Consider the following 72089-nt stretch of genomic DNA (forward strand, 5'->3'; position numbering starts at 1 on the left):
TGAGATCATGGTTGGTAGGACGCGCTACCACGGCTCAGGCTGCGACACACTAGGCGACATGTACAAGATGTATATCAGTGTCGACGGAGAGGTGAGACTTCTCTGGGAGTCTTGCGGGTTGACTGCACTATTTGAGACCGCGAAGGCCATGATGGCCTCTAGCGAGGGTCAACACGTGGCTCGTGCCCTGGTGGAGTTCTTTTGGGACACCACCAACACTTTCCACTTCCCTTTGGGTGAGATGATGGTCACCCCGACCGACTTCGGTCTTATTACGGGACTGGAGTTTAGTTCTGCTGCGCTGCCGTTTGACAACGAGATCAGCGTCTTCTCTTCAGAGGTTGAGGAGTTGTTGGGTCCGATTGCTGATCGGGCTCGTGCTGAGGTATAGTCGACTCAGTTTAGCTCCAAGGGCATTCGCCGATCGACTCTGGCGACAGCTTTCGAGGATGATGCGACCACCCGAGAGCAGCGGGTGCGCATCTTTGTGCTTATCTTGTTGTCAGGGACGTTTTCCCCTGACAAGGGTAGTAGAGTGCTGCTTTACTACCCACCTGCGGTCTATGATCTACACTTGATCGGGACTTATGACTGGGCCAGCTTAGCCTTTGCTGACTTCGTTCGAGCATTACGAGACTCGTGTCGACACCGGTCCTTCACGAGAAACGTCGCTCTGTCCGGATTTTGGAGAGTAGTAGAGGTATACTTTATCTCCCATAAGGTTTAGCTCTAAGCTATGATTAGCACTTGCTGATACTTTTTGCCTTTTGTAGATCTGTATCTACGAGTACTTTTCCTTAGTTGCGCCGGCGAGACCGTCGCCGCGTCGGTTTCCAGTGAGTGCCTGTTGTGGAGGCCGCCGCGCTGGGATGTCTACTGTTTATGTCCGAGATCAGATCATCTCGGTATGGTTCTTTGTATAGTTAAACACTTTCGTATTACCTTTGGTAGATTCTTATCTGATAGGCGTTCTTCGCAGGAGCCTGACGTGTAGTACCGGCCGTGGATCGGCTTGGTTGTCCCTGGGTTAGCTTCGCAGTATACCGCTGAGCGTCGCAATTTCTTAGGGACATATGGAGCAGTTGTATATCTTAGAGAGAGGGTTTCTATTCAGTATTCCTCAAACACTTTCGTCGTTCCTGCTCCTCCACCGCGTCACATGTTCAATGGCGCAAGGTTGGTGAGCATGTCAGAGAGAGCTGGTACCCCTTGGCGATCTTATACGATCCCTAGGCGGTGCTATGAGGAGGAGCTTCTGCCGTAGTTAGCTCCAGTCCCTGTACTGGCTGAGGAGGTGGCGGTATAATTTTCATCTTTTACCTTTTGTTAAGTAGCCCCTAAGTAATGTTTTACTAATTTTGATTTGCTTTCGTCAGGCTGGACCTACTGAGTTCGTGCCACCTTGTATGTCCATCCATTATCAGGGAACATACGGGCCGATCGAGGAGATGATTCCTCCGGCTCCTAAGAATGAGCGCTTCGTGGAGCGGTCGATTCCTCGTCACCAAACTCGGGTAAGCTTTATTTATTTGCAATTTTGTCCATGTATGTTATGCATCATTACTGACTTTATTTCCTTAACAGTTCTCGCGCGAGGTGGTCATGGAAATGGCACGGTGTATAGATGCCTTCCGGAGCCAGCTCGTTCGGGTGAGGAATGTGGCTACGTGTCGTCGCGACGACGCCGTTTAGGAGGTAGTTTTCCTTCTTATTTTTGCATTACTACTTCTATTTTGATTGTTTCTGACTTAGTTTTTTCTTGCAGGGTCAGCCCATTCCTTCTCGTACCCGGACGAGACCTAAGGTGCAGAGAGACCCGGCGAGGTCTAGCTCGATAAGTCGTCGTACTGCCTCTGGCGGTCGGGGTGGTCGTTCTGAGGCTGCTCGGACCGAGGCGGTGGAGGGCTCGGGCTCTTCATCTGAGGGTGCATGCGCTGCGCCGGTAGGCCAGGGAGAGGCTACCTCGGCTCTTAGAGGTGGTGGGATGTACGAGGTCGGCTCGTCATCGCAGTAGCCTCCGTAGCCTCAGCCTCAGGTTGATCTTGGGTGGACGGGTCCTAAGCTGAGTTTTCCACCTCCCGAGGAGACTGGAGCTGGAGCTGGAGCTAGTGGAGAGGTTACTCCTCGTACTGCGCAGTTTTATGACATGATGGGCGTCTCTCATCATCTACGTCCTCCGGCGCCGTACTTTATTCCTGTGTTCTTTTTTATTTTGACTTTGTATAGAACTTTGTCTTTATTAGACTCATTTATTAGACATATTTGTATATACACACCACTATGAGTTTATTTATTTAACATTTATTTATTATTATTTTTTTCATTTTTATGTGCATGTTTGTGTGTGCAAAGAACTGTGATAATTGATAATTTTGAGCAAAAATTCCGTCATTTGTATTATTGATGGAGGGTATCCAACTTTCTCCCCAAAAAAAAAAAAGAAAATTGAAAAAATAAAAATATTGGATTTACAAAAACTTAAAAATTAAGTCTAAATAAAATCAAAAAAAAAAATATAATTAATATAATTGATATATTAATTAAGAAAGAGAGTATAAAAAAGAATAAAAGATCGTAAAGTCATTGTTCAGACTCGAATCAGGAAAAAAACATGGTTTTTGAAAAGCTCGTATGATAAGACACGTCAGCGCCATCTGGCGCCATGCGTTTTGCGTTAGCGCCAGACGCTAATTTTTAGCGCTTGGCGCCAGGCTCTGGCGTCTGACGCCAGGGTCTAGCGTCTGGCGCTGATGAGCGCTGACTCCGAATCCTTTCCGGATTGAAACTTTGCCGATTTTGTGTATAAATAGCCCCCTGCTCAGCCGATTTTCTTCATAATTTCAGTAGATTAAACATAATCTTAGCTTTTGAAAAATAATATTTATGTCTTTAATCTCTAAGAGTTTTACCAACTTCACTCATGAATGGTGTCGGTCTCTAACTGCCAAGGAGAGAAAAGAATTAGACATTTTTCATATGGGGGGTATTTATGGTGTTAAGGGGGTAGATCTTGATGTAGACTTTATTCATACCGTCTTAGAATATTGGGATATGGATAATAATTGTTTTAGACTAGGGTGAGATGAAATTAGCCCTTTGCCGGAAGAATTCGGTGCTATCTTAGGCTTCCCTGCATTAGATCTTGTAGTAATCCCTAGAATAAATGAATATTATTATAAGGATTTTGAGCGCTTCTTTAATTAAAATACAAAGATCTAACAAATATAGTAGATGGTAACATAATTAATTTGAAAGAATTTGCTCGCCATTATTTTGATAGACCTTATTCTGAGTCTTTTCATGTTTATAGAAGAAGGGCTTTTCTTTTTTGCATGCTTATATCTTCTCACTAGTGGTAGAACTAATGAGGGTCAAGCAATTATATCAACTGTTTTGGAACAGATTGAATCTGGGAGAAATCCAATGCCACTAATCGTTGGAGAGACTATGCTTAGTCTTGATGAATTAAAGAAAAATCCAAAAGCACCTTTTCGGGGCTCTACAATTTTATTACATGTAGAGAAATAATATTTTTAATTACAGAAATTAAAAACATATTTTTGTATGGTAATATTAATTTATTTGCATTGAATTTTTTTACAGATGTGGCTAATGGAGAGACTAGAATTAATTAGTTCTCCCGACAACGTTGAAAAATACACTCCAAATTGCTTTGTGAGAAGGAAGAAACGCTTCTCTAAGATGGGGCGTTATGAATGGAAGAAGTTCTTTGCCTCTTGCAATTTTACCATCAAGTGGGTCATCCCTTGGTGGAAAATAGAAAAAATTGTTGGTGTCAACAAGCAACCCTTCTGCCGTCTTCCGAGCTTGTCTAGGATGACTTTTTATTATCCCTGCAGGGTAAAAAGACAGTACGGCCTACTTCAAACCATTCCTTCTGGGGATCTTCGTCGTCCCTATGAATTTCTTGTCTCTCAAAGTGTAGAAAAATTTGATGCTTATTGGAGCGCTAGACCTTTATTGGAAGTGATTACCCAAAAGGTTCCTCCTTCCTTGCCCAATGATGTGAAAAAGTGGCTTCTGAAGAAACCTTCAAAGGACATGAAGAAAAATCAGAGCAAAACTGATGTGAAGAGTCGTCTAGGTGACAAAGTGATTCCCGTTAAGGAACGCTTGGGTGAAAAGGTTGAGTTCAAAACACCTACAATGCCTAGGAAGAAGAGCTCTGCGAAGGATAAAGGGAAAAGAAAAGCTAACACTTCAGAGAAGAAGGCTTGGGTAGAGAAGAAACATGGAGTCCTAGCTAAGGGAGAAACTATTTACTCCAAAATTGAATGTAGGTCCTCTAAAGGATGCCTACTATCTAAAGTTATGGATGATGAAGAGGATACAGACAAAAATTGGAAGAGAGCAAAGAAAGAGAAAAAAGATTAAAGCATTGCTTAACTTTCAATTATTAGACTTAGTTTTAAATTTAAAGTTAATTTGTTTAAGCTTTATTTAAATTCCATCAATAATGTAATTGTTAGTTTATTTTATTAATGAAATTTCAGCTTTTTAATTTAATCATCTTCTTTAAATTTAATTTATTAAAGCAATGAAAACTGAAAATTTAATTTTCCAGAAATTTTTTCGAGTACGGAAGTCGAAAATTTTCCAAAAATCACCGAAATATTCCCAAGTACTCCCAGAAAAAATAGCGCCGCTCTTTTACGACTGGCGCCAGCTGCGGCAGTCTGGCGTCAGGCGACAGACACTGTCGTCTGGCGCTAAAGTTAATCGGCTAGAGACGGGATTTTTTCTGAGACGTCAATGCTTCGTCGAATTTCTATCGAATTTATTTTTAAGTCTAGGATGCGAGGTTTGCAAAAAATAAAGTGGCCGCACCCGTAAACGGTTGCCTACATATCCTTTTTCAAGGAATCAGGCCAAACATAGCTCTCTTGAGTATCCTACTCAAGTAATTATGGGTAGTACTTTTTAAGTTGTTCAAGGTTTGTCATGTTCAAGAACTCATTGCCATCCATATCAGTTAATTTTTCTGCACCTCCTGATAGGATTGTTTTGACAATATAGGGTCCAGACCAATTAGGCCTAAATTTTCCCCTTGGATCTAAAACATTCTTCCTTGATGCTTTTAACACCAAGTATCCTACTTTGATATTTCTTGTCTTGACCTTCTTATTAAAATGCCTAGCCATACGAGTTTGATAGCATTCAGTATGATGTAGAGCTTCTAGTCATTTTTCATCAAGTAAAATTAGGTCCTCATATCTCGCCCTAGTCCATTCAACTTCATCGAGTTTGCTTTCTAATGCAATGCGTAGAGATGGTATCTCTAGCTCTACAGGTTGTACGACATCCATTCCATAAACCAAGGAAAATGGCGTATTTCCTGTTGATGTGCGAATTGACGTGCGATAACCCCATAATGCGAAGTGGAGTTTGTCAGGCCAATCCTTGTAATTTTCTGTCATTTTCTCGATGATAGTCTTTAAATTTTTATTAGCCGCTTCGACTACTCCGTTTGCCTGAGGTCTATAAGGAGAAGAATGATGGTGTTGAATGCCATATTTTTGTAATAATTCTTCACACTCGGCTTGAAAGTGAGTTTCATTGTCACTTATCATTTCATGTGGGACTCCATATCGACAAATAATATTTCTTTCAATAAAGAGTGCTACATGTTTTGCAGTGAGTTTAGCGTATGATTGTGCTTCGACCCACTTTGTGAAGTAATTAATTGCTACTAGGATATATTCGTGACCTCCTGTTCCTGGGGGAGTGATTTTACCAATAATGTCAATTCCCCATGTAGAGAATGGCCATGGTGAAGTGTAAGTGTATAGTAGAGATGGAGGAATATTTTGTAAGTTGGCATAAATTTGGCATTTAGGGCATCTTTTTACGCATTGATGACAATCCCTATTCATGGTAGTCCAATAGTATCCTTCTCGCATTATCTTTTGGACTAGCATTTTGACATTCACATGAGTTCCACAAACTCCTTTGTTGACTATCCTCATTGCTTTTTGGGAATCCTTTTTACCTACACATAAGAGAGCTCGACCCTTAGGTACCCTTTTATGTAACTCGTTGTCTATGAGTACGTATTGGGAAGCCAAGAGTCTTAATGCTCGTTTTTCTCTTTTGTCAGCATGGGGAGGGTATTCTCCTTTGGTGACATAATTAAGTATATTCGTATACCACGGTTCTTCTTCTTCTTCTTCATCTTGGATCACTTCATCATCTTCTATAGCTTGAATATTAGCCGGTTTATGCCTTTTTTCTATAGTTAGAGGCATTTGCTCGATTTCCGTAGAAATCTTAACCATTGAGGCTAGTCTTGCTAAGGCATCAGCAAATTGATTTTTATCTCTAGGTAGATACGTGTATTCTACCTTTTCTAACTGATTGGTGAGAGTTTCCAAATAAGTTTGGTAAGGGGCTAGACTTTCGCTCCTTACTTTCCATCTCTTAGAGATCTGATTGATGATCAATGAAAAGTCCTCGAATATTTGTAATTTCTTTACTCCCAATGCCAAAGCTGTTTCAAGGCCTACCACGCATGCTTCGTATTCAGCAGCGTTGTTGGTAACGTCGAAATCTAGCTTTATGGAGATTGGAACATGCTCTTCTTTAGGCGATACTAGTAATACTCCAACACCACATCCTTTTTGGTTTGAGGCTCCATCGAAATATAAGGTCCAAGTATCATCCTCCGTGACCATGAAGTATTCGTCTAGAAATTCATTGTCGTGTATTGGCGTTGAATCTTCTATTGGAAAGTCCGCTATAAAATCTTAAACTACAGATCCTTTGATAGCTTTTTGAGGCATGAATCTTACGTCAAATTGGGCTAAGTTGACTATCCATCTTGATATGCGCCTATTGAGTGTAGACTTCTCGAATAAACACTTGAGTGGATCCAATCGGGAAACTACAAAGACTGTATGCACGAGCATGTAATGTCTTAACTTGGTTGTAGCCCACACCAATGCGAGGCATAATTTCTCAAGTGGTGTATAGCGTATCTCATACTCGAGCATCTTTTTACTTGGATAGTAAATTACATTTTCTTTGCCTTCTACTTCTTGTGCGAGCATGGCTCCTATTGTTTCTTTGGTGACTGTTAAGTACAACCTAAGAGGTATTCCTGGAAGTGCTGGTGCCAATAGGGGAGGATTTGCGAGATAGGCTTTGATCTTTTTAAAGGCTTTTTTACACTCGGCATCCCATATTACTGGTACATTCTTTTTAAGCTTTTTGAATATTGGTTCACATATTGTTGTCAATTTTGATATGAACCTGCTTATGTATTGCAACTGGCCAATAAATCCTCGAATTTGCTTCTCGATTTTGGGCAGTGGAATTGACATGATTGCCTTGATCTTGGTTGGGTCTATCTCTATTCCTCTAGAGCTTATGACATAACCCAAAATATTTCCTAAGGTGACTCCAAAAGCACACTTGGATGGGTTCAACCTCATGTTGTATTTTCTTAGCCTTTCGAAGAATTTTCTCAAGGCTGTTTGATGGCCTGGGCGATCTTTTGACTTTACAATCATATCGTCCACATATACTTCAACTTCTTTGTGCATCATGTCATGGAGTAAGGCGGTCCCTGCCCGTTGGTAAGTAGCACCCGCGTTTTTCAACCCGAATGGCATTATCGTGTAGCAGTAAGTACCCCATTGTGTTATGAAGGTTGTTTTCTCCATGTCTTCTTCTGCCATGAGAATTTGATTGTACCCTGCATATCCATCCATGAACAAGAGAAGTGCATGATTCGCTGTATTATCTACCAGAATATCGATGTGTGGTAAAGGGAAGTCGTCCTTTGGACTTGTGTAGAAACCTAAAAATGTCTCCCCAAAACCAAACACAATGATGAACAACCTTTCACCGCCATTATTGGTCAGGTTGAGTATTTAATCTTGGAGTGCTTAAATCCGTATTTCCATTTCATAAACCAACCCAACATCTAACCCATTTCCCCAACCCATAACTTATTTTCCTCTTTTCGTGCCTTTAAACCCAAAATAATTCATTTCGTGTCCTTTAAAATCATTCATTTCGTGTCCTTTTTATAAAAACGTTTAATCTAGTTTATTTTGATCCATAATCTGGGTCCAATTATTGAATAGTTGGATGGGTCTTTAAAAGAGATTTCCAACGATATATTATAAGCCCAAATCCGAGTAATAACGAATAAGTTATGGCCAAAATATTAAACTGAGCCCAAACCGAACCTAAGCCCACCTTACCTACGACCCAATGATCATGTGGAGGGTCCAAATGATTTAATCCAATTCCTAAACCAATTAGGATTAATTATAGACTTCTATAAGTTTCTAAAAGATCCTAATTATCCTTTTTGAAAAGATAAGATTAAATAGTTTGAAATTGAATAAAACTTCTTTTTTTAAAAGTCCTAATTTTATTCGAATTGATAAATGCTCAAAGATAGACAGATATTATTTTCGTGCCTTATATTTTTTATCCAAATATATATGGTTGGATAGCCCTTGAAGTTATCTTTCCAATGATATATTATAATATCAATTCCAAGCTATAACGAAAAAGATATGAATAAAATGTCAAACTCTATCCAAAGTTGACACTGTCTCACTATTTCGGCCATATCTTTTATTCTACAAAATATTTTAACCTGATTCTAATTGGGTTAAAAAGTAGAATTCAATATATTTCCAACGATATCTTATTTATCTTATTCCAATTTATGGATCAAAAGATATGATAAAAACAAAAACCGCAAAAACTGCAGTCTATCGAGTTTTATTCCGATTTAATTCGGATCTTATCTTGTTTTTTCGACTCTTCTTTTTTTCTCTATAAATAGAGGTCATATCACCCCTTTTCCAATGATCAACAATCTTGATCATTAAATAATTCTCTTCTCCCTCTTTAGCCTAAACACTAGCCTCCCCATTCTTTCATTGTCCCTTCCTTTAAGCACTCCAAGGAGTCCATATAATACCCAAAGTTCTATACTTAAACCAAGGTGTGAAAGGTATAATTGACTGAGGGTTTGGACTAAATCAACTCTACTTTTTATTTAATTTAATTTTTTCAATTTGATTTATATTTTTATTGAAGTTACTAATAATTTATTCATGATGTAGCAATTTAAAGGAACGCGCGGAATGTGAGTAATTAATTAATTTAATTACTCTTATTTTATTTTCTTATAGCTAGTATCATGATTAGGTTATTTTATATTTGATTTGACTTACGCTATTATTGTTAAATTGCTTCCAATATTAATGTTTATTTTATTGTTATTATGATCACTATATTGCATGTTTAAAGGGAATATGTAATTGAAAATCACGCCTAATAAGATAATTTGGACAACCGGTTTAGGTTCCTTTTTAATCTTGTTATTAATTCAAGTGATCACAGTATTTTAGAATAATATGTTGCATTAATATTAAACCAATTTAGCTTAATAATAGTTTGGAGCGAATTGAGTATTTTGTTTGTATGCCTTTGAGATCGCAAGAATCACTTTTCACTATAAGAATCGAGTAGAGACTAATACGGGCGAATGTGACTCCATGACTCACTTCGTACCATCATCCCCGATCCCCCTTTCGTGGTTCCGAACCATATGGAGTTAGTAATCTCATGGATTATGAATGGGGTGTAACATTCACGGGTCAATCATTGTTGCCTATCGTTGTCCCTTAATCGTGGTTGCTTTTTATGATCCGTGAATGGTTTACAAGTTCCTTAAAAACTTGTTGGCGGCTCCCTACTTTCCTTGTCCCTAATCGTAATGTCAATTCCCACTTCCTAATAGTGCCAAGCATATTCACACATGCTTTAACGTAGGCGCATTTCGAGCGACGCCTACAACTTGCCTTATTTAGATCTCGATAGTCGATACACATTCTTACCCTTCCATCCTTTTTCGGAACTGGGACGACGTTGGCGATCCATTCGGGGTATTTGGATACCTTGATAAAACCTGCAGTTATTTGTTTTTGAACTTCTTCTTTTATTTTAAGAGCTACGTCGGGTTTCATTCAACGCAACTTATGTTTTACAGGTTTCATTCCTGGAATTAGCGGTATAGTGTGTTGAGCTATTTCTCTATTAATGCCTGACATATCTTCATATGACCAAGCAAATACATCGATGAATTCATTAAGTAGATTGATTAAATCGGTTCTTTCTTGTTCATTAAGTGTTAATCTGATTTTAACTTCTCTTTTATTGGTTGAATCATTTGAGATATCAACCGTCTCAGTTTCCTCAATTATCAGCGTTTTCTATTCAAGTGTTTCCATTGCTTTAATAAGTTCTTTGTCATTTTCATTGTTAGTTAAGCAATGCTTGTCATCTTGGGTTAAGGAAAAGCACGAGGAGTAAGAGGAAGAAGACATATTATTAAACTCATAAATCATTACATCGAAAAGAGATATGTCCTTAGGGACTTGATTGCTAACTATCCTAGGAGAAGAGATAGAAGAAGGGGGTACTACAACTAAGGACTTAGATGACTCTACAGGAAAAGACTCTGACTCCGACTCTGACTCAGACGACTCTTCGAATATCGGTCCTTGCCACGTCGTAATGGAGATTCTCCTTCCACTTGGAGTAGTCACCTTGACTGTCTAGCGCCACCCTTGTAGTGATCCTTACGCTGGAGTGATGAGCTTTGAGGGATCAAAGCTTTCTCTTTGTAGGACCATTTGGATGAGCGAGGAGTTATCCTCTATGTACGTCGGCTTATCTTTTTCTCGCCCAAATAGTAATCCCATGACATTAAAGTCAAAGCATGGGGGTGCTTTCTCATTGAGGATAGGAGTTGGGATTTCATCTAGAAAATAGCAATCTAGGAAAATTTTAAATCCTGGTTGCCTTATGCCATTTACGAAAAAAGGTTCGGGAAATTCATAACATGGATAGTCCTCTCCTTCCTTTATGAATTGTCCATTGAGAGTAAGAGGATACTGATCCATTGGGATTGCTTTCTTTTGGATGCGATCGTTCCTACGTGCCTTTGACTTTTCCTGGGCTCGCTTGAGATCTTCCCGAGTCGGTTCGAAAGCAAGTCCGAAAGTGTCTAATTTAGGGAGGCCAGGTGATTCCAGCGATTTTGCTATTCCTTTCTTCTTTCCTAGAGTCATCCCAGGAAAATGTCCTTGTTTCTTCATAATAGCGTTCACTATCATATTGGAATGGGGGTTGTGGCAGAGAGGGGTCCTTTCATCCTCCTTGATTAAGGAGACCTCTTCATTAAAGCCCCACAAGTTTTCATCGTCTTCATCGTGCTCCACGTTAATGATGGGATTTTCTATAGCTTTAATCCTCATGGGTGAAGCATCGATTGTGATGGGAATTCCTCCAACTATGGCCTTTACCTGTTGGTGGAGCGATGAAGGGACGGCCTTTAGGTCATGAAGCCAAGGGCGTCCCAACAGTAAGTTGAATGAGAATTTTATATCTACCACTTGAAATGTAGTAGCGTGTTCTATCGCTCCCGCCGTTATATTCATGGTAATCTTGCCAAGAGCTTGACGACTATCATAAGCTCTTATTCCTTGTGTTGACGGGATTAAATCTTCATCCCTTATGCCTAGCATCCTTGCATTTCTAAGTGGACAGACATTAATGGTCGATCCATTGTCTATAAGAGTCATAGGGACGTTCATTCTCTTGCAAACTACTGTGAGTTTTAGTGTCTTATAATGCTTGTCACCTTCTAGAGGTAAATCCTTTCAGAAAAGGTGATCAAGTTGATACGACTAGGGAGATCACTCGTAAGGAAGTTATCCAACCCCTCAGGATTGGTGTCAGAATCTATCCCTATCTTATCCAAGGCATTCATCACTGCCAACCTATGCTTTCGAGATGTTGCTAGAAGCTTCTATACGTTCATTTCAACCTTGGTTTTCTTGAACTGTTTGACAATATCATTGTCTTCTATGATAGGTATGGGAACTTGATGCGTAGTTGGTATAGGTTGTGTTGAAATGGGAGGTTGCATTCTCCCAGATCTCGTGAGAACGTCTATAGATGAATCCTCTTCAACCCAGAAATCATCCATGGAATATGACACTGAAGGTGGAGGTCCTTCCATGTCTTTTAAGTAGACATCTTCTTCATCACTATCCCAAACCCCATTAATTCTTGTGTCTTCCTCTTGTGGAATTCGGACTAGCTCTTTGTCATCAATCATTTTTGAATTAAATCTTTAAATTTAAAACAGTTTTCAATGGTGTGACCCCCTGATTGATGGTATTGACAGTAGAATCTATCTGTCCTTTTCAGCGATTCAAATTGTCTCTGTTCGAGAGGTTTGACCTTTCCATTCTCGGAGAGCATGTTGAAAATTTTGGCGTATGAAGTCCCAATTGGAGTATAGACTTTATTACTCTTCTTAGGTCTATTAATTACTTGTAGAAAGAAGGGTTTCTTCTTCGTGGGTGGAACCTTGTCACACTTTTTCTGAAGCTCCTCTAATTGTTTCTTCGCAACTTAGAGAGCTTCATGTAGCAAGTTTGATCCCTCCAACATGGATAATGTAAGCAACCGTACATCCTGTTTACTTGCTAGTTCTGGAAAGTCATCCATGACATCGAAAAAGATCTCCTCCTCTTCTTTGATAGCATGGATTTCTTCGATAGGCTTGATGAGAGATGAGGGATCAACCTCGTTTTCTTCATCAGAGATGGCCAAGGAGTTAGCGAGAGGTGCATTATCAATGATTGACTTCTTACTGGCAGGAGGCAATGGCAGTTTGTTGTTATCGATTAAATCTTGGATAGCTTCCTTAAGCTTCCAACAATTTTCGGTAAGATGGCCTCTGCCTTGGTGATATTTGCAATGTGCATTGGGGTTCCAGTTAGATGTCCTCTTCTCGACTGGTGGGTCCCCAAATGGTCCAATAGGAGTTATAAGACCTTTTGCATTTAGTCGGTCAAATGCGGTGTCATAACTCATACCTATAGGAGTAAAGTTCCTCCTAAATGGTTTCTTTTGTCCTTGATTATTCATAGCAAGGACTTCACTTAAGTTAAAGGTACTAACATTGTTTGAGTGGGTGGTTTTGGAAGAAGAAGGATTGTCATTCTTCTTGCCTTTCCAACCACTGTTGGAGTTACTGTTAGCAGCCTTCAGCTTAGCCAGGTCGTCTTCAATATTAATTCCAATGTCATAGACGGCCTTGAAGGTATGAAGATTATTCCGGTATTTGAGATGCTTGGAGTACTTCTCTTGAAGGTTTTTTATGAATAAACTCACATATTCTTTTTCGCTTGGTACTTCAATCATTTTAGCAGAGGTTTCTCTCCATTTGTTGAAGAAAGAAGTGAAACCTTCATTCTCCTTCTGCTTGAGAATTTCCAGTTCCCTAAAGTTAGTTTCAACTTGAATGTTGCACTTCTACCTATCAATGAAAGCGTTTACTATAGACTCCCAAGTAGAGGTTCTTTCTTTCTCAAGAAATAAGAACCATTGTTGGAAAACGGTTTCAAGAGATAGAGAAAACAAAGAGGGAAACACCTTCTTGTCAATACCCTTAATGCTCATTATTGTTTCAAAGGCTCTTAGGTGAAAATAAGGGTTATCAGTAGCTTTGAATTTCGGGATGTCGTTGGCATTGAACTTCTACGGAAGAAGATCCTTGTCCACCGAGACCCCTTGTGAGCTAATTCCTTGAAACTTATAGTCACTAGACAGTTTGCTCAGACTTTCTTGCATGAGGTCCATTTGTTGTTGCTTCACAGGATCATCGATTTTGAGGGTTAAAATCTTTAACGCCTCAGTCACAGTAATCAATTGGTTCCTGAGCTCATTAACTTCCTCTTGAGTTACCATTATTGTCTTAGCTTTCCTTTTACGAGCGATTGGTTTGTCGAAAAGTTGAACTTGAATAAAAAGGTTATCTTTGATCAAACGTCGTTCCTTTCTTGACCACGCGCTGTAAATTAAACCATTTTTGTTTTAATGACTTGACTCAAATTGACTTTGAGTTTACGGGTTTTGAAAAAGAAAAAAGCAAAAATAGGGTACATATTTTGGCAAAAAATAAGGTGTACATTTTTTAGAATTAAGTATAGGGTTCAAACAAGTGGTTTAATTGGAGGATTAATATCCGACTTACCCCCCTAAAAAAATGACGGAAAATACGCGCATACAAGACTCTCTTAGACATGGTCAAAGTGTGCATTAGTGTGTGCTTTATGTGGTGAGTGTAAGTGACATGTTGTGACTCTTGTGTAAGACCATGGGACTTAGTGCTTAGACTCGATTAATGACTTGACACGGTATTATTACCAGTAAAAATTAACCAAATTGACTAGCAAATTGTTTAATTAGACATAAGGTGATGACTCGAGCAATAAACCGAACTGTCGCTAAAACGACAGGACTGGCGCCTCTCTTTGCAGTGTAGCGCCAGACGACAAGACTGTCGCCAGGCTCTACGCTCCACATAGTGGCGCTATAGTTTTAATCTTGGCGCCATTGCTGGAGCGTCGATCTGGAACTGCTTTCGGTATTATTACTCTACAGGGTATGCCTAAAGTCGTACTAAGTCGATTCTGATTAAATTATTAGACGTTAATTACTCAAAATAATTAATTAATTAGGCAAAGTTCTTTTAGTCATAAATCAGTTTATTTAATCTTAACACAAGTCAAACAAACGGTTAGGAAAAAACACATAGAGTATGCACAACCAATAATGCACAATTGGTCAAGTAGGCACAATATGATGTAATGAGTTTGCAACCTAATCGTGGCTCTAGTTCTCTAAAGTTCGGGATATGGGTTAGTCAAAGAGGGTCCATGGTTAATTTTCCGGATTCACCGCGCGGAAGCCTAACCGTGAAGGGTTGGCGCGAGTGGATGAGACACCACGAGTTAAGAAAAACTCGCTTCCATGGTTTGGTGAATTCAACATTCTCGGATGTACCCTTTGTTTCTCAGAGCGTTCAATCAGGTAGATGGAGCATGAATTCCCAGAGGGTTATGTCCATATGTAGAACAGATATGGGTTTCAGAAAAGTAAGAAAAACTCAATCAGGAAGTAGGATCGAGCAAACAGTGCTAAAAACTGGTCGAAATTAGAACGCATATTTCTGGCTCAGTATTGGAATAACTTGGCGCCAGCAAACAGAGGCCAGCGCCACAATTTGGCTTTAGCGCCTGGCGACAGTAGCTATCGCCTGGCGCTAATGTCAAATAATTGGCGCTAGACTTTGTTCCCTTACGCTAGTTCCTACATGCCTCAGCAGCTTTCTATGCTCGATAAAATTTTCTAGTTTCGCGCAGCATTATTTCGATCCTAGTTGTGAAAGATATTTCTTAAATTTTCTACGTGTAAAAATCCTACGTTTTAACTCATTACGGATGGTCTTTCCAATGAGATCTTTTTTATGCATATGACAATAATGTTAATCAAAATTACGCAATGAAATACTTAGAACTTTTCGAGTCTCATCCACTCATTCTAAATCATTGCCGAAATAAATTTCAGGAATTAAAATAGAAATCCTCCCTAGTGGAGTCGCCAAAAACTGTAGGGAATATTTCAAGCATTATCCCTAGCTTGAACCCCACTGTGATCATAAACTTAAGCATGGTGGCGTCCAAAGGGAAGGAAGCTAGAGCAAAAGAGTCGCCAACAAGTTTTAGGAACTTGTAAACCGTTCACAGGGTGAAGGTTACACCCCTTAACGATCCAGGAGATCGTAAATTCCAATATGTCTGGAACCATGATTGGTAGTTCGGGGATGAAGGTACAAATCCAACCTAAAAGAGGTTGAACCTGCCCTAATAATAGGCCTCTACTTTATTCTTCTCGTATTCATGTGCGTTTTTTGACTAACATGCAATCAATAGGTTTACCCTAAACCTGTTTATCTATGTTGGTTGAATATTAATGCAAAAATAAATCTTTTATTGACGATCACTTGAATTATAATCAAATTAACCCTAAACAAGATTATTAATTATCTTATTAAGCGTGATTACAAGTACCAATTCCCCTTAAACATGCATAAAAGGCGTGATCAAGCAATAACAATTAAATCAAGCAACATAATGATAATCACGATAAAAATAATAATAATCATAATAATTCAAATAAGGCAAAATTGGCCTCAACACTCTGAACTTTGGCTTGGGTGCACTCAACACCCTGAACTAAGAAAAATAGCCAAAACACCCTGAACTATTAGCATGGGTGCACTTAGCACCATACAAGAAAATTTCCGGCCAAAAGTGGCCGGATTTCGGCGACTTTTTTTTTTTAATAAAAAAATGTTTTTTTTTATTTTCTTATTATTATTATAATAATAATAATAATAATAATAATTATTATTATTATTATTATAATAATAATAATTATTATTATTATTATTATTATTATTATTATTATTACAAAAATACCTCGATTTGCGTGTTGTTATTTATTTTTTGTGACGAAAATTGTTCGGGTAAGGTTTCAGGGGTCATTTTTACCCTATATGGGTCAAAATTAAGCTCGGAATTCGCAAAAAAATAATGGAAATACCTCGTTTTGCGTGTCGATGAATATCTCGATTTGCGTGTTGTTATTTTTTGTGACGAAAATTGTTCGAGTAAGGTTTCGAGGGTCATTTTTATCCTTAATGGTTCCAAATTAAGCTCGGAATTCGCAAAAAACTAATGAAAATACCTCGTTTTGCAAGTCGAGGAATATCTCGATTTGCGTATTGTTATTTTTTGTGACGGAAATTATTTTGGTAAGGTTTCGGGGTCATTTTTACCCTTAATGGATCCAAATTAAGCTCGAAATTCGCAAAAAATAATGGAAATACCTTGTTTTACGTGTCGAGAAATATCTCGATTTGCGTGTCTTAGCTACTTAGATATTTCTTGACACGCAAAACGAGGTATTTCCTTTTTTTGCAAAATCTGAGCTAAATTTGGATCCATTAAGGATAAAAATGACCCCTGAAACCTTACCCGAATAATTTCCGTAAAAAAATAAATAACAACACGCAAATCGAGGTATTTTTGTAATAATAACAATAATAATAATAATAAGAAGAAGAAAATAAAAAAAAACATTTTTTTATTAAAAAAAAAGTCGCCGGAATCCGGCCACTTTTGGCCGGAAAATTTCTTGTATGGTGCTAAGTGCACCCATGCTAATACTTCAGGGTGTTTTGGCTATTTTTCTTAGTTCAGGGTGCTAAGTGCACCCAAGCCAAATTTTAGAGTGTTGACAGGGTAAAGTCGTATCCCCTAATCAAAAATAATTACCTAAATCACTAGCTAAGGTAGATAAGGAAGCAGGGTCGATCTCAACAGGGAAACAAGTCGTTTTTACTCCTAATTAATTATTATAATCTAAATTATTTAAGTAACCAATATTTATAATTAAGTATGAAACTAAACTACAAAGAATAAGAGTAGGGAGAAAATGATATATAAAGGGATCTAGGGTATAGGTTCACCAATAAATAATACTCCAGGGTAAAACATAGTAATCAATCATTGACATTGCATAAATAACATGATTAACAGGCTCTCGCAATTTATTAATCAACATAGATCTAACAGGCTCTCGCAATTTACTAGATCTAAGTTCTTATTGAAAATAGCCTTTAATATCAAATTAACATCTGCTCGATTCATCAATTTAATATTGCTATACTTTTACAAGCCGCAATTGTAAAACATTAAAACAATCCAATAAGAAATTATCATGCAATACCAATAATCAATAATAGTCAATCATCAATGCATCAATTAGCCAGATTGTAAAGGGCTCTCGCTACTTATTACAATCACACAATTAATTTATCGGTATTAAATCTCATCTCTCCAATCTTGACTTAACCATTTATAAATTAACTTGCCTATTGAAACTAGACCTAAACATTAATTCTCATCTCTCGATTCTTGAATCAATATTGTCAAACTCATGCATAAAAGATAGGCCTAATCTAGTCACAGAGCATTAAATCAATCAATAGGAAATTAATCTAGCATTGATAATCGACAACAATAATTTACCCCTTCATATTATTTATTAGATCCCCATAAACCCTAGAAATTAAACTACTCACACATATTAAAAACTAAACTAATCAAAGTAATAAAATAAATCATGATGAAAGGAATAAAATAAATAACTAAGATTAAAGGAAGAGAAATCGTTACCAAAATAAATCTGGAATTAATGAAAGAATTAAGAGCAAAAGTTTAGAGAGAGATTAAGAGAGAGAACTAAGTAGAGAGAGAAAGTCTCTGAGAGAAGATGATCAAGAGAAGAGGAAGAGAAGATGATCCCCAATAATCGTCCTAAAAACATACTTAAAACAAAACTAAAACAACTCTTAATTAGAAACTAATTGCTCGTCAAAAGACCCTTCCAGAAACACGCGCCCGATCGGGCTAGAGGCCGCCAGATCGGGCGCGCCTTTTTTCTCGCACAGGTCTTCTCACAGCACCGCCCGATCGTGCTAAGCCTCGCACGATCGGGCGCGCCTTGGGCCACGCACCAGCACGCATCTTGCCCGATCGAGCTAAGCTTGCCCGATCGGGCCCTTGTGGCTCCTCGAGGCTTTGGACTTCCGATTGGGCTCGACTCCTCGGCCCAATCCGGATCTCCTCTTCGGGTCTTGAATACTCGGTCCAAACCTCGGTATCCCGATTACCGAGCCCTTAATCACCGGCTCTCACCGGTCTTGGGCTCCAAAAGTGGTCGTGTTCTTCTAGCTTCCGTAGTCGAACCAATAAGGCCCGGGAAAATGCTCCAAGAGTGCAATTTCCTGTAAAATACAACTAAAACTACGAAAACACTAGAACACACAAATTAGTAATAAAAGTGGCTCTAAAGAGCCAAAAACACTACTAATTATGACCAAGGGACGGGGGTAAAATACTATATAAAATAGACATATCAAGTGTTGAGGCCAATTTTGCCTTCAAATAATTATAATCATCATAATAATTAAATTAATCATGTTAAAGCATAAAAATAGCATGATCCTAGGCATGATACTAACAAGATTAATAACAAACCCTAGCATGTCACCAAATAATAAAGATCAAAGCTTTAACCCTAACATGATACTAACATGAATATTAGAAAAGACAATAAAAGGCATCATAGAAATCATAATTGATCTAAGAAACTTATTCTTTACCCTAAACATGATACTAGGAAGCATTCTTTTAATCATTCTTGATATTAGAAACTACTCTAAACATGATACTAGGAATAAAAATAATAACCTAAACATGATTTCTATATCAAAATATCAATAAAGCAATTAAAAGCACTTACTTAGATGCCTCGTACCTCTTTCTAATAACAAAATACACGCTTTAGTAACTTCAAGGAAAATAATAATCAAACAATTAAATTAAATAATTGAAAGAGAGATTTGGGACCAAACCCTCAGAAATTAAAACCCTTCACGTCTAGGGCGCAGGCAACTTTGAATTTGGCTAGGTGTTTCTTGGTCTTGTGAATGTGGAATTTTGTATGCAAAAGGGTTGGTTTAGAAAAGAGAGAGAAAAATCAAGAGAATCTTGATGAGATAGAGAATTAGAGAATTGATGATATTTGATGATCGAAAACGGAGGTTTTAGGAGGCTATTTATAGAGAACTTCAGCCAAACGAATAGAAAAACAAGTTAGAGTTTCGTCGAGGATAAAACAGGTTAGCGCCAGACGCTGGACATTAGTGCCAAGCGCTAAGGCTAGCGCCAGGTGCCAAGCATTAGCGCCAGGCGCTAATCTCTATCGTCAGGCGCTAGAAATTATTTTCACGCGTTTTCTTAATTCTGATAAAATTTATCCATACAGAAGGGCAAAATCGTATTTTCCTTAAAAACACTCTTTTATTCTGATTAAAACTCTAAAAAGTCAACCAAAGTCAATTTATCAATGTTAATTGAATTAGGAATGAAAAGAGCCTTCTAGAAGAATCTAGAAGACTAAAATTAATTTTAATTGCATTAGGAACGATAAATCCATATTAGGCCCTCCTCTAGATCATTGGGCCGCATATAAGTATCAAACCGGGCCCAATTTAGTAATTTGACAATAACTCCCTCATTATTCATCAGAATTGGGCTTATAATATATCGTTGGAAAGCTCTTTTCAAGCCCCATCCAACTACACCATTATTGGAGCCTTTCTATGGACCAAACCAAACTGGATTGAATGTTTTCTTAAAATAGGTTTTTAAAAACAGAGAGAAGTGAAAAGAAATTAAAACTATTTCCTTAAAAACACTTCTTATATTCTAAATAAAACTCTTAAAACTTTATTGTCAATGCTAATCAAATTAGGATTCAAAATAACCTTCTAGAAGATTCTAGAAGACTATAATCATCCTAATTGCATTGGGAATGATAAATCATAATAGACCCTCCTCTAAATCATTGGGCAGTATATAAAAATCAAACTAGACCCAGTTTAGTAATTTGATCATAACTTCCTCATTATTCATTGAAATTGGGCTTATAATATATTTTTGGAAAGCTCTTTTCAATCCCAATCTAACTACACTATTATTGGACCCTTGACAAGGACCAAACTAGACCGGATTGGCTATTTTCATAAAATAGGTTTTTAAAAACAGAGAGAAAGAAGAGAACTAAAAAGCTAACCGCAACACTAGACTTTCCACACTTTCACTTCATTCGATTATGATTTGACGTGAAAGGTATTCATCACTGGGTTTGGTTTTGGGGAGACACAATGGGTGTCTACACAAACCTATTGTAGTTAATGATCTCCTAGATCGTTAAGGGGTGTAACTTTCACCGTGTGAACGGTTTACAAGTTCTTAAAACTTGTTGGCGACTCTTTTACTCTAGCTTCCTTCCCTTTGGACGCCACCATGCTTAAGTGTATGATCACAGTGGGACTCAAGTGTGGGATGACTTGAAATATTCCCTACAAAAAGGCTCGAGGGAGATAGAGAAAGGGAGTAAGTGTGACCTATAATTTTCGATTATTGTTTTATCTTTTCTCACTTATTTGATCTTAATTTTGTCACAACATATATAATCACACAAAAACTTTTTGGTGCAGCAAGCCACACCGTGTGGCAGGGGTTACCCGAATTATTTTGTTAGGGGTTATTGGAGTTATGCAGTTGAGGGTTACTCGAGTTACTGGGTCATGCGTTACTTGTGAGGTTCAGATAGGGGTTACTCGAGAGGTTCACTCAGTTAAAGGTTACTTGAAGGATTAATCGATCAGGGGTTACACGAATTACTCGGTCAAGAATTACTCGAGGAGTTACTCGGTCATGGGTTACGTGAGTTACTCGATCATGGGTTACTCGAGTTACTAGGTAAGGGCTTATTTAAGGAGTTCGGTCAGGGTTTAGTTGACTAATTCGGTCATGGTTACTTAAAGAGTCCGGTCAGGGGTTACCCGGTCAGCGGTTACTTGAGGGTTCATGATGAGTGACATTTATGTCACTCTTAGGGAGTAGTTTTAGAGTCATTTTCGTGTTTATTTTTATCTTATTTTCCCTTTCTTTCTCTTGTTTTCTCTTTAATAAAGTTTCTTGTTTATTTGGTAGTTTTGGAACGTTTTAGTTTATTTTCTTTATTTTATTAGCTTTAGTTTATTTTCGTATTTTATTTTACTTTATTTGCTTGCATAGTTTTTGTCTTTATTAGTTTTAGTTTTATTTCTCTCATTTCCTATTTTAGTTTTATTTATTTTAATTTTATTTATTTCATTCCTTTTTTGTCTTGATTTCTCCTCGGTTTTGTGTGTAGGGGTTCGGGTTTTATGTCAAATGAGTTCGGGTTCCAAGTTGAGTCAAACGCCAACCAAACCTGCTGCCCCTTATCCATCACCGCACCCTTCATTATCCTCCACCACACCAATACCACAGCAGCCGCAACAACCATACCCCAAACCAAACCCACACCAATACAACTCCCCTGCTGCCGCAACCAATGCACCACCATCCAATCAACCACCAACCCGCAATTAACCGCAAGCCCCTCACTTCCAGTTGCCAGCAACAACAACCACAACCATCCACCAATTTACAGCCACCAATTAGCTCCTCACAGCCACTCGCAACACCAGAGCAGCCCGCAATTCACACCACCGCACAGCTGCCGCAACCAATACACCACCTGACCACCTTCCCTTGACACCACCAGCAGCGCAACAATCAATCCCGCAACACCACCAACAACAACACAACCAACACCAACCAGAACAACCTGACCACCGCAACCCAGTCTGCTTCACCCCGCATCACCACCACAACACAAACCATCCCCTGCTCAACCAACTGCGCAGCCACATCAACCAATACACCACCAATTTCACACCTGACCCGCAACTACTCAAACCACCAATCGACCCAAAAATCAGAAAAATTAGCAATTTAATCGGGTTCGGGCAAACCGTTGGTGGTTCGGTCGAAGTTCGAGACAGAGACTTTGTGGGTTTCGTTAATCGAAGAGGAGTGGTCGAACATACCCATGGTTCGACCGAACCAACCCCGTAGTTCGGCCGCACCAACCCACGGTTCGATCGAACCATTTCACGAGCTTCACACATGGGTTTTAATGAAGATGAACGGCCTCGATTTGATGATGATAGTTGATGAACGGTGGTGATGGTGGTGCGTTTCAATGGAGATAGAGCAGCCATGAATTGGGAAGAGGGGGAAATCGGGTGCTGATTGTTTTTGGGTGGGAATTGATTTGGTTTATATTATTTTTCTTTTCTTTTTATTTTTATTTCTTTCTTTTCTTTTAACTTTTTCTTATTTTCTTTCCTTTATTTATGTATTAGTTTTCTTATTTTATTTTCCTTTTTATTTTTATTTTCTTTTCCTAGTTTTATTAGCTTAGTATAAATACCCAATTTTGGGGTAATTAGAAGGGGGATTCAATAACTATCTATTCCTCTCTCTAGTTAGTTTTAGTTTTAGGTTAGGTTAGGATTAGTCTTCTTTGGTAGAGAGAGAAAGTGAGGTTTTCTTCATTAATGAACTTGGATTTTGAAGAAGGAGCTTGTTCAATCCTTTGTAGACCTTCATCTTCAATTAATGAGCAATTTCTTACTCTCTCTCCTCTATTTTTATTTGTTTATTTTGATTATTATTTTAGTTGTTGGTATTGCTTGTTGATCATGTTGATTCTTGATTATTTGTTGATTAATCTTGTTATTATCATGATTAGTGAGTAATTTCCCCATTAAGGGGATGGTTGTGGTGTAGTTGGACCTTGAGCATGTTCTAGGGTTTAGAATTGATTTATTTGTGATTAAAGTCTTTATATGCTTGATATTCTTTAATCTTCTTGCAAGTGCACATTGTTGGTTGATTAAAGGTGAATCTTTGCTAACAAGAAACGGAAGTTGACTTAGTTAAGGTTCATTACTATCGATTGTTATTTAATAGTACCTCCTAGTATATGGTTCTAATGTGGAAACATAGAGGCTATGTTAGGAGAAGCCAATTGACCCCGGAAGGCGGCTAGATTGGATTCTTAATTTCGATATTCGAGCATGTTTAGTTCATAATTAATTCAATTTCTATGCCTTTGTTTATGTTCAAGTGAATGCTATACCTAAACCATTTCCCTTAATGTTTTATTTCTTGTTTTAGCATTTTTAGACTTTAGTTTATTTATCCCCTATTCCGGACTAGCTTAATTGTTGATAACATTTGGTGGTGTTTACCGTTCTCTGTGGTTCGACCCCTATGCTTGCCTTATACTCGTATTAGGTTTGTTTAGGTTGTATAAATTGTATTTGATCTAGGGATAGACAATTGACGACGCGTTTATTCTCTTGTCAGTTCATTCAGGGGTTACTTAATGAATTACTCAGTCCAAGGTTAGTCGGTCAGGGGTTACTTAAGATAGAGGAGGAGAGGAAGGGGAGAAGGAGAGAAAGGGAAAAGGAGGTAGAGAAACAAGGGCCAAAATAGAGAGAATCATCAAGAGAGAGAAAGGGAACTATGAAAGCGAAGGTTTTGAAAAGAGAGACAAAGAGGGGCAAAGCGATAGGGCAGGCCGAAAGATAGAGATAGCAGTTCGAAAGAGATAAGAGGTAGGCTAGAAGAAGGGATAAAGGTCGGGAGAAAAAAAGTTAGAAAAAATTGGAGGGATAGAAATATAGGTTATGAAGGAAAGAGGATGAGATAGAGAGCGGAAGAGAAAGAAGAAAAATTGGAGCATCGACCATACAAAAAACACAATTTAATCCAAACCTAAATGCACACTGATCAGATCTGGCTAAAACAATTTATAAATTGCAAACATAAATCCATCAATTTGAACATGTATAAAAATTTACAAACACATAGTAGATATCAAGTACAAATGTATTAATTTTAATATGTATATTATCAATTTGAACATGTATAAAATTTAAGATAAGTTGGGATAGGCCCAATTCAACTTACAAATCAATAGCTTAATAGATGGGCCATAAAATCATCTTTTGTTAATTTGGTACAACAACAAAAACCAATCCATTCATATAAAAAGAACAATCCATAATTAAAATTCACGTTAAAATTTGTTACTACATAACAACAACGATATTAGTATAGTACTAATTCGTATATAACAATAACATTATATTTGTAGATACAACAAATATTATGTCAAAATACAAAAAATTAATTACACTTTTACCTTAAGTGTTATGCAAAACTATTTCGATTCGCCAAATGGAGCACGCGCAGAAGTGATATTTTCAAGTAATTTCTTTAACATCTATTATATAAATCAATCTATTATAACTTTTTTTGGCAAAATCTAATAATACTCCATTTAAAAGATAGTTAAAAAGGAGTTGAAATATTTTTTTTTTTTTTTTTTTTTTTTTTTTGAAAGAAGTTGAAATTATTATTTAGGTAAATGTGTATACAATAGTTATGAACACCAAATAAAAAGGTTCATATATTTGTCATAAAGATAGTATAAAGGATTTGAAATGATATAATTATAGAATCAAATATTAACAAAAAAAAAAAAGTTTAAAAAGGGAAGGGGAGTTTTGGAAGGAAAAAATAACACCATGATGTGACATGTGTCACTCATGGTGTTTGTTTTAGTATTAAGTTATTGATTGATTGATTACATGCCTACTAGATAACAAATCGTCACAAAAGCACATCAATTCCTAACTAGTTTTATATCAATCATGCATTTTAAAATTTGGCATATAGATTAAAAATTTATCATTAAATTCAATAAACAACCCGGGAATCTCACAAGCACAAAAGTAGTTATGCATAATGTTAAGATCCCATATTATTTTATTAAGATTTATTGTTTTAAAATAAAAATATGTATATATACACTAAAATAACAACAACTGATGTTATTATTGCCTACGTGTCACTTTTTTATTTAATTTTTTCCCTCTAAAATGCAAGGATGATGTCATTTTTTTTACCATATTTAACATATCTTTGAAATATATTCCATTTGAATTTTTAAATTATAATTTTTGGGTTTTCTACACATATTATTATACTTAGTTATTTAAGAGTTGTTAACAAAAGTTAATACTCCCTCTGTTTCACTTTGTTAGTCCCCTTTGGAATCAATCACTTAAAATAAGAAAAGGAGGAATCTTAGTAATTTGGAATTTGATTGCAACTTTGTAATTAATGTTTTGTCTTTTCTTGTTTTATTTATGGTTATTGGCTATAATTAATCACCTATTATAAATTTTGATTGGAAAATTTGTCATGTCAGCAATCCACTAACACATACATTAACCAATCAAAATTATTTGATTCTTTAAACACTCAATTAGATTAATTGTTCATGAATTATGAAAATTATTCGCCTTATAATTATGTTAGGAAATATTCAATATGGGTACATCATTTTGAAACGCCCAAAATAGTATATGGGACTAACAAAATGAAACGGAGGGAGTAATATAACTTAATTGAAATTTCTTAATTAAATTTCGAGAATTTTATATTCATATTTAATTAAAAATTAGTTAGGAAAATGAGGAAATAATTTTTTTTCAATATGTGTTAAGAGTCTATAATTCAATTCTTATTTTAAAACCGTGTATCGCACGAGGTTAATGTAGTTACAATACAATAAACAACCGTGCATCGTATGGGTTTAAGACTAATTAAAAAAAAAATAAAAAAAAAAAACGTGACACATGTCCACACGGGCACGATTTACTAGTTTTGGCGCAAAACTCTCCTCCACCGTTACTTGAAAATTGAAATGTATGCAAACAAAAAAATCCATCACAAATATCAAAATTATCAATCAATTACTTTCCTTTCCTGAAAAAAAGCAAGAAGACGACTACAAATTCCAAAATTACTCCTCACTCTTCAGCTCTTCTTCCCTTCCAGTCTCCCAAAATATCTCCTTCTTTTTCTCTCACTAATCCATCTATGGCGTCTTCTCACTTGCTTCATCCCACAATTGCAATACCCCTCAAACATTCAAATCACCCACTTCTTCATTCCAAATCCTTCCTCAAACCCCAAACAACAACAATCTATGTTAAGGGTTTCCGAATTCGAGCTTCTGATGGGACCAACAATGGCGATTCTTACCTTAAAATGTGGAAGAAAGCTGTTAATCGGGAGAAAAAGGAGATTGAGTTTAATACGATTGCCCAGAATTTGCCCCCTGTTGATGGTGAGGAAACCCCAGATGTTTTGGAAAGGAAGAGTAATGAGTTCCAGAAGATTCTGGAAGTTTCTAAGGAGGAGAGAGATAGGGTTCAGAGGATGCAGGTTATTGATCGTGCTGCTGCCGCCATTTCTGCTGCTCGTGCTCTTCTTAAGGATAAGAAGGCTGCTGCCGTTGCCGATGCCGCCAGTTCGAGTGCTACAGTTCGATCCAATAGCAATGGGGTTTTGAGCTCGGAAACTCCCAATGGAGGTAATTGTTTTGATTTTTTTTTTTTTTTTTTTTTTTTTTTTTTTTGGTATTTTCTTGTTGTTTGGTAATTTTAATTCTATTGCAATTTTGATTTATATGTGATTATGTTATGATATCGAGCTGGTTTTAATCCCGTGCAATGCGTTGGTTAATATTTAAATCATATTGTGATTATGATATAATCTTATGACTATATGAGATTGCTCTTCTAGGATAGTGTTGCTTCACTTGTTTGATTGTGTGATTGTAGAATTTAAGAGCATCGACAATCATGTAACTACCTTGGTTTCAAATTATTTGCAAGGATTTGACATAAATTGTGAATGTCTAATCATTGTAAATAATTTGAAACGAGGTAGTATAAGAATTCATTTCATCCCTATATTTCTACCAATCATGTATGTAATGAATTAAATCTATCTCTATCATAAATTTTCACTCTGCCCACCATATGTTTTTTCTTTCTTACGGATACTATATTACCGAAGATAGGTGTCTCTATGTATAGATCTTGAAAATTAATGAATGTTGGTGAATTACCAAAAATAAATAAAAATAAAAATAAAAAAATAACAGAGATGAAATGCTAATTTAAGTTGTTAGAAAGCTGCTGACAATAGCAAGTGGGAACTCTTGGTTGGTCAGCATCCGCGTCATGCTACATTAGCAGCATTTGTTTTATTTGCCTTCCTGCACTCCTAAACAATGACTTTTGGAGCATGACATTCACTGGATATACCTTGAACATGTCATATTGAGTGTGTGTGGATGGCCACAAATTATAAATGTCTGCTTTGGTTCCGTTTCCAGTTTTCCACACATAGTGGTGGATGGTGTATAGTATTGACTATTCTATGGTATATATCACCACCAGAGATGATATTATACTATGGGTGGAATCCTATAACATAGATTTTACTTAAAATCTCATCCGATGACATGAATGAACCTCATGGCTGGATGCTCTAAGAACAATGTGAAACCTTCATATAGTCTTATTCTTGAGCTCTGGATACAAATTTATGATGAGAATTTCAAATGTTAAGAAATTGAGTTTGATTCCACACAAAACTAGATATAGTTGTGGATGTATGTTCGGTCAAATTCCTAACCCGGTAACAAAAGCTTGTCAATTCCTTGAACTCCAAAATCTAATATTTTTCTAGAGTAAGGAACTTGAATCATAAACAAACTAGGAAACTAAGTGTCGTGATACAAGTTTGATTTTTTGAATCATAGCTTAATCTAGTCAAATTTATACTCTTCATCTCACAATTACAATCAATTTATCTTGTTCATAATGATCCTAAGTAGACATTTTAAAAAGACTTATTTACAGTAGGCTCATCCTGTACTTAATGTTGTTGCAAGAGTTCCAAGATTGGTTCACCAAATGACCAATTTACCTGGGCTTGTACCGTCTGTGTCTGCTTCAGGACATCAAGGAAAGCTACATGCATCACATGCTCTTGAGCTTCTGTTGACTCATTGAAATCTCGAATTTTATCAACACCAATATTTTTACACCATGATTTCCACTATTAAGGAATTTTCTTTCTAGAAAAGTTGTATTTCTGGCCACAAACATATCCCATAACTTCCTTGAGATAGCCATCAAATCTACACTTATCTGATCTCTTCTGGCTGCAGTCTTTTGATTGGACAACCCAGACTTTCAAGTGTTACAGGTTATGCTAGTTATTATATCTTAAATGGAGTTTAAGTGGCTGCTTTAGTTGGAATATGCATTACCAAATACCAGTAGGAATCTGAAATTTTGCTATTTATGAAATTCCTATTATAACTTGTTATTCTATCTCTCATTGACATCAAAAACTTAAAGCTTTTGTTCTAAACTAAGGAAGCATGGCTTTGACCAAATTAATGCATGACCGCTAAAGTGATAACTAATCCAAATTTTAACAACCCATATAGGAATCTGAAATTTCGCTATTTATCTTCACCCCCGAGCCCTCCCTAGGTTGATTCTACTAACAAAGTAACAATTCCTTTCCTCTCCTTTTGTTTGTTTCTGTGCCTGGAGTAAGTTAGGATGACTGGTGGCATGAAGGTGGTCCTTCTTGGCTTGTCACATCACCCTCTTCTAATAGACACACATTGTCCTCAAGGTGGACGGACAGAGATCTCTTGTTGATGGCTGCTGCATCCTCCCAAGTAGCTTCCAACTGGGGTAGTCCTTTCCACTTGTTTGGAACCTCTATCTTGGCCCCTTTACCAGTTGTATTTTTACAGACTTCAGACCAACATCAATTTGTTCTGGAATTATAAACAGTGCCAAAAGTGAGTTAAAAACCCATTAAACCCCCTGCCATAGTGCCATTCAATACAAAATCATAGATAACAGTGCCTAAAGTGAGTTAAAATCCACTTGTCAACATATACTATGAAATTAGAATTTCTTCGTAAGTTTTAATGCTGGAAATAAGCTAGATAGTTATAATCCTCCCCCTTAAATAAAATTAAGCACCTTGTAAAATGAACTACTAAGTCTTTTGTAATTCTGACATTATATGACAATAAAAAGTATGTCTGTCACACAAAGTTATTCTCACTTATTGTAATTAATATACCTGTAATAGACTTAGATTAGTCAAGCAACAATGAACACGAAACAGTAAACAAATAACTAAATTTGGTGAAGTAAAGATTGAATCTTTAATTTGGTTTCAAAAAGTAAAGATTGAATCTTCAATTAATCAAATGCTTAATGGTTTACACAAAACATTGAGTTTAGCTCACTATTCTAGTGACTTTAGGTCACAACTCTCAAAATAGTGACTTGAGCCCTTGAGGTCACAACTTTCTCAAGGATTCACTCCCCAAAATCTGCCTACTGTTTCCTTTCCTCTTCTCTCTATTAATAGTAAAACTTAAGACTATTAACCTAAAAATACTAGACTACCCATATTGTCCTTCCTTAGGTTAGTGTATTTTAAAAAAAAAAAAGGTAAAATGATGACATATCTTTGACATATATAAATCAAAAGTGGGAAGAATGGCCTGTAATAGAAAGTGATGGGAAGAACTTAATGGAATGGATAGAGTATTTGTCAACATATGATGTTAGTATCACTCATTATTGAAGTTATTATTATTATAACAAGGATCACGTTTTACCTTGTCCATATCATTTTTGTAACCATTTCTGCAACCCATATTGTTGTTGTTGTTACTACTTTACTAGTATAAGTCCATCTAATGCAATTATGTAAGGATCATGTTTTACCTTGTCCATATTATTTTTGTAACCACTTCTCTGCAACCCAGATGCTACTTATTGAACCTTGTTTGATAAAAGAGAGAGGAAGGCCTTGTTTGGCAAGTGGTTGTTGGCGGCTGTTGGCTGGTTCACTTGGCTTGTTTGACCAACTGGTGTGTTTGGCTGTTTATAATGGCTTTTGAAATTGGCTGTTAAAGCTGACTGTTTATAAAAGTGTTTGGTAAATTAATTGTTGGTAGTTGGCTGTTTATTAAATAATTTGTGGGCCAACAAGCCAACAAGCCAACAAAAAAGCTACTTAAAGCAACTTTTTCATTTTGGCTTAAAATCCAGCTTTTTCACTGGCTAAAAAGCCAATTACCAAACACATTTTTTTGGTTGTTTGACCACATAAAAAAGCCAAAAGCTAACCAAAAAGCCATTTACCAAACATGGCCGAAGCCTTTACAGGATAAGCTAAGTTGAAAACTGCACAGAAAAATTGCCTCAGTGCTTCTTTTAAAGGATTTACATAAGTTATTCTACACAAGTTAAAAAGTGAAACCATATAGTATATCAATTTGGGGATGTGATCTCAGTTACAATGTATTGCTTTAATTTCTGCATCAGTTTTTTACTCTGTTCAGTCTTTTATCATAATTTGAACTCCATTGGCTCAAATGTCTTTCAATATCTCATCTTTCTGCTGTTCAATCTCCGCTTATCATGTTGAGACTTGAGGATAATTGAACCACCCTAATTAATTATTTATAGAAAGGGACAAATGGCTGAACTGTATCGGAGCAGCAACTATTTTCTTGGATAAGTTTAATCTCTCAGTGCATGTATATTTGATTGATTGTTGGAAAGACCTATGTTTTACAGGCATTAGAATTGCTATTGTGAATTAGCAGGAATAGACGAAGGAAGCAGTTACAAGCGACAGTCCAGAATTTCTGAAGATGGGCCACCTGGTCCAGACTTTTGGTCTTGGACACCTCCATCAGTGGATGATTCAAATCAAAATGATGTCGGTAACTTACAGAAAGCCCCAAAAACCTTTGGAAATCCATCTCCAACAAATAGTGTGATTGAGAAAGAGAGATCTGCTGATTACCTCTCAATACCATTGGAGAGCACTTACTCAGAAAGCAACCTAATCCCACCTCTCCCACCTTTTCAATCTTTGCTGGAGGTGCACAAAATAGAAGCTCCTGATGCCAGTCAAGAGAACCCTGTAATGCGTGAGGAAATTGATTCTCAGTTCTCAGCTCATGCAGCTGAAGCAGCTAATGCTTTAAATAGTGTAGAAGAAAAACCATCTTACCAAATAAAACCTGATGGAGCTAGGATATGGAATGAGACAGGAGTGGAAACAAGATCCGATGGTGTTGTTTGCAGATGGACATTAAACAGAGGTGTAACGGCTGATGGGGTTGTAGAATGGGAAGAGAAATACTGGGAGGCAGCCGACGAATTTGATTACAAGGAACTTGGGTCAGAGAAGTCTGGTCGTGATGCCATGGGAAATGTTTGGCATGAGTATTGGACGGAAACAATGTGGCAGGTACAAGATGTTAAATGTGAATAAGTTTACAGTACTGACTTGTCACTTTTATAGTTTTATATGACTTGAATAAAATATTATAATACAATTATATTGGTATTGCAGAGTTTTGATCCATTGATATAGAATTTTTTTTTTTCAGTCTATGTGGTGGTTATTGTTTGATCATGCGTATGCTTGGGTTGCTTGAGTACTGACCATCATCAGATGTGGCATACATCTTAGCTGAGTTTTGGCACTGTAGTATTCAGCTACACAAGATGAAACTTCCATACACATTTGAGTTTGATAATCTAGCTTTTATAATTTGATATATTAACATGAAGTACCCAACATGGGTTCATTATATGTTAAACTTGTATTTTTCTTGCTGCCTCATAATCTATAGTCTAACCGTCAGTCTTCCTGGATTTCATGCGCAATTGCATTTTTTAGGCTGAGAAGAATAGAATGGTCTTCTGAAGGAGAGCAATTTAAACTTGGTTATTATTCTCTACGTTAAATGAACTTTTTTGATCAACTGATCAGCAATTGCTGGACTGTGATAGTAGTTTTCCATGGCTTTATTTCTAAAATATTCATTTCTTACTATTTGGAAATATTTAAAGTGCTTTCCCATTTTGATGTGTACAGGAAGATGGTCTTTTACACATGGAGAAGACTGCAGATAAGTGGGGAAAGAATGCAAAGGGTGAGGAGTGGCAAGAGAAATGGTCGGAGAAGTATGATGCCTCTGGGAAAGCTGATAAGTGGGCACACAAGTGGTGTAGTATCGATCCCAACACTCAAGTTGAGGTTGGTCATGCTCATGTTTGGCACGAGAGGTAATGGGAACCATGTCCTTTTCTAGGGTTGTTTTTGTCTGTCACTTTAGTGGTTTATATCTTCTTCCTGTGCAAGATTTGTAGATGATGTTGTGGGGTGGGGGGTTGGGGGTGAGTTTAACCTTAAATGTTTCACTAGTTTAAGTCTGGTGCCACACACAGTATATAAAACTAATTTTCATGACAATTTTTGTCAATTCAATAATAACTTTTGTACCAAAAATATTATATTGATGGTTGTTTAATGGTAAGATTAGATTAGTTTTCTTATTAATTAAGATTATTGGTTATATAAATGGTAAGAAAACTTAAAAGGAGAACAAAAAAAATAAAAATGAAAATAAAAAAAGCCAATTGGAGGGAAAATTTTCACCACACCATGACAAGTGTCATGTCAATATTTGCTTTTAGTATAAGTTTATAGATAACTAGTTTTGTGCCCGGGCAATACCCGGATGTTTGATAAAATTTTAAGATAACTTTTTTACTATAATGTAAATAATTTGTTCTAATGTAGGATATTTAGACATATGATATCATATATCTAATATTTATATAATAATAATCTTTGTAGTTTTATTTGTAAATAGATATCTATGTTATTATTGACTTGAAATTATTTTTAATGAACTTAAATTAATTTTATTGAACTGAAAGTATTTTTTACCAAACTAAAATTAATTTTACTAATTAAAACTTATTTTTACCGATTCTCTAATATTTTTTTAATATTAATTAAATAACAGCGCATTTTGTATGTAACTAACCACACTATTTAGTCGACAAAGTAACCCTTGTAAAATTGACCGAGTAACCCCTGTAATACTAACTGAGTAACAGAGGGTTTGTTTACATTTACTGACTGAGCTAAACTGAACTAAACTGAATTGAGCTCAAATGAATATTTTATGAGAGAGGAAATTAGGAGCGGAGCTGAACTGATTGGAGCTGAACTGAACTTAAACTAAGCTGAAGTGAACAAACCTTTAGTAGCCCTTATCTGCAACACTGATTGAGTAAGCACTATAACACTGACTAAGTAACCTCCATAGCACTAACGAAGTAACTCTTGTCATAGTTGGTGACACGATTTGGTCATCTACGTACAAAAGTGTGTGATTAAATATATTATAAATGAATCTTATTTTATTTATTTTTTTGAAACATAAATGTATCTTATTTTTATGAACTTTTAAAAACGAAGTTAATAATGGAACTGGAATTGAGTTTTAGGATATTTATTAAAAGTTATGATTAATTTTGTATGTATGAAATATTAAATTCTATTGATAATAAAACTCTATACAACAATTTTATCTTAAAAATCTATTCAAAATCGCCTACGTAGTTCATATGTGTTACAATAATACATATTTATCTTCTACGTGGTGCGACACATGGTGAAAACTGAAATGTCAAGTAACGGTATTTCATGGCGTGGGTGCGAGACTGGTTTTGTATATTAGTGATATGATAAGTTATTATGATGTACTTTTAAAGTGGCATGTTTAATTTTCTCGCCCAATTCTTCTAAGGTTCAACCTTTGGTTGACTTATCTGAATTTAAATTTCATATTAAGTTCTTGAATTTCGCTGAATGGATTAGTTTGAACTTTAAGTTAACTTATTTGAACTTATTGTATCTAATTTTCTTAGAATATACTGTCTAAATCTTTTTCTATTAGAATGCATTTGGTTTTAAATAAGTCAATATATATTTAGGTGATCAAACCCTAGCTAAATGTGTCTACACTTGTACAGGTGGGGAGAAACATATGATGGTCAAGGTGGAAGTATAAAGTACACTGACAAATGGGCAGAGCGCTGGGAAGGAGACGCATGGGTAAAATGGGGTGATAAATGGGATGAGAACTTTGATCTAAATGCTCACGGAATTAAGCAGGGGGAGACCTGGTGGGAAGGTAAGTATGGTGACCGTTGGAACCGCACTTGGGGCGAGCAACATAACGGCTCTGGATGGCTGCACAAGTACGGGAAAAGCAGCAGTGGAGAGCATTGGGATACCCATGCGCAGGAAGATACCTGGTATGAGAGGTTTCCACACTTTGGTTTTATGCATTGCTTTGAGAACTCTGTGCAGCTAAGGGAAGTTAAGAAGCCATCTGACACATGATAACTTATGTGTTAATAATTCTTTTAGATTATACTTCAGAAATTACTAAACTGTCAAAAAAAAAAAAAAAAACTTTCTTTGTACAAATTGTTATCATATAGTCAAATAGAATATTGTATTGGATATGTGCAAGATGCAGATTGACGTATCAATACACTTTGCCCATAGACCATATTTTTTTGTGTTAAAACTCATTATAGCCCACTTGTGAGTGTTCCACATTAGAGAAAAAGAGAAGTGGTTCCACTTATAAAGGTAGAGGAGTAACTTCTACTATTGCCAATTGGTTTTAGTATAGAAGCTCCTAAGCCTAGTTTGTGGACCAAAATCTCCTCCTCCTTGTTCTGGTTATCCAAGCCCATTTCATATTGTTTCGAAATTTAACATCAATCTGCATACCCCTCAATCTAGGTTAAAATATTTAGTTTGATTTTAAAAACTAATGCTTATAAGGGAAGGAAAGTGGGTAGTTGTCATTTATTTAGGATTTTACTATTTTTTTTTCTAAATTGAGAGTTTTGTTGTGAAGAAGGTGGTCACACAATCAAGACAATCAACCTATAACTCAATCCATGCAACCCAAAATGTCACAACCAATTCATCGAATAAGATAAGCAACAAAATGCAGAAAATAACCAACTACAATAGGAAGCAATAATAGCAAACAATACACAAATTATAAATGGAGAACCCCTTCGATATGAAGGATATAAATCACGAGATCGTTTGAGGAGTTCTCCCTATCCTTCTTTTATAAATAAATTGAGGAAAAAAGAACTCAAATCACTCTACAAATGAATAGACGGTGTAGAAATCACCTTAAAACAACACATTTGTCCAACAACTATACATACCAAATGAGAACTCAATAAGGTGATCTGTCCGTCCAAAATGAAACTCTTAAGTCAGGAACAAGTTGTCCAAACATGAGCAAAGTAGGCTCACAATAGCACCTTCAATCATAGCTTTGATCAAGGATGAATAATCCTTAAATACACTATGCACTCTAAACCCTCACTTTCTCTTTGTTTTTGTGTGTGTTAGGCCCCGTTCTTTAGAGCTGCTCTGCTCAGATCAAATTTGCTCTTCTCTGTTCAAAAGAAATCTGATCTACTCTATTTTCAAATATTAATTAATAATAACAATAATAATAATTAATATTGTATTGATGGTAATAAATTATTATTTTAAATAATTATAATAATTATTAATGTTTATCATTCATAATAGTAATTAATAATAATAATTATCAATAAAAATAATTAATAATTCAAAATATTAAGAATTAATATTTAGTAATATTATTAATTAATAATTTCTAATAATTATAACAATTCTTTCAAAAAAAAAATTATTTGGCGGACTCATCATATCCAAATACTCTTAGATATATGACGTCGTACATCGGGGGAGTAAGAGTACATACGCCTGATTTTAGAACAATGCCACCTAGAGGATTAAAAGAACATTTTAATAAGCTACATTCATCGTTAAGAATGAAAGTGGAATGTTTGTTTGGACAGTTGAAAAAATGTGGAGGATATTACATAACATGCCACAAACGTCACAAAAGAGTCAAATGTCAATCATTGAAGCCACTTGCACACTACATAATTTTAATTTGATGCATTAGCTTGGCATACCAAACATTCAACATGATGCGAATATAGGAGCAGCATATTCAACTATGTATGCACCATGGCGCAAAGATAGTCGACATCGTATAGCACTCCGAATTTGGAGGGCTAATCGATCGAAAGCGACAATTTGAACTAGACGGTTAATTCACCACGATGTTAAACTCTTATCTAATTATGTTTCCTATTTTGATATGCACGTGGTTGTATTAATTTGAAGATGTTAAACTGTTGTCTTTTATCTTTCTACTATTAACATATGTTAAATATGGTACACATTTATTTATGTTTTCAATCACCTAAATCAATGGTATCAACAAATAAATAAATAAATAAATAATAACTAAACTGGATTGAACTAAGCTTTAATTAATTTGCTGAACTGAATTGAATTTTGTATAACTAAACATAACTAAATGTTGAACTGAACTGGTTTGATAAGGTTTGCACAAAGTCCAAGAGAATATGGTCTTAGTAACTACTTCCTCCGTTTTTTTATACTTGCAACACATGCTTTTTCACGGTACTTAAGAAAAGTCAAGTTCATATGATTTAATACACTTAAATGAGAGTGAGAGATGGTAAAGAGTATAATTTAGTGAGTCATGAGATTAAAATAAGGAAAATAGTGCAACTTTTAACAAAAATATTTTCTGAATATGGTGTGTTGTGTGTATTGTGACATTTTCATTTTAGGAAAGTGTTGTAAGTATAAAAAAACGGAAGAAGTGTATAATAACATGCACGTAAACTATGAAAAGGATGTTGTAAAATAAGATGTATTTTCAAGGCTATCAAGAAGAAATAATCAATAAGATCGAAAAGTTTATCTTATAATCAATTAAACATATACGGTGTGTCGTGATGCAAATCGCTTACTTGAAAACGAACTTCCGACGCAACCGTGGCGCTCAATTGTATTCGCTGGCATGTTCTCTAAGGTTAATACACCACTCTCATACAAAGGCACTTTTGGATGAGAGGTTAGAGTCATATAAACTTACGCCCAAAAGGAGGAATGTGTTTAGCTTAAAGTGTTTGATAATTTTGTTTTTTCCATTATTTTCAACCATGAAAATATATAATGAAAGATGAAGAGCAAGAGGATGAATCTAGACAACAAATGATGATTTAATCACAATAAACATCCAATTCAATGAGGGGTTACAAGAGAATCCAAGAGATGAAGGAAGAATGCCAAAAGTTGAATGTATGTAGACATGGAAAGTCTACTCCACAACCCACTTGTGGGCAATCGTTGTTGCCACAACCTACTTGTAGAGTAGGCTGATTTTTCCTTATAAAGTAGACATAAAAAGTCTACTCCACAACCCACTTGTGGGCAAACATTGTAGGGCACAACCTTCTTGTGGAGCAAACTAATTAACTTCCAAAAAAAAAACGTGGTTTTTACTCTCTTCAATCCAACAATCCCCCAATAATGGGAGGAAAAACGAAGCCAGAAGAATAAGAAGCAACATATGGGCATAAGAGAAGATGAAGTACATAACACTTAGATATTACATTAGTAATTTGAAATCTAGTGCTTAGTGAAATGAGGCAATGAGCTACAAGCATAAGGGTTGACAAACCTTTAAACCCTTACACCCTTGATTAAAGAGTGGACTAACCTTGAAACTTCAAGATTTGAGCACAAGCTTAGTTTGGGGGAATTTGACGAGTGACATATATGTCACTCTTAAGGAGTAGTTTTAGAGTCATTTTCTGGCTCGGTTTCTCTTATTTTCCCTTTTATTCTTTTATTTTCTCTTTAATAAAGTTTCTTTTTTATTTTGGTATTTTCGGCGTGTTTTAGTTTTTTTGGTTGATTTTATTAGTTTTTGTTTTATTTCTCTTATTTTTATTATTTATTTCTATTTTAGTTATTATATTTTATGTCCCAATTCTCTCCTCGGTTTTCTTTGTGTGTGTAGGTTTGCGTTTGGATTGAGGTTTGAGTGTCAACTTATTCATGTTCAAGGTTCAAAGCTCAAGTGTAGTACTCTTAACCAAACTTCTCCTACACTCCAGTGTGCTGCCCAGTGTGCCCACCTACTAAACTTATTTATGTCCCAATTCTCTTTAAGTTGTTGTTTTGTGCTGCCAGTGTGCCCACATTAGTGGAAAAAACTTTATTTGTAACACCTCATTTGTAACGGACATAACAAAATCCGTTACGAAAAGATTATTCGTAACGGGCAATATACCTGATCGATACAAATAACAACTATTTGTAACGGGTAAAATAATGCCCGTTACGAATGTACATTTAATTGTAACGGGCAAATAAAGCCTGTTACGGATAATCATATAATTGTATCCCGCAAAATATTGCCCGATACAATACATAGCCTGTGAGTTTTAGGGTTTCAATACTTTAGCCGCCAGACTTTCACTTTCTCTCTCATTTCAGTTCTATATCTATCTTGCTTTCTCTCTCCTCACTCAAGTCTCCTCCCTCAAGTCTCCTCCCTTCGGTTTTCTAAGGATTTCAAGGTGGTTTTGTTCAATTTTACTTGATTATGTTACTGATTCGTAACAACAACGAGAAGAATTTCTTTTTATTCTTCTCTGAGGTATGATATATTTAATTTATTTTTTAATTATCAAATGAAATTGAGATTTTGCTTGTGAAGTTTTTTTCAATTTTTTAATAAATTTTGTTGGATCTTGAAGATCTGATTTGATATGATGAATTATGAGGACTGGATAGGTACCTCCGGTACTACAACAATGGTGTCGCTGAGTTTTTCAGCTTCTACTATTGCTCTCATGGCTTCGTTTCTACCTACACCTTCATCTTCAAACGTATCAACTTCTACGTCGTCGTTCTGCAAGCAGTCGTCGTCTTCGCTGAGTTTTGTGCTCCTGATGAAGAGAAGATGACTCCTCGCTCTCCTCTTGATTTTCCAATCGTATGTCCTCTTTCTTTCTCTATACTTGATTAATTTATGAATTGTGGGTAATTAGTTTATAATTCTAGGGTTTGTATTTCGAATTTATTTCATCATGGAACATTTAATTTGTTGTAATTTCTTCAATTGTGGTATTTCTCCTAAAAATACTCATGGGATTGACACGTGGGAAGGGGATAGTTATATGAGAGTGAACTACGGTGAATTTGAAGCACATGGATGCAAGTAGCCAGGCAGAGCTAGTCATTATTAAAATGAAGATGTAATTATCATCTTACACATTATTACTTACGAAGGATGAGTTTCATAGGCCAATTGCTTTCATAAGGGCTGTGACTGTATACATCAACAAAATAGAGCTCTCACTAACATTCCATCTGTACACAATTACTGATTTCATATGGTTGTTTACACCTGTGCATTTTGAATTTATGATATACTAGATAGCATAAAGCTTTGTTCTGATGTCTACGATAGAAGCATAAAATTTATGTCCCTATGATTAAAGCATAAATTATGATATAATGTTTCTGCATTTTTTTAATATATGCCCACCTTTATCCTCTTGCATAGACAGGTAATTATACTCTGCTTTGTCTTTTGTTAACCTTGTGAGGTACCAGAGTTCTAGTACTAATCATTTGTATTGTGTATGTTTCTGACAGAGTAGTTGGTATTCATGCTATAGAAGCCCCAGTTCTTCACCCAGTAAGTAGTGTGACTGAAGTTCAAGACCAATGCATTCAATATCTTTATTGCCTACTCTGATTGAAAATTCTGATTTCAATTTAGGTGTCTGAAGGGCTCAGCAACTTCGTTGTGGCATGGATCTTCATGTTTACTCCTCTACTATACACTGATTTTAAGAATGGTAGATACAAGGGATCCCTGGATGCGTTATGGGGCCTTCAGATGTTCCTGACAAACAGTAAGGTCTACTGATAACTCTTTTGCTTAGTCTAAAAAATCTTGCCTGATTCTGCTCTGCTGTTCTGATGAAGTTGAATAAACTTCTTCTCGTTTAATGGTAGTCAAAAGTTAAACCTTGAAAGAGTTCATTAAAAAAGTACATTAGAAAATCTGGAGCTATATAACAAAATCACTCACCTTGGAAATGTAATCATAGTATGACATGTAAACATCAACCCACAATGTCAATACTTCTAACTATGCGCATTTTGTATTTGTGTTTGTTTTTTGGTTAGATTGCTGTTTGGAGCTGTGATTATGATTTTGTACCTGAATTCACGGTGTTTCGACGTTTTTGTAGTTGCAATTGAGGAAATTCCGAGCTCAAGATGGGACTTTTTGATGGGCTCCCTGTCCCATCTGATAAAGCTGTAAGTATTCAACATTTTATTGAGCTGGATTTTTTTTTTCCTGGTTTTGAATGTAGGTTTTCATTTTTATTGTTCATGTTTTATGTGATGAAAGCTACTATGGAGTATTTTGTATTGGGAATGCTTTGGACACTTTGTATTACTTACTAGTAAAATGTTACCATATAACTATATAAGCTACTAGTTCTTACCGACCTGTTTGTAACATAGAATTAATTTTTCTTGAGCTAGTAGGGTTGTAAATTTGGAACGTAGTACTGATGTTCATGGATTTGTGGAAGACATGATTTAATGTTACTATGAGTTAATATGCCAAATTTGTTACGTGTATATACGTTTTGGTTCAATGGTTTTGCAGCATTTGAGAGAGGACCTAGCACGAATAGATGAAAGCTGGGCTACAGCGCGATTTGATTCATTGCCTCCTGTGGTTCGCTTGTTGACTGCAAAAGATTAATTACAAGCTCTGAAGGAGCAGAGTGAGGTTATCGAGGATGTTGTTGATGAAGTTGTACATACCTATCACAGTGGCTTCAACAGAGCAATTCAAAATTATTCCCAAGTACCGCTATTAGTTTCAAGTTTGAAATTACTGAAACAATCTGACATTGAATGCTAAAAAGTAGATACTGGATATATAAGTCTAGGATTTATTATCAGCATGAGTCAACTGTGAATTGGAAAGATGTTCAATTGCCATGTCGAGATTCTTTTTGAAAAGCTAAAGTGAGCTTTTGTTGATTGTCCCAACATTATGAAGTGAATTAAAATTTTACTAAATTTGGTGGGTTTAGCTAGGGAAAATGGGTGTAACTGAGTAAGTGTGTAACTAATCAAAGTCTAGTTAGCTATGCAAGTGTGTTTTTAGAGGATATCAAAATATCTTCTCTGGCCCACTTAAAAAATTGTTTTATTATTACTTGTGAATTGGCTGGATTGGATTAGATAAGGTTAGATTAGATACTCAAGACACCACTACTACTTTGTTCTTCTTCCAAAATATTACTTGTGAATTGGCTGAATTGGATTGGTAGTCTATTTCATAGATGTATGTCTTCATGCATATAATTTCACTTTCGTACATGCAGATTGATTGATGTTACTCCTTAGTGGAACAAATTAATTGTTTATCTTAACTTTGTATTTATAGCTGCATCGGAGTTTAATTATCTTAATGTAGCCGTGTTATGCTCTCATTTTTGCTGCATCAGTCTTGTGGTTCCTAAAGACATTGTATTTATACATAAACTTGGAAAGTTACGTCTCCATTGTTTATGCAGGGATCGATTATTTTCACCAAACACCTGACAAGGAATGGTTTCAAACAAATGCAGTGCTGCGAGTTAGTCTGGGAAATTTTCTATTTTTCACCATTTAAGTTGTTCTGATGATTGGTGTGAAGAACCAAAAGGATCCTCGTGATAGCTTGCATCATGGTGGATGGATGGTGAAAATAATGTGTTGGTGTCTGCTTGTACTATTGATGTTTTTTCTTCCCAATGAAATCATCAGTCTCTATAGTATGAGCCTATATATTTTTCTATGATTTCCCCTATCAACTGCTTTTTTTTTTTTTCTTTTGTTTTTTTTTTTTTGTTTTAGTTTCTTTCTCATAGTTTTCCCCTCCCCCTCCCTTTCTTGTTTAAGCTCTTCAGTTTTTGTTTTTGTTTCCCCTTCCCCACCTTTGTTTAAGCTCTTTAGATTTCCCATACTCTTTGTCTCTCAATGTTACTTTGAGTTCTTTTTTGTGTTAATAATTTGATGTTGTCTGTATTTGTGATTTTGATTTTTTGTTTCATTAATTAGGTGAGAAGGAAAAAAGATTAGGGACTTTTTTATGCTGCAACTGCTACTGTTATTGTTGTTGCTGCCGCTTATGTTGCTGCTGATTTGTTGTTATTGTTGCTCTAGGATGCTATGGTTACTGGCTTACTGCTGGTGTTTAATCTATAATAATATTTTTTTTTTTATCATTAACCTTTTACAATATTATGAGTTTTTAAGTAGTTTTTGAGATGTAAAATAAATTTGGTGTATATGACATGTTTGATAATATATATTTGTGCCCTGAAAATAATTATTTGGATTTGGTGGGAAATATTGTACTTGATATGAGTGAAGGGATAAGAAATTGGGGTATTTGTAACTGGTACATATATTGTGCCCGTTACAAATACCCCTAATTTTTTTACTTTTCTACACATTATTTGTAACGGGCACAATGAATGTTCGTTACAAATACCCATCTATTTGTAACGGGCAAGAAGAGTGTCCGTTACAAATAAGTAGTTATTCGTAATGGGCAGATGAAATGACCGTTACAAATTATTTGTAACGGGCAGTGCCCGTTACAAATAACCTTTCCCATCCGTAACGGCCGCATACGTAACGCTTGTTGCCCGTTACGGATAGGTGGTTTTTGCCCGTTACGAAAGACCTTTTTTCCACTAGTGCCACCTTCTAACCTGCACCCCACTCCCTCATATCCTACACTCCACCTACCCCGCAACACCAGCCACACTTCTCCCCTGCTCCATCCTTAACAAGGTAAAGTCGTATCCCCTAATCAAAAATAATTACCTAAGTCCTCTAACTAAAGTAGATAGGGAAGTAGGGTCGAACTCCACAGGGAAACAGGTCTTTTTACTCCTAATTAATTATTATAATCTAGATTATCTAAGTAACCAATATTTTTGTGAATTAAATCTAAACTACGGAGAATAAAGTCGAAAGGAATAGAGTAGGGAGAAAATCAAATATTAAGAGACCTAGGGCATAGGTTCACTAATAAACAATATTCCAGGGCAATTCATAATAAGCAATCATCAAGCATTGGTTAATCAGATTATAAAGGGCTTTCGCTACGTATTATAATCACAGAGTTAATTTACCGGTATTAAATCTCATTTGTCGAATCTCGACTTAACCATTTATAAATTAATCCGCCTATTGAAACTAAGCCTAAATACCAATTCTCATCTGTCGAATCTCGAATTAATATTGCTAAACTCATACAATTAAATCTGGCCAAACCTAATTGCATAGCATTAAATCAATCAATAGGAAATCAACCAAGCATTGATAATTAACAATCACAAAATTACCCCTTCATATCATTTATTAGATCCCCATAAACCCTAGAAATTAAACTACTCACAAATCATCATGACTAAACTAATCAAATAAATAAATAAAAGCATAATCAAGGAAGCAAATAAAATAACTGAAATTAAAGGGGAAGAAATTGTTACCAAAAAGTAATCTGGAATTAATGGAAGAATTAAGAACAAAAGTTGAGAGAGAATTTAAGAGAGAGAAAAATACTAAGTAGAGGGAGAAAGTCTAAGAAATAAGGTAATCTAAAAATCCGTACAAAAATCATACTTTAACGTTTTTCTAAAACAAAAGTTAAGGCTAAACTAATCAGGTCTCTTAAAAACGCGCGCCCGATCGGGCGCACCTTTTTCTTCGCGTTCCTTCCCATCACCGTTGCCCGATCGTGCTAGAGGCTCGCACGATCGGACGCGCTATAGCACGCACAACACCTTGGTCTTGCCGCGCCCGATCGTGCTAGAGGTTGCCCGATCGGGCGATTGCTTCTCCTTGAGGCTTGGACTTCGATTGGGATTGATTTCTCGGCCTAATACAAATTTCCTCCTCGGGTCTTGAATACTTGGTCCAAATGCCTTGGGATCCCAATTACTGAGCCCTTAATCACCGGCTCTCACCGATCCTGGGCTCCAAAAGTGGTCGTGTCCTTCTAGCTTCCGTAGTTGATCCATAAAGCCCAGGAAAATGCTCCAAGAGTGCAATTTCCTGTAAAATACAACTAAAACTACGAAAACACTAGAAAACACAAATTAGTAATAAAAGTGGCCCGAAAGAGCCAAAAACACTACTAATAACGACTAAGGGATGGGGGTAAAACATTATATAAAATGGACATATCAATCCTGTAATCCCCCGTATTTTTAAATATTTTATAAATAAAATTTTATTTTATTTATAATATTTATTTGTACTTTTCCGGAATTTAATTACAAAAGTTTCAAATTATTAATATTGGTCAAAAATTATTTTAGCACAAACTATTTTATGAACCTATGTTCTACAATTCATGATCATACAAACAAAGCCTAGTCCATTTCATTTACCTAATTGGCCCAATAATTTTATGAGGCCCAATCTTCTTACTTACCCTACAACATTCTCTCCTATAAATACCCCATTAATCCCCAAAAATTTCCCACACAAAAAGGTTAGTCTTATTTTCTCTCTCCTTTGTTTTATTAATTTGTATAATTATAATTATTGATTTATGGATTTTGATTTTATTGTTTGAAAGTAATTTAATTAGTATCAAGTTGTATTTTGATGACTAAACTTTATAATTTCAGATTTTATAAGTATCATAATTTTCAGATTTTGTAAATTTTATAACCTAGGGTTTTTAATTATTGAAAATCATGATTTTAGGGTTTTTATAAACAATTGATTTAGGGCTTTTATAGTAATGATGTTTTGAAAATTTGGTGATTATAACTAATGATTAGTTTAACTTAATTCCAGATTATTTTGAACATGTAAATTCGTGTTTTAATTTTTTAGATTTTCGTTCGTTAATATTAATCGCGTTTTAATCCCGATCAGATTCTGAACTCATCCGATTTTGATGAAAAAGTAGCGTTTTCCATGTGGAAACAACGTTTTAAGAAAGCCTCACTACCTTTGGTAATGTTCACCACCCTCTCGTGGCCAAATTCAGCCTCTAAATATGATTTTCGGGCAGTTTTTGATTTTAACGAAGTTTTTTTTATACTTAAAATATTATCCTTGACTTTGATTAATAAAATTAATTATGTTTAAAGTTAATTAAACATAAATATATGTTTTTATTGAAGTTTTAAGTGTTGGAAATAGTTTCTAAGTACTACTTTTAATATTTTATAAAGAGGGTTTAATCACCCATTAAAAAGGGAGATTTTTAGGGGTTTTTATATAATTTTCAGATTTTTATTAGACTTTGAACTTGTTGTAATTTCATGTATAAGAGTGTATTTTAAGGTTTTTATGAAGAAAATTTAAAGAACTATATATAAGCCTTTAATTTTAACTTAAGGGAAGGTTTTAAAGTGTTGTTTGATTTGGATTTTGAAGGTTTTAAAGTAAGTTAGTATTGCTGTAAATTTGATTGATTGGATATTGATTGAGATGTTATTATTTGGCTTAGGAGAGGAGTTTATTGAAGGTGATTTCTAGTTAGTAAAGTGGCATACCAATTTGTTTGCTCAAGGTACGTACAAGCTACGAAACCTTTCTTTTAGGTGCATGCTTAAGGACGACGGATCGAGAACTTAGTATCATGTATAGGGATGATTGAGTTAAATTGTTTGGTTATACATTGTGAATTTCGTATGGCGTGCAATATTTTATATTTCAAGTATTATTTGTGCTCTAATTATGCAAGGTGCGCTTAGAGGCAAAGGTATATGATTGGTGTAATGATTAATTTATTACTCATTCATGATTATGCAAGCAAGATGAGTAAAGGAAGAATTTAAGTCTTCTAAGACGAGGTTAAGGTTTTGGGGTGCCTTATGCACTCAAGGTGTTTATACACCGAGGTAGTAAAGGAATAAATAATAAATGTTGTTTGCCACTAATAAATCAAGTATTGAAATTGAAAAGTTGTTTTACTTGATTGAATTGATATTGGATTGATTGTATTGTTATGCATATGAGTCATCACCAAGTCTAAACCTGTAAATCACGTAAAGTGCAAGATGGATGAGCAATAAAACTCTGGATTGGTGCACTTCTGGAGTAACGACAATCAGAGGTTGGGGTACATGGGGTATTAGCCGTGTACTTTTCTCGAGGCCGTCTGATCTACGAGTCTCTTATTTCAAATATTTTTCAAAACTAGGAGTTAGGTGAGATCTCATACTAACTACGGTCACGGAGTCGCGCCCGTGGTCGTTGGATGTTTATTGATGTTTCCGAAAGGAGGCATGGGGTTTTTCTTTTATTGATGTTCCAAATGGAGCATGGGTTGGACAACCTTGTCTATTGCGTAATCCAATGAATAAAAATAATGATTTACCTATTATTAATTAATGGAGTCTTAGTAATATAAATAGTTGAGTCGTGTGTTGAGTCTATAATTTAATGATGCATGATGATTGATTATTAGTAGCATGTTATGAATTTCTTAATTTATTTTGCAGCTTGTATGTACTCAGCTTTGCTGATTGCGTGCTTTGTGTGTCTTTCTTTGGTCATGGCCTTCCCCTTTCAATGACCCTGAGACGATCCAATTTTTACACTTGTAATATTGGGGAGCAGAATTACCACAGGTTCTTACAAATGCAGCATTCATCAGGGTTGTGGGATCTTGAGTAGAGAGTTGGTTGTTTGCATTTTATTTCTTTTGCAAGTTTGAATTTATTTTAATTCGATTTTATTCGACACTATTTCTTTTGGGTTTGAATTTATTTGAACACTGAATTTAATCACTTACTACTTTTATTGGGTTTTGAATAAGGGCCTTAATGGTTCCAAGTTGTATGACTTAATTTGGTTTCATTCGTTGGTTTTGAAATTTATTTATAACTGATTTAGTTTTTCCGCTGCTATTTTCTGATAAAGCCTTAACGTTTGAACACGTGGCGGTAGCACGCCAGTAATTCTCTTGAATGTTGTTCAGGGTCCTCACAGGTTTAAAGAGAGAATTATTGGGGTGTTACAAATCCTTTAACCCGAAACAGAGCGAACACCACCATGAGCTGCAGAACTACCAGCCCATATCAACAACCAACCCACACTCCATACCAATCACCAATCACAAACCACTAGTTCGCAGCCACTAACACCACCGCAGCCACTTCCTCACTCAACCCGCACCTAGCAGTTGCTACAATTCGAATAGCAGCAACCCACCTTCAATCACCACTGCAATCAACCACCTTCAGCCACCCAAATCGGCAGCCACAACAAACCACCGTCCAGCCCGCAACATCCTTCACCACCAGCTCCTCTAGCCGCCACACCACTTGCGCAATCAACCACCGAATCACCATTTACCTTCATTACAAAGCAGCGGCACCTGCATCATCACGCAATACACCTCAGGCCGCCACAAACCGTAGCCCACTCTCTCACTTCCGACCACTGTTTAGCAGACCAGCCACCATAATTTTCTCATTACCAATTCTCGCTAGAAATTTCGCGAAATAAGAGCAAAATGGCAAATTGATCGGGTTCGGGCAAACCGTTGAGGAATTCGGCCGAAGTGCTAAAAGAGTCGGAGACATTGGAAGTTTTTTAGTTTGAAGAGGTGTGGTCGAACGCACCCATGGTCGACCGAACCAACCCATTGTTCGGCCGAACACACCCTTGTTTGACCGAACCACTTCACGAGCTTCGCACATGATAATTAATAAGATCGAAAGCTTGAGATTGAAGATCAAAGCTGATGTTCAATGATAGGCATTGATGATGTTGATGTGCGGTGGTGATGAAAGTTCTAAGCAGCAAAATTTGAAGAAGGGAATGAGTTTTGGGGTCTGACGGTTTCATTTTGGTGGGATTTGTTTTTTATTATTACTAGTTTTATCCCCGTGCAAATGCACGGATTTATAATAATAAGACTTGAAAATAAAAATAAATAAATAAATGAATAAAATTCAATTAAAATGGAGTTAGTTTAAATGAAATGGCTTATATGTAACATTTTTTATTTTTGAATTTGAATTCATATCATGTCTATCCTTAAAATTCTCTTGTTAGATACATTATTTAAAATATTTTATAAATTATTGTAAGTTTTTTTTCATTAAATTTTTTTTATCATGTTATTTTTTAAGGGAAAAAAAGAAATTTAAAAAAAAAAGCTAAAAAATATTTGGGCGGGAAAATTTTTGTTGTGAATGTGACATGTGTACATAAGGGATAACTCTGGTGATTACTTTAGTATATAGTATAGATGATTGTTTCCCTTTTCTTTATTTCCCTTTTCTTATTTTCTTAGGTTTTCTTTAGTTTTATTTTAATTTCTTTCTTTATTCTATTTTTCCCTTATTTTATTTTTCTATTTTCTTATCTTAGTGACTTAGTATAAATACCCATTTTGGGGTAATCAACTAGGAAGCTATCAATCAACAATTATTCTATTTGCTCTTAATTAGTTTTAGGAGAGCTTTTCTCTCTAGCTTTAGGGTTTAGGGAGGATTAACATCCATAGTTAGGGTTTTAGAGAGAGAAAGTGAGAGATCTTCAATGGTGGTATATGGAGCTTGAAGAACCAAATTGTGACAATTGTTTTGGAGATCTCTTTATTGAATCAATGAGAATTTCTAACTTCCTCTCCTCCATTGTATTTGCTTTCTTTTGATTATTGTTTTAGTTGTTAGAATTGCTTGTTAATCATGTTTATGCTTGGTTATATATTAATTAACCTTGTTATTAACATGATTAGTGAGTAATTTTCCCATTAAGGGAATGGTTGTGGTTTAGTTGAATCTTGAGCATGTTTTAAGGTTTGGAGTTAATTTGTTTGTGATTAAAGTCTTTATATGCTTGATGTTCTTCGATCTTCTTGCAAAGTGCACGTTGTTAGTTGATTGAAGGTGAATCTTTGCTACATGAAACGGAAGTTGACTTAGCTAAGTTCATTTGTATCGATTGTTACTTGATTTTACCTCCCAATAAAATATGGTTCTAATGTGGAAGCATAAAGGCTATGTTAGGAGAAGCCAATTGACCCCAGAAAGTGGCTAGATTGGACCTCTTATATCGATATTCATGCATGTTTATTTCATGATTAATTCATCTTTTATGCCTTTGTTTATGTTCAAGTGAATGCTATACCTAAACCGTTTCCCTTAGTATTTATTTCTTGTTTTAGCATCTTTAAACTTTAGTTTATTTATCTCCTATTCCGGACTAGCTTAATTGTTGATAACATTTGGTGGTGTTTATTCGTTCCCCGTGGTTCGACCCCTATGCTTGCCTTATACTTGTATTAGGTTTGTTTAGGTTGTATAAATTATATTTGATCTAGGGATAGACATTTGACGACGCGTTAATTCCATTGTCAAACACATACATCACTCCAAGATTTTATATGAACTTCGCAAAGAGATGGACTTATTTTATAGCCAAGCACATTCACCTAGGTCTAGTGGAAGCTCTAGAAAATCCGCCCAAGTTTTCCATAGAAGATGACTAGTCTTTACAACCACATATGGGAATCACAAGCACCTCTCAATAGTATATATATATACACACGGTGGATTATGTGAAAACAAGATTAAAGCTGAAAACTAAAAACAGATGTTCTAAGGATTGAATTCTAATCTGATGGATGAGATTATATTCGTGTGATATTTATTCTTGACCGTCGGATTTGTTTCTTGATTTCTGAAATCTATTCACTCTTGACTCCTCTACTTTTAACTCTAATTTTCTCTCTCCTCCATCTCACGCTTTCTCTCTTCTTCCCCAAAAAATCAACCAACAATTGAGGTAATTGCTTCAATCTCCCTCAAATCCATCAATAATTTCAAAGGTGAGACTAACATGTGAGTTTATCATTTATGATTTTCGTTTAATTTTGTATTTTCTGATTTCTTGAAAATCAAACTGTATTTTCAATTGGAATTTTTTAAGTTTCATAGGAGTAATTTAACTTTATTTGAACTATTTCATTCTTAATCGAGTTTCATATGAGTGTAATCATGTTATAATTCAACTTAATCTCTTTGTTTGGCATTCTTGAGCTTGATTTGTATTTTATGTGTAATATTTGCTCGACCTTCTTCCGATTTTGAATGCAATTGTATTTTTGTTTAATTTTGTATTTTCTAATTGGATGAATTGTTGATTGTTGGTGGTCGAATTCCTGATATTGGAATCGGGCTTTGGTGGTGAATTCGTGGAGCAATTGGTGGCTGCTGGGCGGAACCTTCGATAGAGATGCGGCTGCGTGCTAATGTTGTAGCTGGACTGCTGTGGTGGTTATTGCGATAGTTGGTAATGTAAATTGGCTAAAAAACCCATACCCAGTCACCAAACTTGGTCTCCATCATTATGGCCCAATACCCAACTCCCTTGTTGAAATGTATGGTAAATGTGGTGGTATTAATCATGCCCTCGAAAGTGTTCGACGAAATGCTTTAAAGAGATCTTGTATCCCGTGCTTCAATTCTCACCGCTTATAATCATGCTGGTTTTCCCCATATTTTATTTTTATTTACATTTTATAAAATTACCTTATCTTGATATAGTGACCTTTATTTATATGTAGTCACTTCTTATATAATTATCTTATTTTTATACATAGTGACCTTATTTTTTTATACAATGATCGTCATCTAAATAATGTCAATATTGATATACTTACTATAAGGAGTATTTCAAGCATTACCCCAAACTTGAACCCCATTGTGATCATACACTAAAGCATGGTGGCGTCCAAAGGGAAGGAAAATAGAGCAAAAGAGTCGCCAACAAGTTTTCGGAACTTGTAAATCGTTCGCAGGGTGAAGGTTACACCCCTTAACGATTCAGGAGATCGTTAACTCCAATAGATCTGGAATCAAGACTGAAAGTTCGGGGATGAAGGTACAAATCCAACCTAAAAGAGATTGAACCTGCCCTAATAATAGGCCTTTATTTTATTCTTCTCGTATTCATGTGTGCTTTCTGACTAACATGCAATCACTTGAATTATAATCATATTAACCTAAACAAGATTATTAATTATCTTATTAAGCGTGATTACAAGTACCAATTCCTTTTAAACATGCATAAAAGGCGTGATCAAGCAATAACAATAAAATAATATCAAACAACATAATAATTATCATAATCAAAATAATAATCATAATTATCATGTTTATGTTAAAAATAATAGCAAGATCCTAGACATGATACTAACAAGATTAATAACAACCCCTAGCATGTCACTAAACAGTAAAAATAAAGCTTAAGCCCTAACATGATACTAACATGAATATTAGGAAAGAAAATAAGAAGCATCACAGGAATCATAATAGGAAAATTTGTAAATAATAATCCCAACTTTGCTTCATTTTCTTTTAATAATCTCAAGTTTAGATTATTCCGGAATAATCCCAATTTTAGGGGTTGTTTACTTTCTTCAATCCCGAATCGGTCAATAAAAGTCAATGACCTATTATATTAGGTTACTTGACACGTACTAAGTCCTTATTGGTCAGAATTTTTAAAAAAAAAATCAAACAAAAATCACAAAACACCTTCCAGCCTTCCCTCCTCCACCGACCCACCATAACCTCCACCCTACTGCCCAGTCTACCACCTCTATCTCACCGGGCGCCGTCGTCCCTATCTCGCAAGCCCACCACGCCTACCGAACCTTTGGCGTGGTCGCTAATTCCCCTTAACCCACCAACCCCAAATTTCCCCTGCAATCCGCCGATGCCGACGCCGTTAAATCATTGATTCCGTTGTAGAGTTTCCGTACAATCAATATCTATCAAATGTAAAGAAGCTCATACAATCCGGAAATCGCTCATACATCTGGAAATCAATCCTGCTAATTAGCTCATACATCCGACAATTCGGCATAAATCCGATGCGTGGAACCGGGAATCATAAATCAGAGTTGGGACTTGGGAGAAAGGGGGTTACGGGGATTAGGAGTGGTAGTTCAAGGGGGAAGGGGGAGGGGCGACGGGACGGGAGGAGGGGTAGCTGGTCGGCGGGAGGAGAGGTGTGGGTTTTCCGGTGCGGGAGGGGATTGGGATTGCTGGATTTCTAGTGGGCGGTGGGGCTGGGTGGTCAGGGAACGGTGAGGTTGTGGTTTTCTGATTTATTTATTTATTTATTGTTTTTGTAAAATATTTTTGGCTAATTAGCTCTTGACACGTGGCATTTATAAAATAAAAAAAAATTAACCTTTTTAATAGGTAACCGGTAATTGGGATTGAAGAAAGTAAACAACCCCTTAAGTTGGGATTATTCCAGAATAATTCAAAGTTGAGATTATTAAAAGAAAATGGAGCAAAGTTGGGATTGAAGAAAGTAAACAACCCCTTAAATCTAGATCTTGTGAATGCGGAATTTTGTATGAGAAATGCTAGTTTGGAAAAGCGAGAGAGAGAGAGTAATCAAGAATTTCTTGATGAGAGTTGGTGACAATTCATGAGAAGAATTGATTGAAAACAGAGAATTTAGGAGGTTATTTATAGAGAAAATCAACCGGATATGATAAAAAACAAATCAGAGTTTCGATAAGAATAAAACACGATGCTGTCGCCAAACACGCGCCTGTCGCCAGACGGTGCAATCAGTTTTTCCACGCGTTTTCTTATTTTGATAAAATTTAAGCGTACAAGAGGGCAAAACTGTAATATCCTTAAAAACACTTCTTTTATTCCAAACAAAACTCTTAAAAGTGAATTTATCAATTCTAATCAAATTAGGATTCAAAAGAACCTTCTAGAAGATTCTAGAAGACTATAATCAACCTAATTGCATTAGGAATGATTAATCATAATAGGCCCTCCTCTAGATCATTGAGCCGCATATAAGAATCAAACCGGACCCAGTTTAGTAATTTGGTCATAACTTCCTCATTATTCATCGGAATTGGGCTTATAATATATCGTTGGAAAGCTCTTTTCGAACCCGATACAATTACACTATTATTGACCCCTCATCATGGACCAAACTAAAAAAGATTGACTATTTTCTTAAAATATGTTTTCAAAAACAGAGAGAAAGAAAAGAATAAAAACTAACCGCAACACTAGACTTTCCACGCTTTCACTTCATTCAATTATGATTCGACGTGAAAGGTACTCATCACTGGATTTGGTTTTGAGGAGACACAAATGGGTGTCTACAGAAGCCCCCACTTTGACTGAGTTTGGAGAAACACAAGTTTCGAAAACAAAAGTCAAAGTATCGATAGGGACGGAGAATGATTCAGAACGTTCTGCAATCCTAAATCATTCTTGTAACGCCGATACTTGCAAATTAGCGTTAGTTAAAACAGATAAGAGAGTTAAGAAACGCGTATCTTGCACCGTCGAGCACACGTCTCTAGGGTAACCGATTTGTTGTGTTTGCTGTTGTGACAACCTTCCACAAGCCAGGGAATGCCATCTTGTTGTTTTGACGATCTTCCTCAAGCTAGGGGATACCGCCTGAAGACTGCTATGCCTGTAATTGCCTCCAATTCCGCCGTGATAGACTTTTGCAAGCTAGAGAACCCCATCGAAGATTGCTTCGCCTGAAACGACCTTCAGTTGTTGCGCTAATATTCCAAAGAAAATTACTGAAAGACCACTGCTTGTTGATCCTTAATGTTGTTTATGCCAGTGTATCGGTGCTTTTGCTGCTTGTGAACCAGTATGTCGGTGCCTTTGCGGTGATGACAATCCTCTTATCTTTGGCAATAGTTGCTGTAGACACCCATTTGTGTCTCCCCAAAACCAAACCCGGTGATGATTACCTTTCGCGTCGAATCATAATCGAATGAAGTGAAAGAGTGGAAAGTTTAGTGTAGCGGATAGTTTTAATTTCTTTTCTCTTCTCTCTGTTTTTGAAAACTTATTTTAAGAAAACAGCCAATCCAGTTGGTTAGTCCATGATATGGGTCCGATAGTAGTGTAGTTGGATGGGGCTTGACAAGAGCTTTCCAACGATATATTATAAGCCCAATTCCGATGAATATTGAGGAAGTTATGGTCAAATTACTAAACTAGGCTTGGTTTGAGCCTTATATGCGGCCCAATGAATTAGAGGAGGGCCTAATATAGATTTATCCTTCCTAATGCAATTAGGAATGGTTTTAGTTTTCTAGATTCTTCTAGAAGGTTCTTTTCATTCATAATTCAATTAGCATTGATAAATTGACTTTTATTGACTTTTCAGAGTTTTAATTAAAACCAAAGAACATTTTTTGAGGAAAGATACGATTTTATCCTCCTATACGACAATTTTTATCTGATTTTAAGAAAACACGTGAATTTCCAGATCAGCGCCAAACGCCAGCTGTAGCGCCTGGTGCTACGCTCGGCGCCTGACACTAATGTTGGTGTCTGGCGCCAATAGCCAGCGTTGGCGCCAACTCGTTTTTTTTTGTGCGCCAGAACTCTGATTTGATATCTTATCTTTTTTGCTGATTTTCTTTATAAATAACGTGCTAAAAACTCCGTTTTCGACAACCAATTTTCATTCGTCTACCAACTCTCATCAAGATTTCCTTGATCTCTCTCTCTCTCTTTTTCTAAACTAGCCTTTTCTCAAATACAAAATTCCGCATTCATTAGATCTAGATACACCTAGCCATATTCGAAGTTGCCTTCGCCCTAGACGTGAAATGTTTTAATTTCTGAGGGTTTGGTCCCAAATCTCTCTTTCAATTATTTAATTTAATTGTTTTGTTTATTATTTTCCTTGAAGTTACTAACGTGTGTATTTTGTTTTTAGAAAGAGGTACGAGGCATCCAAGTAAGTACTTTAATGGTTTAATTGATGTTATGATATAGAGTTCATGTTTAGGTTGTTATTATGATTCCTAGTATCATGTCTAGGGTAACTTTAATATTAAATATGATTAAAAGTATGATGCTTCATATGTTCTTCCTAATATTTATGATTGTTAGTATCATGTTAGGGTTAAATATTTGATTTTTATTGTTTAGTGACATGCTAGGGTTTGTTATTAATCTTATTAGTATCACGCCTAGGATCTTGCTATTATTATGCTTCAACATGATTATTTTAATTATTATTTTGGTTATAATTATTATTTTGTTAATTATGATTATTATTATGTTGCTTGATATATTTTATTGTTATTGCTTGATCACACCTTTTTATGCATGTTTAAAGGGAATTTGGTACTTGTAATCACGCTTAATAAGATAATTAATAAACTTGTTTAGGCTTAATTTGATTATAATTCAAGTGATCGCCAATAGTAGTTTTATTTGTGCATTAAATCCAACCAACATAGATAAACAGGTTTAGGGTTAATCATATTGATTGCATGTTAGTCAGAAAGCGCACATGAATACGATCAGAATAAAGTAGAGGCCTATTATTAGGGCAGGTTCAATCTCTTTTAGGTTGGATTTGTACCTTCATCCCCGAATCCTATTTGGTTCAAGACCTTATGGAGTTGACGATCTCTTAGATCGTTAAGGGGTGTAACCTTCATCTTGTGAACGGTTTACAAGTTCCTAAAAAAACTTGTTGGCGACTCTTTTGCTCTATCTTCTTTCCCTTTGGACGCCTCCGTACTTTAGTGTATGATCACAGTGGGGTTCAAGTTAGGGGATTAATGCTTGAAATATTCCCTACAGTTGCCAACACAACTCTTATATGATGTATGACAATCCGATTTAGGAAAAGTTGTCAATGCTTCGTAAAAATCTGTTATAAGAACCTTGCTACGATCGACAATCCTCATCTTGGAATATAACTCTTGAGAGCAATTCACCTTGGAAATTTTCCAATGCTACGCGACAATCCTTTTAGGAAAATATTGCCACAATTGACAATCTGCGTCTTAGAACATTTGCAAAAAAGAGTCGACCGACAATCCACTTCGGGATAATTTGCCACTTACTGGAATGGATGACAATCCATGTTGAGGAACTTTTGCCGAAATTAATGATGAGTAGTGACCTACGACAATCCTTTGGGAAATTTTTCCATAGGGAACTATGTGTATGACAATCCAATCTCAGAAAACTTGCCAGCGATGACAATCCAATCTTGGGAAAATTGTCATTTAAGAAGAATGCGCGACAATCCACATTTGGAAATATTGTCAGTTAGGGATGACAATCCAATCTTGGAAAAATTGTCGTATAAGTGTTTGCTTTGCTTTTGAACTGATGCGGTGATGTTCGTAATGAGCCAATGCTTAGGCACTTAAGCTAAGTGAGACGATCATCTTCAGGTTAATCACTTATTGCGATTGTAATCGAGCCGACTACTAATCATGTCAATTTGCTTATAGGGGCTAACTGGCGTAACAAGGAACCCGAAAATTGTTATATGAGATCGAAATAACCATTCCGAGAGGCTTCGAGCTCTGTCGCCGCTGCAACACCTCTGGCGCTGCGATTGTGCTCTGTAGCCAGGCGACAGATTTTGTCGCCAAACGACAGACTTGTCATCTGGCGCTAGAGTCGGGTCTTCCCTATTCTGCTCTTGCTGCTGCTGTTGCTCGGTTTCACTTCAAACTTTGAACTTGGTCGTTTCCAAATCCGCTCTAATCTTTTGTAAATTAATGCTCTTCATCTCCAATTTACTAATCCATGTAATTTTGCTCAAACTCTTCTCATCTTGGAAGAGTCTCATGTGGCGTATTTGCGGTTTTTTGAAAAAATCCGGGAATGTTCTTACTTGCTGGGATGCACCTGCATTTATATCTTTGACTATAGGACTTTGCTAATCTCTTTAATTATCTTAGGGTTGACCTAAGGTTTAGTGTTTCTTGACTCATTGAATTGACATGACTCACTTCATGTGACTCGTGTGTGCATAGTGTTGACTCATGAAGCTCAATATGGACATTACTCGAAATGCAGAAAAACAAAAAATTTCCGTCATTTTGTGGAGGGTGCCGACTTTCTCCCGAAAAAGAAAGACGCTAAAAGAAGGAAGCAAAGTTTTTTAAGGTGCATGTTGAATAAGCTTAATCCGTTGTCTCTCATAGTACAAGGATTCTAACACCTTAGACTATTTTAGTTGACTTGATAATAAAAGTATTTAGGTAACTAAGGCGCGGAGGCTAAGTACTTCATACTTTATGATGGAATGATGAGTGATGTAGATATGACAAGGCATGCTTCAATGTTGTGTTAAGATTTTATGACAAAGGGTTCCTAAGGGAAGTATATTTGGTCATGTATCTGTGATGTGTGTGAAAGTGACTCTATGGTTAGGCCGCAAGGGCTAAGTGTGTAAAAAAGTATATTGAAAAGAGTCAAATGGTGGTGACTCTTAGGCTGGGTAGGCTAATAATGTAGGGATCAAGCCCCCAAGTCTAGCTCTAAGTAGATAGGGATGAGCATAGGGGATCCCTTGATATGATCATGGTGTGAGTGTGTGAATGTGAATATAAATGCATGTTTACTACGGCCGCACCTCAATGTGAGGTTGCCTACGTATCCATTAGGAATCAGGCCGAACGTAGCTCTAGCCGAACCTGGCACAAGTATGTGTATACCTCAAAAAGGTCTTTTGAAGGGTTGTAACGTGGTTAGGCTAAATGTTTGAAGAAGAAGGGGATAAAGGCTCAAGACCCTCGATAAGCCCCCAAGTTGTGCAATCTTGCTTTTGAATCGTTGTATTTTTATGCTTGAGGTTTCTTACTTTTGAGCTCTCTTGTTTTTTTGTTTTTACATTTATTTTATTTTTATAAGTGTAGGGAATATTTCAAGCATTATCCCTATCTTGAACCCCACTGTGATCATACACTAAATTACGGCGGCGTCCAAAGGGAAAGAAGATAGAGCAAAAGAGTCGCCAACAAGTTTTTGAGGAACTTGTAAACCATTCACGAGGCGAAGGTTACACCCCTTAACGATCCAAGAAATCGTCAACTCCAATAGGTCTGGAACCATGACTGGTAGTTCGGGGATAAAGGTACAAATCCAACCTAAAAGAGATTGAACCTGCCCTAATAATAGGCCTCTACCTTATTCTAATCGTATTTATGTGCGCTTTCTGACTAACATGCAGTCAATAGGTTTAACCCTAAACCTATTTAATCTATGTTAATTGAATATTAATGCACAAATAAAACTATTATTGGCGATCACTTGAATTATAATCATATTAACCCTAAACAAGATTATTAATTATCTCATTAAGCGCGATTACAAGTACAAATTCCCTTTAAACATGCATAAAAGGTGCGATCAAGCAATATAATCAAGCAACATAGTAATAATTAAAACAATAATAATCATCATAATCATGATAAAGCATAATAATAGCAAGATCCTAGGCATGATATTAACAAGATTAATAACAAACCTAGCATGTCACTAAACAATAAAAATCAAAGCTTTAACCCTAACATGATACTAGCATGCTATTAGGAAAAAAAATAAGAAGCATCGCAAGAATCACAATTGATATAAGCAAATCACCCTAAATATCATACTAAGAAAAGCATCCTAACATGATACTAGGAATCAAAATAACATCCTAAACATGATTTCTATATCATAACAACAATATATCAATTAAAACACTTGGATGCCTCGTATCTCTTTCTAATAACAAAATACACGCGTTAGTAACTTCAAGGAAAATATAAAACAACACAATTAAATTAAATAATTGAAATAGAGATTTGAGACCAAACCCTCAGAAATTAAAACCTTTCACATCTAGGTTGAAGACAACTTCGAATTTGGCTAGGTGTTTATAGATCTTGTGAATGCGGAATTTTGTAGAGAAAGCTAGAGAGAGAAAAATTCTTAAAAACTAGAGAGTTGATAAGAATTGATTGATATTTGATGATTTTTTATGATTGAAAACGGAGGTTTTAGGAGGCTATTTATAGAGAAAATCATCCAAACGGATAGAAAAACAAATCAGAGTTTCGACGAGAATAAAACAGGTTAGCGCCAGACGCTAAGCATTAGCGTCAGGCGCTAAGGCTAGCGCCAGGCGCCAAGCATTAGCACCAGACGCTAATCCTTGTCGTCAAGCGCTAACAATTATTTTCACGCATTTTCTTAATTCTGATAAAATTTAGCCGTACAGAAGGGCAAAATCGTATTTTCCTTAAAAACACTCTTTTATTCTAATTAAAACTCCAAAAAGTCAACCAAAGTCAATTTATCAATGCTAATTGAATTAGGAATGAAAAGAACCTTCTAGAAGAATCTAGAAGACTAAAATCAATTCTAATTGCATTAGGAATGATAAATCAATATTAGGCCCTCCTCTAGATCATTGGGCCGCATATAAAGACCAAACCGGGCCCAATTTAGTAATTTTGACATAACTTCCTCATTATTCATCGGAATTGGGCTTATAATATATCGTTGGAAAGCACTTTTCAAGCCCCATCTAACTATACCATTATTGGACCCTTGCTATGGAACAAACTAAACTGGATTAACTGTTTTCTTAAAATATGTTTTCAAAAGCAGAGAGAAGAGAAAAGAATTAAACTATCCGCAACACTAGACCTTCCACACTTTCAGTTCATTCGATTATGATTCGACGCGAAAGGTACTCATCACCGGGTTTGGTTTTGGGGAGACACAAATGGGTGTCTACAGAAGCCTCCACTTTGACTGACTTTGGAGAAACGCAAGTTTCGAAAACAAAAGTCAAATTAGCGATAGGGACGGAGAATGATTCAGAACGTTCTGCGATCCTAAATAACTCTTGTAACGTCAATACCTGCAAACTAGCGTTAGTTAAAACAGATAAAAGAGTTAAGAAACACGTATCTTGCACCGTCGAGCACACGTCTCTGAAGGTAACCGATTTGTTGTTGTATTCGCTGTTTTTGTGATAACCTTCCGCAAGCTAGGGAACGCCGTCCTGCTGTTTGTTTTGACGACCTTTTGCAAGCTAGAGAATGCCGCCTATAGCCTGCTACGCTTGTAAATTCCTCCAATTCCACCATGATAGACTTCTGCAAGCTAGAGAACCTTATCGAAGATTGTTTCGCTTGAAACCATCTTCTAGCGCTTTGTGACCATCTTCCGCAAGCCAGGGAACACGATCGAAGATAACTCCGCTTGAAATCACCTCCAGTTGTTTGTGACAACTCTCCGCAAGCTAGGGAACGCTGCCAAAGATATCCTCGCCTGAAGCTATCCTCATTTGTTACGATAATATTCCGAGGAGAATTACCGAAGACCCACGCTTGTCGATCTTTAAAAGCTCGCTTGAACTTTGCTTTCGCTATGCCAGTACGTCGGCACTTTTGCTACTTTTGAACCTGTATGTCGGTGCCTTCTGAATTATGAATCAGTATGTCGGTGCCTCTGCTGTATGAACCATTACGTCGGTGCTTTTGCTATATGAACCATTATGTCGATGCTTTGCGATGAGCCAATGCTTAGGCGCTTTAAGCTAAGTGAGACGATCATTCATCAAGTCGATCACTTTATGCAATTGTAATCAAGCCGATTACTAAATCATGTCAAATTGCTTAGAGGGGCTAACTAGCGTACCAAGGAACCCAAAATGTTGTTAGAGGTCGAAATAACCGCACTGAGTGGCTGAGCATTCTGTCGCCACTGAAATTCTGTTAGCGCCACATATTTGGCTCTAGCGCCAGACGCTAAACCTTATCTTCTGGAGCCAAATCCTGTCGCTTGGCGCTAGAGTTGGGATTTCCGTATATATCCCTTTCTTTGTCATTTTCGCTGTTGCTGCTTGCTTTTTGTTCGAAAATCGCCGCTGTGCTTCAATTCACTCGTTCTTGCTCGTTTCTCAGCCAAATTCGCTTAAATTTGTTGCAAATCGAAGCTTATTTCATCTATTTTCCCGATCTATGTAAGTAATTTGAGACTTGTTTGACTCAATTTGGTGAAGAAACGAACAAATCACCATCGTTGGACCTTTTAAGATCGGGAATACAATGTAGCTTGTTCTTGGTGTTCTTGCTAGCAATTCTTGTCCAATTTGTCACAATAATTACAATAATATTGTAATAAATTGTTTGATTGCTTGAAAAATGCCGTGTATGCTCAATTTGAAATTGTGCTCTGTTTTAGTACTACGTACTCTGTTTTTTTGCGAACATAGTATCATGCGGCTAGGGGAACCTTAGATATTATAGAACCTTAATTTATGATGATTTTGCACAATGTAGCATAGCTAGACAGCGAGGTTCGGGTTCACGGTCCCGAGACACAAGACAGGAGCATGAGCCCGTAGAGGAGGACGCCGACCCGTCCATTTCTCTTGGTCCCCTCCCTGAGTGGGATGAGCGAACTCTGTACTTCTCCCCCGTCCACCATATTTCTGAGAGGTTGCGACGTGGGATCACGGTTGGTAGGACGCGCTACCACGGCTCAGGCTGCGTTACCCTGGGCGACCTGTACAAGATGCATATCAGTGTCGATGGAGAGGTGAGACTTCTCTGGGAGTCTTGCGGGTTGACTGCACTGTTTGAGACCTCGGAGGCCATGATTGCCTCTAGCGGGAGTCATCACGTGGCTTGTGCCCTGGTGGACTCCACCAACACTTTCCACTTCCCTTGGGGTGAGATGATGGTCACCCCAACCGACTCCAGTCTCATTACGGGGCTGGAGTTTAGTTCTGTCGCGCTGTCGTTCGACAACGAGATCAGCGTCTTCTCTTTTGAGGTTGAGGAACTGTTGGGTCCGATTGTTGTTCGGGCTCGTGCTGAGGTAGAGTCGACCAAGTTTAGCGCAAAAGGCATTCGCCGATCGACTCTGGTGGCAGCTTTCGAGGATGATGTTACCACCCGAGAGCAGCGGGTGCGCATCTTTGTGCTTATCTTGCTGTCAGGGACGTTTTCCCCTGACAAGGGTAGTAGAGTGCTGCTTTACTACCTTCTTGCGGTCCGTGATCTTCACTTGATCGGGAATTACGACTGGGCTAGCTTGGCCTATGCTGACTTTGTCCGAGCGTTACGAGACTCGTGTCGACATCGGTCCTTCACGAGAAACGTCGCTATGTCCGGCTTTTGGAGAGTCGTAGAGGTATACTTTATCTCCCATAAAGTTTAGCTCTAAGCTTTGGTTAGCACTTGCTGATACTTTTTGCCTTTTGTAGATCTGGTTCTACGAGTACTTTCCCTCAGTTGTGCCGGCGAGACCGTCGCCGCGCAGGTTTCCAGTGAGCGCTTGTTGGGGAGACCGCCGCGTTGGGATGTCTACTGCTTATGTCCAAGATCAGATCATCTCGGTATGGTTCTTTTGTATAGTTGAACACTTTCTTATTACCTTTGGTAGATCCTTATCTGATAGGCGTTCTTCGCAGGAGCCTGACGTGCAGTACCGGCCGTGGATCGGCTTGGTTGTCCCTGGGTTAGCTGCGCAGTATACCGCCGAGCGTCGCTACTTCTTAGGGACATATGGAGCGATTGCATATCTTGGAGACAGGGTTTCTATTCAGCATTCCTAAGACACTTTCGTCGTTCCTGCTCCTCCACCGCGTCATATGTTCAATGGCGCGAGGCTGGTGAGCATGTTAGAGAGAGCTGGTATCCCTTGGCGATCTTATACGATCCCTGGGCGATGCTATGAGGAGGAGCTGTTGCTGCTATTAGCTCCAACCCTTGTTCTGGCTGAGGAGGTGGCGGTATAATTTTCATCTTTTATCTTTTGTAAATTAGCCCCCAAGTAATGTTTTACTGACTTTGATTTGCTTTTGTCAGGCTGGACCTACTAATTTCGTGCCACCTCGTATGTCCATCCATTATCAGGGGACATACGGGCCGATCGAGGAGATGATTCCTCCGGCTCTTGAGGATGAGCGCTTCGTGGAGCGGTCGATTCCTCGCCACCAGACTCGGGTAAGCTTTATTTATTTGCAATTTTATTCATGTATGTTATGCATTGTTACTGACTTTATTTCTTTGACAGTTCTCGCGCGAGGTGGTCACGGCGATGACACGGTGTATAGATGCCTTCCGGAGCCAGCTCGTTCGGATGAGGAATGTGGCTACGTGTCATCGTGACGATGCCGTTTAGGAGGTAGTTTTCCTTATTATTTTTGCATTACTGCTTCTATTTTGATTGTTTCTGACTTAGTTTCTTCTTGCAGGGTCAGCCCATTCCTTCTCGTACCCGGACGAGACCTGAGGTGCGGAGAGACCCGGCAAGGTCTAGCTCGAGACGTCGCCGTACTGGCTCTGGCGGTCAGGGTGGTCGTTCTGAGGCTGCTCGGACCGAGGCGGTGGAGGGCTCGGGCTCTTCATCTGAGGGTGCATGTGTTGCGCCGGTAGGCCAGGGAGAGGCTAACTCGGCTCTTAGAGATGGTGAGATGTACGAGGTCGGCTCGTCATCGCAGCAGCCTCCGCAGCCTCAGCCTCAGGGTGATCTTGGGTGGACGGGTCCTGAGCTGAGTTTTCCACCTCCCGAGGAGACTGGAGCTGGAGCTGGTGGAGAGGTTACTCCTTGTACTACGCAGTTTTATGACATGATGGGCGTCTCTCATCATCTACGTCCTCTGGCGTCGTAGTTTATACCTGTGCTTTTTTTATTTTGACTTTGTATAGAACTTTGCCTTTATTAAACTCATTTATTAGACATGTCCGTATATACATACTACTATGAGTTTATCTATTTAACATTTATTTATTTTTCATTTTTTATGTGCATGTTTGTGTGTGCAAATAATTGTGATAATTAATAATTTTGCGCAAAAATTCCATCATTTTTATTATTGATGGAGGGTATCTGACTTTCTCCCCCAAAAAGAAATGAAAAATAAAAATATTGGATTTACAAAAAACTTAAAATTTAAGTCTAAATAAAATCCAAAAAATATAATTAATATATTAATTAAGAAAAAGGGGTATAAAAAGAATAAAAGATCGTAAAGTCATTGTTCAGACTCGAATCAGCCAAAAAACGCGGTTTTTGAAAAGCTCGTATGATAAGACACGTCAGCGCAATCTGGTGCCACGCGTTTTGCGTTAGCGCCAGACGCTAATTCTTAGCGCTTGGCTTCAGGGCCTGGCGCCAGACCCCGAATCCTTTCCGGATTGAAACTGAGCCGATTTTGTGTATAAATAGCCCCCTGATCAGCCGATTTTCTTCATAATTTCAGTAGATTAAATATAATCTTAGCTTTTGAAAAAATAATAATCATGTCTTTAATCTCTAAGAGTTTTACCAACTTTACTCATGAATGGTGTCGATCTCTAACTGCCAAGGAGAGAAAAGAATTAAACTTTTTTCATATGGGGGGTATTTTTGGCGTCAAGGGGGTAGATCTTGATATAGACTTCATTCATACCGCCTTAGAATATTGGGATGTGGATACTCATTGTTTTAGACTAGGATGTGATGAAATTAGCCCTTTGCCGGAAGAATTCGGTGTTATCTTAGGCTTCCCTACATTAGATCGTGCGGTAATCCCTAGAATAAATTAATATTATTATAAGAATTTTGAACTCTTCTTTAATTAAAAGACAAAGATCTAACAAATATAGTAGATGGTAGCATAGTTAATTTGAAAGAATTTGCTCGCCATTATTTTGATAGACCTTATTCTGAGTTTTTTCATGTTTATAGAAGAAGGGGTTTTCTCTTTTGCATGCTTAACCAATATCTTCTCACTAGTGGTAGAACTAATGAGGGTCAAGCAATTATATCAACTGTTTTGGAACAGATTGAATCTGGGAGAAATCCGATGCCACTAATCGTTGGAGAGACTATGCTTAGTCTTGATGAATTGAAAAGAAACCCAAAAGCACCTTTTCGGGGCTCTCCAATTTATTACAGGTAGAAAAATAATATTTTTAATTACAGAAATCAAAAACATATTTTTGTATAGTAATATTAATTTATTTGCATTGAATTTTTTTATAGATGTGGCTAATGGAGAGACTAGAATTAATTAGTCCTCCCGACAACGTTGAAAAATACACTCCAAATTGCTTTGTGAGAAGGAAGAAACGCTTCTCTAAGATGGGGCGCCATGAATGGAAGAAGGTCTTTGCCTCTTGCAACTTTGCCATCAAGTGGGTCATCCCTTGGTGGAAAATAGAGAAGATGGTTGGTGTCAACAAGCAACCCTTCTGCTGTCTTCCGAGCTTATCCAGGATGACTTTTTATTATCCCTGCAGGATAAAAAGACAGTACGGCCTACTTCAAACCATTCCTTCTGGGGATCTTCGTCGTCCCTATGAATTCCCTATTTCTCAACAAGTAGAAAAATTTGATGCTTATTGGAGTGCTAGGCCTTTATGGGAAGTGATTACCCAAAAGGTTCCTCATTCCTTGCCCAATGATGTGAAAAAGTGGCTTATCAAGAAACCTTCAAAGGACATAAAGAAAAATCAGAGTAAAACTGATTTGAAGTGTCGTCTAGGTGACAAAGTGATTCCCGTTAAGGAACGTTTAGGTGAAATGGTTGAATTCAAAACACCTACATGCTTAGGAAGAAGAGCTTTACGAAGGATAAAGGGAAGAGAAAAGCTGACACTTCAGAGAAGAAGGCTTGGGTAGAGAAGAAACACGGAGTCCTAGCTAAGGGAGAAACTATTTACTCCAAAATTGAATGTAGGTCCTCTAAAGGATGTCTACTAGCTAAAGTCATGGATGATGAAGAGGATGCAGACAAAATTGGAAGAGAGCAAAGAAAGAGAAAAAAGATTAAAGCATTGCTTAACTTTCAATTATTAGACTTAGTTTTAAATTTAAAGTAAATTTGTTTAAGCTTTATTTAAATTCCATCAATAATGTAATTTGTTAGTTTATTTAATTAATAAAATTTCAGCTTTTAAATTATCTCCTTTAAATTTAATTTATTAAAGCAATGAAAACTGAAAATTTAATTTTCCAAAAAAAAAAATCGAGTACGGAAGTCGAAAATTTTCCGAAAATCACCAAAATATTCCCAGGCACTCCCAGAAAAATGGCACGCTTTTTCACGACTGGCGCTAGCTGCGGCAGTCTGGCGTCAGGCGACAGACACTATCGTCTGGCGCTAGAGTTAATCGGCTGGCAACGAGATTTTTTCTGTGACGCCGATGCTTCGTCGAATTTCTGTCGAATTTATTTTTAAGTCTAGGATGCGAGGTTTGCAAAAAAATAAAGTGGCCGCACCCGTAAAGGGTTGCCTACGTATCCTTTCTTAAGGAATCAGGCCAAACGTAGCTCTCTTGAGTATCCTACTCAAGTAATTATGGGTAGTATTTTTTTAAGTTGGTCAAGATTTGTCATGTTCGAGAACTCATTTCCATCCATATCAGTTAATTTTACTGCACCTCCTGATAGGATTGTTTTGACAATATAGGGTCCAGACCAATTAGGCCTAAATTTCCCCCTTGGATTTAAAACATTTTTCCTTAATGCTTTTAACACCAAGTCTCCTACTTTGATGTTTCTTGTCTTGACTTTCTTATTAAAATGCCTAGCCATACGAGTTTGGTAGCATTGAGTATGATGTAGAGCTTCTAATTGTTTTTCATCAAGTAGAATTAGCTCCCCATATCTCGCCCTAGTCCATTCAAATTCATCGAGTTTGCTTTCTAATGAAATGCGTAGAGATGGTATCTCTAGCTCTACAGGTTGTACGACATCCATTCCATAAACCAAGGAAAATTGCGTATTTTCTGTTGATGTGCGAATTGACGTGCGATAACCCCACAGTGCGAAATGGAGTTTGTCAGGCCAATCCTTGTAATTTTCTGTCATTTTCTCGATGATAGTCTTTAAATTTTTATTAGCCGCTTTGACTGCTCCGTTTTCTGGAGGTCTATAAAGAGAAGAATGATGGTGTTGAATGCTATATTATTGTAACAATTCTTCACACTCAGCTTGAAAGTGAGTTCCATTGTCACTTATCATTTCATGTGGGACTCCATATCGACAAATAATATTTCTTTCGATAAAGAGTGATACATGTTTTGTAGTGAGTTTAGCATATGATTGTGCTTCGAATCACTTTGTGAAGTAATCAATTGCTACTAGGATATATTCATGACCTCCTATTCCTGGGGGAGTGATTTTACCAATAATGTCAATTCCCTCTGTAGAGAATGGCCATGGTGAAGTGTAGGTGTAGAGTAGAAATGGAGGAATATGTTGTAAATTGGCATAAATTTGGCACTTAGGGCATCTTTTTATGTATTGATGACAATCCCTATTCATGGTAGTCCAATAGTATCCTTCTCGCATTATCTTTTGGACTAGCATTTTGCTATTTACGTGAGTTCCACAAATGCCTTCGTGGACTATCCTCATTTCTCTTTGAGCATCCTTTTTTCCTACACATAAGAGAGCTCGACCCTTAGGTACCCTTTTATGTAACTCGTTGTCTATGAGTACGTATTGGGAAGCCAAGAGTCTTAATGCTCGTTTTTCTCTTTTGTCAACATGGGGAGGGTATTCTCCTTTGGTGACATAATTAAGTATATACGTATACCACGGTTCTTTTTCTTCTTATTCTTCTTCATCTTGGATCACTTCATCATCTTCTATAGCTTGAATATATGTCGGTTTATGCCTTTTTTTTTTCTATAGTTAGAGGCATTTGCTCGATTTCCATAGGAATCCTAACCATTGAGGCTAGTCTTGCCAAGGCATCAGCAAATTGATTTTCCTCTCTAGGTAGATACGTGTATTCTACCTTCTCTAACTGATTAGTGAGAGTTTCCAGATAAGTTTGGTAAGGGGCTAGACTTTCGCTCCTTACTTTCCATCTCTTAGAAATCTGGTTGATGATCAATGACGAGTCCCCAAATATTCGTAATTTCTTCACTCCCAATGCCGAAGTTGTTTCAAGGCCTACCACGCATGCTTCATATTCAGCAGCATTGTTGGTAACGTCGAAATCTAGCTTTATGGAGATTGGAACATTCTCTTCTTTAGGTGATACTAATAATACTCCAACACCACATCATATTTGATTTGAGGCTCCATCGAAGTACAAGGTCCAAGTATCATCTTCCGTGACCATCAAGTCATCGTCTGGAAATTCCACTACTAAAAAATTGGCCAAAGAGACCTCAAGCAAGAGACCATTTAATTAAATATGTAGTCTCTTAGTTTCAAGAGACCCAATATCCTAAATGTATGGTCTCTCATAGTTTTTTAATATTTTAAATTAAAATAGCAGAGACCATTTTTTTTTACATAAGTGGTCTTTTTTTTTTAAATGCATATATATATATATATATATATATATATATATATATATATATATGTGTGTGTGTGTGTGTGTGTGTGTGTGTGTGTGGAAAGTCTAAATGGTCTCTCCATTATTCAACAAATTAAAAAAAAAAGAAAAAGAAAAAAAAAACAAATTCAATTTTCATTTTCATCATCAAACCGCCAAATAATTAAACACAAGACTACTTCAGCATTTCATTCTTCGAGACCTCCGCCATTTTCATCACCTTCATTCCGCCATTTTCACCTTAGCTTCCGCCATTTTCGTCTTCCTCCATTTTCAACTTAGCTTCCTCCATTTTCATTTCCTCTTTTTAAGTTCAAAACCCATTTCCTAACCTTCATTGTTATGGGTTTTTATAGACCACAAACCCTTAACCTAACCTCGCAATCGCTCCACCACCTACGGTCACACGGCTACCGGAAAACACCACCTAGAGTGACACGGCTGCTAGCACCACCTAGAGTCACCTACGGTCACCTACTGGGTTTTTATATTTTGGGCAACATTATTGCTACTACCGTAGCAATCGGCTGCTGACAATTAACGAACCTGCTACGACCTGGAAAACATTGCTAGCTTCCTCAATCGACTGCTGACACAATCTACCTCCGGCCAACCACTACCAAGAGGACCAGACGAAAAACCCTAAGCTAGGTATCATATTTATATTGATTTTTTTTTTTTTTTTTGCAGATATTATGTTGAATATGAATTTTGTAATTGTATTTATTGATTGTTGTTCCATATTTCGTTTGGCTTTTTGTTGGAAACTCCCGACAGCATTCCTTATAAAAAATATATATTTTAGCTTTGATTTTGTTTGAATTTTGTATATAAAAATATATTTTAGTTTGAATTTTGTAATTGTGTTTATTGAATGTTTTTCACTTTGATTTTGCTTGCCTTGATTTATATGGGTTATCTTTATTCACTCCTTATAAAAAAAAATTAGCAAAGTATGGTAAAATTTTCCAAAATGTTAGGAAGAAGACAGGTCTCCTCTCCAATCATTCATTCACGAAATTGTATGCTATTGCCAAAGATTAGCATAGATTTTATGTCACAAGTACATGATTAGTGACCATCAAAACAAAATAATATGTTGTCAATACATTCTTTAGATGCTATCAGGAAGTCTAGACTCTAGTGTACGAGAGTAAGGAATAGCTTAGGTGGTTAGAGTATATTAGTGTGGATATCCAATATGTATCACTTTCTGTCTTGTGGTTGCTTCTGTTTTTGCTCTTGTGGCTGCTCTAGTTCACATAATCTTAATGTTTTTTTTTCAGTTTGCTTAACAAATTTATCTGTAGGCTGTGTTATATTACTAATCCTTATGTTGTTGTTGTTAGTTCTTGGCTTGTCCTATTTTCCTCTTTTTGTACTTCTCTTCCAAGGCCTTATTTTGGACTCATGTTGTGTGGCCTGGTAGAAGTATTGATTTTGATGTAAGATATACTCTAAGGCTGTTTAGCCAATAATATGTTGTTTTTTGTTGTGTGTTAAAAAAAGATTGTTTGCAATGATGTTCTATTGTTATAGTAATATGCTCTTGTTCACATATGAATCCCGTTTTCAATTATACAATAGTTTTGGATTTTGATTTTCCCGTTTTCAATTATACATTGAGAAAGATACACCTTGCTCTTCTATTTCCGTTGAATCCATTGTTTGTATTGGAATAGTAAGCCATTCAATTTATTTTTCCCTTTAACTATAATTTTGAACTTTTATTTTTATTTGTTGTTTGCTACGTTGGCCATGGGTATGCGTGGTCGTATTGATGTTCTTGTTGTTTGCTAGAATTGTTGTTCTTGTTTGTTGTTTGCTACGTTGGGCATGGGTATGCGTGGTCGTATTAGACCCAACTATTTTATGAAAAATTTCCTTATGGTGTATAATTAGATGTCAACTATCCGTAACCATGTTAGAGTATTGAGTATTTGACATAACTATGTGAGGTGAAATAAAAAGTCCAAGCAATCTAGATGCAAACATGATAGCATACCTTTAGATGCATTCTTGTCTTGTAAGTATATAAGATATGGGTAAAAAGATTGTAAAACAATTTTTTGTACATTTTTTTAGCCTCTTTACAAAAGATATATGATTAATTGGCAATTATGCGATGCTATCATGGGTCTTGATTAGTATAGAGATAATTCTCATAGGTTTCATGGGGTAGAGGTCTATATTTGCCCCCTTCTTTTACTATCCCGATAATTGAGTTATTGTTCTTGTTAGATTTGTCTTGAGGACACCTTCAAAATACCTTTTATGATTTTACTTGTTGTAACTGAAGATTTTGAGGATTTCGTGTTTTTTTCTTCGTGCTTAGAAATGAATCGAAGTTGGATAACAACAACAAAGCCTGGTGACCCGAAATATCAACAAGGTGTTAAGGAATTTATTAAATTTGCATTTAAAAATAGTGGAGGTCGCTCCAAGCTACGCTGTCCTTGTTTTATGTGTCATAATTTTTTGCATAAGAGACCGGATGAAATTCTCAATCATTTAAATACATGGGCATTTGATAGAACATATACCCATTGGATTTGGCATTGGGAACGTAGCGACATGCATGCGGGTGATAGTGGTGAGACTAGGTATAATGTGCGTGGAGTTCATGATGTTGATGGGGGTGATCAGTTGGAGGACATGTTGCATGCGGTTGAAGATTAATTTGATGATAACCCTTCATGAAAGCTTGTTAAGCGACTCTGAAAAGCCATTGTATGAAGGTTGCACCAAGTACACGCGATTATCCGCTATTCTCAAGTTATATAACTTGAAGGCGGGTCATGGTTGGACTGACACTAGTTTTAATATATTATTGGAGCTAGTGAAAGATATGCTTCCCAAAGATAATGTTCTTCCTGATGGTACATATGAGGCTAAAAAGACACTAAGCTCAATGGGTTTACCTTATGAGAAAATCCATGCATGCCCTAATGATTGTGTATTGTATCAGAATCAATACGAATCATTAGAGAGTTGTCCAATTTGTAAAGCTTCACGATACAAGAAAAGGGAAGGAGCATTACCAGCCAAGGTATTATGGTACTTTCCTATAGTACCAAGGTTCAAACGATGGTTTTCAAAAGCAGAAGATGCAAAGAGGTTGACATGGCATTTTGATATTCGAGTAGAGGATGGAATGCTTAGACATCCAGCCGACTCTCCGCAATGGAGGATTATTGATGGAAAATTCCCCGACTTTGCCAATGAAAAGCGTAATTTACACCTTGCATTGTCTACAGATGGGTTCAATCCATTTGGTTCCTTGAGTAGCACATATAGCACATGGCCAGTTATGTTGGTCACCTACAACTTACCTCCTTCATTGTGCATGAAGAGAAGGTATATATGTTCTTGTCGTTGTTAATTCAAGGTCAGAGCAACTAGGCAATGACATTGATGTGTATTTGACACCACTTATTGATGATATGATTATGCTTTGGGAAGAAGGTGTTGAAGTGTTTGATGCACATCGCAATGAGAAGTTTAATTTGAAAGCAATGCTATTTGCACTATTTAAGATTTTCCGGCTTATGGTAACCTTTCGGGGTACACTGTAAAGGGGAAAACAGCTTGTCCCATCGGTATGGAGGATTGCAAGGGAACTTGGTTAAAAGCATCTAGAAAGCATGTTTATCCGGTTCATCGTCAATTTTTGCCGCCTAATCATCCATATCGCAGGAGAAAGAATGTGTT

The 72089-nt window shown here is 36.6% G+C and overlaps 2 protein-coding genes and 2 long non-coding RNA genes across 13 annotated transcripts in view; all 4 read left to right on the top strand.

Annotated features, from left to right (window-relative positions):
* The first annotated feature begins 26217 nt into the window (after positions 1-26217).
* Positions 26218-34791, top strand: LOC145641839 (protein LIKE EARLY STARVATION, chloroplastic-like). Its single transcript, XM_081692822.1, has 4 exons — positions 26218-26874; positions 31009-31661; positions 32295-32485; positions 34247-34791. Exons 1-4 carry the CDS (start codon positions 26379-26381, stop codon positions 34617-34619), a joined length of 1713 nt encoding a protein of 570 aa, XP_081548948.1. The 5' UTR covers positions 26218-26378; the 3' UTR covers positions 34620-34791.
* A 3860-nt stretch (positions 34792-38651) lies between these two features.
* On the top strand, positions 38652-42566 carry LOC145556070 (uncharacterized). Of its 10 annotated transcripts, none has more exons than XR_014091713.1 (6): positions 38652-38832; positions 38933-39171; positions 39837-39879; positions 39964-40104; positions 40442-40511; positions 40870-42566. It is a non-coding gene; the product is annotated as an uncharacterized LOC145556070 (long non-coding RNA). The 10 variants fall into 10 exon arrangements; XR_014091718.1 differs by having other exon boundaries at positions 41792-42566; XR_014091715.1 differs by having other exon boundaries at positions 39964-40099; positions 40442-42031; positions 42318-42566.
* Positions 42567-62915: 20349 nt separating this feature from the next.
* Positions 62916-63754, top strand: LOC145556071 (uncharacterized). Its single transcript, XR_014091719.1, has 3 exons — positions 62916-63042; positions 63113-63223; positions 63294-63754. It is a non-coding gene; the product is annotated as an uncharacterized LOC145556071 (long non-coding RNA).
* A 7286-nt stretch (positions 63755-71040) lies between these two features.
* The window catches only part of LOC145642976 (uncharacterized), a 1290-nt gene continuing 241 nt past the window's right edge, over positions 71041-72089 (top strand). Inside the window, exons 1-2 of the mRNA XM_081694134.1 lie at positions 71041-71743; positions 71915-72089. The exon at positions 71915-72089 is cut by the window's right edge and continues 241 nt beyond it. Of these exons, the coding sequence (XP_081550260.1) occupies positions 71041-71743; positions 71915-72089 (878 nt within the window). The remainder of the gene's footprint in view (positions 71744-71914) is intronic.

The sequence above is a fragment of the Chenopodium album genome, chromosome 8 (assembly GCF_948465745.1).
Source record: "Chenopodium album chromosome 8, dcCheAlbu1.1, whole genome shotgun sequence".
Lineage (NCBI taxonomy): Eukaryota > Viridiplantae > Streptophyta > Magnoliopsida > Caryophyllales > Amaranthaceae > Chenopodium > Chenopodium album.

Excerpts from the sequence above, each read along its gene's own strand:
- LOC145641839 (XM_081692822.1), top strand. The coding sequence starts at position 26,379 with ATGGCGTCTTCTCACTTGCTTCATCCCACAATTGCAATACCCCTCAAA. Across the intron at positions 31,662-32,294 it reads GGACGGAAACAATGTGGCAG|GAAGATGGTCTTTTACACAT; the intron begins GTACAAGATGTT and ends TGATGTGTACAG. Across the intron at positions 32,486-34,246 it reads GCTCATGTTTGGCACGAGAG|GTGGGGAGAAACATATGATG; the intron begins GTAATGGGAACC and ends ACACTTGTACAG.